General features: G+C 33.0%; 2 protein-coding genes and 1 pseudogene across 5 annotated transcripts; 2 read left to right on the top strand and 1 right to left on the bottom strand.

The window, feature by feature from the left end:
* Positions 1-28,008: 28,008 nt before the first annotated feature.
* Positions 28,009-32,806, top strand: LOC107625600 (aldo-keto reductase family 4 member C10-like; annotated as a pseudogene). The gene is made up of 7 exons (XR_015904803.1): positions 28,009-28,446; positions 29,178-29,228; positions 30,208-30,284; positions 31,129-31,216; positions 31,384-31,638; positions 31,961-32,201; positions 32,513-32,806. The product of XR_015904803.1 is annotated as an aldo-keto reductase family 4 member C10-like (transcript).
* A 19,019-nt stretch (positions 32,807-51,825) lies between these two features.
* Positions 51,826-53,129, bottom strand: LOC148575057 (uncharacterized). The gene is made up of 2 exons (XM_088506028.1): positions 52,093-53,129; positions 51,826-51,829 (listed from the first exon to the last, which is right to left on the bottom strand). The coding sequence occupies exons 1-2, from the start codon at positions 53,127-53,129 to the stop codon at positions 51,826-51,828; spliced, it is 1,041 nt and encodes a 346-aa protein (XP_088362154.1).
* A 4,051-nt stretch (positions 53,130-57,180) lies between these two features.
* LOC107625596 (uncharacterized) lies at positions 57,181-60,876 on the top strand. 3 transcript variants are annotated; one of them, XM_088503637.1, is made up of 4 exons: positions 57,181-58,807; positions 59,657-59,820; positions 59,967-60,072; positions 60,424-60,876. In XM_088503637.1, exons 1-2 carry the CDS (start codon positions 57,281-57,283, stop codon positions 59,720-59,722), a joined length of 1,593 nt encoding a protein of 530 aa, XP_088359763.1. In that variant the 5' UTR covers positions 57,181-57,280; the 3' UTR covers positions 59,723-59,820; positions 59,967-60,072; positions 60,424-60,876. The 3 variants fall into 3 exon arrangements, with proteins under 3 accessions (XP_088359763.1, XP_088359762.1, XP_088359761.1); XM_088503636.1 differs by having other exon boundaries at positions 57,181-58,915; XM_088503635.1 differs by having other exon boundaries at positions 57,181-58,915; positions 59,920-60,072.
* The last annotated feature ends 11,213 nt before the right edge of the window (positions 60,877-72,089 follow it).

The raw sequence follows: 72,089 nt of genomic DNA, 5'->3' as shown, positions 1-72,089 counted from the left end.
GTCCTGCCAGCGCTAAGATGGTTGGCTGTAAACAGGTCTATTGCATCAGACGCAAGCTTGATGGTTCAGTTGATCGATATAAGGCATGTCTTGTGGATAAATGATTCACTCAGATTGAATGTGTTGATTTTTTGAAAACCTTCTCCCCCGTTGTCAAGCCTGCTACCATCAGATTGGTTTTGGCATTGGCCTCTATGAAACATTGGCCTATACATCAGTTGGATGTCAATAATGCTTTCTTACATGTGGATATTTCTGAAGATGTTTATGTGACTCTGCCACCTGGGTTTATATCTCCTCGACCAAATAATGTTGCAAGATGCTGAAGTCATTGTATGGTTTACGACAATCTAGTCGTATGTGGTATGACAAATTTTCTCATCTTTTGCTATCTCATGGATATCAGCAGATCTTATTTGATTATAGTCTATTTATTAAATTCACCGGTGCTCAAATTTTTATCCTTCTAGTATGTGTTGACGACATTATTCTCACTGGTAATTCCATTTTTGAACTTACTACCATTAAGTCTATTTTGAATCAACACTTTCGAATTAAAGACTTGGACCCATTAAAATACTTTTTGGGTATTGAGGTTGCTCAATCTGCTTATCTCAGAGAAAATGTTGTCTTGATTTTTTGGAGAATTCTGATTTATTAAGTGCTAAATCTGCCTTTATTCCAATGGATAGTGCCACAAGATATCAAGACAATAGTCCCTTGTTATTTGGCCCTTTTGTTTATCGCCGTTTGGTTAGGCATCTTATCTATCTCACCATTACCCGGCCAGACATCATGTATGCCACTCAACAATTAAATCAATTTATAAAATCTCCTACTGACTCTCTCATCTTCAAGCTGCCAAGCATGTGTTACAATATTTAAAAACTAGCTCCGGTAAAGGACTTTTTTTTCCCAAGAGAATAAAAAATTTAGCTTCTCGCCTTTAGTGACTCTAATTGGGCCGGATATCCTGACACTCGGCAATCTTTAACATGCTATTATTTTTTCTTGTGCAGCTCTTTAATCTCTTGAAAGAGCAAGAAACAAACCACCGTTGTTACTCATCCACTGAAGCAGAATATCGTGCACTTGCCAACACAACTTGTGAACTTCAATGGATATTAAATGTGTTATAATTTTTACTCATCTCTCCTATCCGCTCACCAGTTTTATATTGTGATAATCAAAGTGCCATTCATATTACTGCTAATCCGATTTTACATGAACGGACCAAACATTTAGAGATTGATTGTCACTTGGTTCGACAGAAAGCTCAAGTTGGAGTGATGAAACTTCTCCCCATTTCCTCTTCTGGGCAGCTAGCTGACATCTTCACTAAGCCTTTGTCTCCTTAACCCTTCCATCTTAATCTCAGTAAGCTTGATGTTCTTGACATCTTTTATCCTCCAGCTTGCAGGGACGTATTAAATTACTCTTCCACCTTAGCCCATGATAACAACAAAGTAGTCTCACATCGGCCTATAAATTTAGTCCAACAAAATATATAAATTCAGTTACAATTTCAGCCTATATATTTAGCTTTACCTTTATAATTTTTCAATTAAGAAATACATAACACAACCTTCTTTATCTTTGCATACTCTTTAAGTTTTATTAGAGAGGATGGCACCGGCAGGGTTGGGAGCTGCTGTTGCTATAACACCCTAATTAGCCTAAGCTTTACCTCGCGTCGTAAATCAAAGGTTAATTAGAGATTACGATAGTTCTAAGCTCATACGTATAATATATAGAAAGAATTATTACAATCTAGAAGCCTGATGAAGGATATAGCTCAAAAACAGAATTTACACACAAAACGTACTAACTTAAAGCACAAGATATAGATATAGTATACCAAAATATCATAGTATAATATTATAAGGATCTAGCCACAGCTTACGGAGTTTAAGCCGGCTAGCCATATATACAGACTATATAGAAAATAGACAGTAAAAACAGCTTATACAAGTTTTGTTCTCTCAATACATGCCCCTAGGCTAAAACAAAATACAAAAGTGAGAGATGTATAGCAAAATAAATCAAAAAGACTCAAAAGGTATCCGGATCCTCCGCTTCTGTCACCATCCAAGCAACTCATCGAGGTGGGTTACAACCTGCATCTGAAAAACACAACAGAAATATGGTATGAGAACCGGAGGTTCTCAGTATGGTAACGGTACCCAGTGATGTAGGATATAAGACCCCGGGACGCCAAAGGCAATCCTAGACTTCATATCCATCACAAGATTTAACTTAAGCATACTAAAACAATAAAGCATAATAGTATAAATCTTAACATAAATAAACCGGATAATCTATCTTAGGGGATTTCTACTCTAACCAAACACCGCTGTCCCACAGCCTTTATCAACTTATCCTCCATGCGATCCCATCATCACCGCCTTCTGAACCTCCTCAATCTCAGTATAAAACACAATTAATTACAATGCAAGTAAAGTACAAGTAGAAGCATATAAGGCAAGTAATTCAAGTAAGCAAATAGGCATGTTATTCAATTATGCATACAATTGCAAGTCGGCAAAGCAAACAAACAGATAGAAAATACACATGATGAATGCCTGCCCTATTGGCTGTGATATCATGATGCGTGAGCATCTTTCCTATCTTTTCCTAGTGAATTTGCATCTAACTTGTTGAGTTTAATTAAGAATTAATTATATTTTAGCCACTATAGATGCTATTTTAAGTTTTGTGCAATTTTATTCATTTTAGGTAGCATTCAGATGGATTTGATGAAATTTCTGCAGAGAAAGAGAAGAAACCAAGGAGATGACCAGCGAATACCGACGCGGACGCATGGCTCACGCGACCGCGCGGAATGGAGGAAATCGCAATGACGCGATCGCGTGTCTGACGCGAACGCGCGGACTGAAATCTGCACAAATGACGCGAACGCGTGGACGACGCAGACGCGTCACATGAGCGATCTGCAGAATTGACAGAAAACGCTGGGGGGCGATTTCTGGGCTGTTTTGACCCAGTTCTTAGCCCAGAAATCACAAATTAGAAGCTGCAGAAGGGACAAATCAAGTGGTCCCCACCCATCAGCTGAAGACTTGTTAATTAATTCGAATTTAAATTCAAATCTTATTTTAGGAAAATATATTATTTTAATTTTAATTTTATAAATTTGATTTTTAAATTATTAGGATTAGTTATAAAAGGGATCCCAATAGGGTAGTTCTAGAACAACATTTTTAGATCACAACATTATTCCTATTTACAATTTACATTCCGTATTCCATAACATTCTACCATGAGCAACTAATCCTCAATTGTTAAGGTTAGGAGCTCTGTCTATTGTATGGATTGATAATATTATTTTTCTATTTTAATTCATGTTTTGATTTATATTTCAATAATTGTTTTCGTTCTTTATTTTATGAATTTGGGTGGAACGGAAGTATGACCCATGTTCTATTTGAGTTCTTGTAAAACTTGGAAAAGCTCTTTACTTGAACAATAGCTTGAAAACATATTATCCTGAATTTCTAATTGTTTGTATTTAACGGGATACGTGACATATAATCCCTTTATTTTTGGACAATTAGGATTCTTGTGGCATATAAACTGGAATTTGATCATCACCCTCTAATTGGAATCAATTGACCAAGGAATTGGCAGTTGATGAATTTTAGAGGAGACTAGGAAGGTCTAAGGAATTAGGGTCTAGTCACAAATAGTTTGCCATGAATTAAATCTTACATGATTAAAATTAGTTAATAAGAAAAGTCAATCAAAAAAATAGAGAACTCTGAAGCCTTAACTATTTCCTCATATATATTTCACAGCTCATTTACTGCTTGTTTTCTAAAATTCTTGAATTTAATGTTAATGCTTTTGAACTTCCAAACATTATTTTCTACTTGTCTAACTAATCCTATCAAACACTATTGTTGCTTAATCCATCAATCCTCGTGGGATCGACCCTTACTCACGTAAGGTATTACTTGGTACGACCCGGTGCACTTGCCGGTAAGTTAGTGGGTTATAAATTTCGCACCATATCACATTGTCGGTTCAACTGCCAACCCGACACATCTTCATGGAGATGTTGCCCTTTGGAATCATCATTGGGAACCCCCGAGATATAGTGCTCGGATTACTGTCCAGGGTTTTGCACCTGCACGCTCTATAGATCCGAAGGGATGCGAGCGGGATACTCTTGCCTCAGACCTCACATCTCAACGTAAGTGGGATTAACCACCATCCTTACGCCGCCGCTGCTACCTCGATAGGCGGGATTAACCACCGTCCATGCCGGGCGCATAGCGTCTCATAATCTCAGTACGAATCAGTACTTCAGTGGTTTTTCAGAAAATATTTTTAGTATACATGGATCCATCATCTCATTCAGAGTCTTCGACTCATCTCAACCACCGTAAATTAACATTTCAGTTCCGAACTCAATAGTTCCTCATTTCTCATCTCATATATCAATCATCCTTCACATACCATCAAACCATCCTCAGTACACCCGAGACCTGGTCCTCCGTTCTCTAATTTTTCATAAAAATCATCAACTAAAACCCTTAGATTATTTCCCATGTTCTCATACCAAAAATTAAGCCCAAAAGTCTCAAAATGGTGTCATAGAAGCTTACAATCTGGTTAGGAAGGTGAAATAGTTGAAAACAAAGTTAAATTTGAGAAACAAGGCATGTGCGTCCTCACAGGGGTGTGCGTGCGCACGCCCAGGAGGATTTTTAAAAGTGTGCGTACGCATAGAGGTATGCGTACGCATAGGTACCAAAATTCATAATGCCTGTTCACTCACACAACCTGTGCTAGCGCCCTCAACAGGCTGGCCTTCCCAACGTGTGCATGCGCATAGGGCTGTGCGTACGCACATGTTGTAATTTCTTATTGGTGTGTGCACGCACAAGCTGTGCTAGCGCTGCAACCAGGGAGCCTTCCCCTACGTGTGTGAATGCACAGGTCTGTGCGTGTGCACAGTCAGGGTTGTGCGTGCGCACAAGGCTGTGCGTGCGCACATACCAGAAATCATAAAATTCTGTAACTTAGCAGAATTTCAGATTTTTACACCAATCTTTGAATGATCATAACTCCCTCTAAAAAATTCCAAATTTTACAAACTTTATATTGATTTGAAGGGTTTTCAATAAGCTTTAATGTCCAACAAATTTCAACCAATTTTGAAAACTGGGGCAAAAGTTATGACCAGACAAAGTTCACCAAAAATCCACATTTACCAAATTTCACAATTTCCACAATTGCTTATAAAACACAACCAAAACTATACCAAACCATTTCAAACTCCATTTTCATCAAATCTACCTTTTGTATCATATTACACCAATCATACCACATTTTCCTTCACATTTCATTATTCTCAACCTCAATTATCACATATACAACATATCCACCAATCATCATTATCTCACTATCAATTCTCATCATCAACTCAACCATGATTCATATTCATAATCAACAATACTCATTCATCCAAATCCATCATATCTCAACTTCATCATTTAACCACAATAATAACATCAATTCATTATACATCATCAACACAAACAATCATCAACAACATATAATTTCCAAACTTATCATATGAGTCACTACCTTAAGTGTCCATGAATATTATATACTACATAGAGAAAACCGAAATTATACTTTGGCCAATTCTGAATATGTCCTTAATCCAAAATTGAGCACACAATAATAGCCAACAAGCTTTCCAACACAATCCAAGATTCCAATGTAACTCCAACAAGCACCAAACTCACAACAATCAAGCTATATATGCATAAACCATCACAAATCAACCTAGGGCTCATAAAAATTGAAATTTCACAAGGGTTCAAGAGTAACTCACCTTATCTAACAGTTTTGGAAGCCAAAACCACAAGCAATCAAGTGCTAGAGTGTACCTAAACACCCAAAACACAAGATTTCACTCAAAACCAAACCCTAAAACTCGAATTTGTCAAGAACACGAAAACTGGGCAGGGAAACTCGAAAAACTTACCACAATACTTAGATAGATGTGACGGGCTCAGCAAGAACTTCGCGTAGCCGCTAACGGCACGCGAATCGGAGCACCGTAGCTCGAGATATCGTGGATTGAAGTGAAGAGTGAATAGTGTTTCTCTCTTCTCCTTTTCCTCTTCTCTTCTGCTGAGTGTGTGTTAATGAGGTGAAGGGTTCATTAAATGAACCTTTATATATGTTGGGCTTGGGCTCGGTCTAACCCGTTAGCGTTTTTAGCCCGTTTGGCACAACTTTAGGCCAAACCTTTAAAATTAATGTCCGATTTCGACTTCTAATATTTTTCTATAGTTTTTGACAGTTTTCACTTTTTCTCGCGCAGTACCGGGCAGGCTTGAACCGGTTTAACTGCTGGTTCGCAGTTTTTTACGGTTTTTCGCAGAAAATACCTTTTTCTGACTCAGAAAGACCTACTGAGTCCAAAAATCACATTTAAATCCTCAAATTCTCATTCTAACTTTTTGGATTCTAATTTGGGCAATATTAATTACTTAATTAAGTGGTTGATTAGTTGCGATTCTTACAGTTGCCATCGTTGTTGCAAGGCAGAGAGAGAGATGATCAACAGAGAATGGGAGAGATAGAGAGGGAGACCACGAGGTAGAAGAGGGAGGAAGTGCTACCCTCATTGCCACCAAGCATCGCCACCACCAAAGGCTCTATCATCACCGTCGATTCTGCCTGGACCGCCCTGCCGGAATCACGAATCGAGGTAGAGGAGGAAGCCATCTTCCCTGTTGCTGTTGTAGTCATCTGTGCTACTGCTGCTGCTTCTTCGTTCCCTTATTCCTTCCTAATTATTGTAAGACGTTCTTGTTCTGAACCCTCACTGCTATCTTGTGCTGGTTTAACGTTTTTTTATTCTACCACCATTATATTAGCCTTGCTCTTGTTCTATTGTAATTTAGTATCTGCTCTACCCTTGGATTTCCAAAATTGTTTCTTCTATCTAATTTGAATTCATCATTTTTGCTTGCTGTCTTGGCCATCTCGTGTTGCTGCTGCTCTATCAAAGTCGTTGTGAATGCTGTTGACGTTGGTTGATAAAGGATGATGGAGCTGCTGCATTTAAGGTGTAGTCCAACCAGTCATCACGCTACAATTCCATCTCTGACTTCTTTTAGTTGTAACATCGAGGTAGGGGATACGTTTTAAAGTTTAATGGTTTTAATTTTAGATTGCCTACAAAGTTAATTGAATAAAGACAAATAAGTTTAGTTGTTGTGAGTAATTAATTGAAAAGATTGATGTTGATTTGTGGCTGAGAATGTGATTAGATTTGATGATTTTATGACATTGGTTGATTATGTGTGAATTGTGAATTATCTAATGACTACTTGCTGGAAATTTTGAGCTTTAATGGATTATATTAAATCGTTAGATGTTGAACTGGTTAATTGATGCATCATAACTGCTGTTGAATTGACTTGTGACTGATTGGAATTGACCTTGAAGGTTATTGATGGATTGGGATTTAAAATGCTAAACCGTTTCCTTGAAAGTCTGATTTTCTGAAATAAGTGTAGTAAATCAATAGTGAACAAAATTGTATGGGATTAAATGTTGAGTAAACTAGAATAAATGTAGTTGTTATGTTTAATTTTGTGAGGTTTGTATTACTTGAAGAATTAGTTATGAATTTTCGAAGTTAGACTGCGAAATCTGATTTTCAGTATTACTTTTAAATGTGGTCAACAACTTTGAAAGACTATAACTAATTCTATGATGATCGAAATTGTGTAGAACAATGTCTGAGTTAAACTTGGGAATATATTATATATGGAGTTGGACTGAAAAAGTTGAAGCCTTTTAGTTAAGTATACAATTTATGGTGAATTTTTGAAATTTGGTCATTAAATCTATCTTCTGCAGAACTTTTGAGCCATGCAGCAACTTGTGTAACATCCTTACTTTTAACACCTCATGATCGTACTAATAGTTCAGGTGTTATTTACCTTTAATCCGTTAATTTAATATTATGGTTATTTAATATTGAGCCTTCGCGAATATAAACTGAATCCTAGTTATGAAAACGAAAAGTCTTTATGTTAATCCACTTAATCACATAATTATATTCACACAATAATAAATACATAAACTTAATTAGAACTTCTTTAATATAGATTCTGCCCCTCTAAAACCTCAAAATGACAATTGACGAGGGGTGAAGTCTTAACTAACCAACAAACAGAAAATACAATGTATATACAAAGCTTGTAGGTTGGTCGTAGCTTTGGGTCAAAACTTCCTGAACCTGCCACTAAAAAATAAATTCTGTAGGGGGTGAGAACATCGTCCTCGAAAGGGTTCTTAGTAGAGGGTTTAAGAATTGTTATAAGAAGATACGTATAAAGAGAAGAATTGATTTCAAGGCAGTGATTATCGTTCCTCCTATGAACCTTTTAAAAATCAACAGCTAATCATCCAAAACTTTTCAAAGAAACAATATTGAATTTTTTAGAAAATCCAAAACCTTTCTTTTCTTGTAAGAGAATCTTAATCAGTTTCCTAGACTGTATGAATGACCAACCAACAAGCTTTATATATACATTGTATTTTCTGTTTGTTGGTTAGTTAAGACTTCACCCCTCGTCAATTGTCATTTTGAGATTTTAGAGGGGCATGATTTGTATTAAAGAATTTCTAATTAAGTTTATGTATTTATTATTGTGTGAATATAATTATGTGATTAAGTGGATTAACATAAAATCTTTTCTTTTTCGTAACTAGGATTCTGTTTATATTCGCGAAGGCTCAATATTAATTAACCATAATATTAAATTAACAGAGTAAAGGTAAGTAACGCCTGAGCTTTTAGTACGATCATGAGGTTCTAAAAATAAGGGTGTTACATTATGGTATCAGAGCAGTTTGTTCCTGTTAGAACCTTGGGAATGGACTGACTATGCTTCACTGCATACTCTGAGTGTCCGTCATGCAGTACGACTTGTCCTAGTGACGAGAGTTTATGTTTCATATGCATGCCTATCTATTGATTAACGCTGTTAGCTTACCATTGCATACCTCATGGTATTAAGTCTGGCTAACTTAATACTAATGACTTATGTATATGGGAACACTAACGGGTTATCATAGACGAAATGGAAGTAATAGGTAACACGAATTACAAGGTTTTGGAGAACGTTAAAAATTAAGTTCTAGAGGTTAGTTCCGTTTCGACGTATGATCTTTATTCGGGCTTAGCATTATCTCTTTCTTTATCTATTGCATTGGAATTTCTTATTCCTGATCTCTTTCTTGCCAACCTTATCTTATCATTCGTGCATGTCTTTGTTTGATTCTGTATCTGGTTGTTGTTTAAATCTTTTGAAATATTTATCCTTACCTCACAAACGCTATGCTCCTTGCTCTGAACTCAGATTTTTTTTTCAGTGCAATTACCATTTCTTGTAATTTCCTTCTTGAGTTCTTGTTTCATACTCTCTTTGAGAAAAATTTTGATTCAATTCTTTTCTTACTTGACTGCATCCATAACCCTTCTTTAAATTTTGATAGAATTATTTATAATTCAACATATACTTTTTTACGTAAACTTTGAAACTTAATTATATAGTTTAATCTTGATTATTAGTAATATCCTATTTATCTTGTATTGATTTATAGGAAAACTTCAGAATTTTTTCTTTAAATAAAATATGATTTTCTTTTACTCTTACTATAATTTTATGCCTACTTTTATCTAATTATATACTTGGGTATCCTCCAAGATTCTTAAAGGAAATATTTTTCCCTTAGTACCAAATAAGCCTTAATTTACAAACCTAACATGATTTATTTTAACTTGAAATTAATTTAGCATAACATATCATTTATACTTTGTTTAGTTCTTTTGAGAAATGTTGGATTTATATATTCTTCCTTTTGAGAGGATAAACCAATTCCCTCTAATTTAATTTGAAGTTGTTTTAAGTTGATGTACTAATTTTTCTATTATTGTTCATATCAAAATCCTTTATTTAAAATTCTTTCTTAAGATTTTAGTTCTACTCCCCTTCTGAGTATTCTTCCAATTTTTGCAAATACCGTCTGTGCCGTTTCTTCTTCTCTTCTCAAGTTTAGTATTCCTTATATATTAGTTCTTAGGGACGCAATTTGTGAGTGCAAAAAGTGAAACTGATAAGTGTACGAAGTTACAAGGAGTCGTAGGGTTTTGAGGCAATGAGAAGAGGTGATTATGTTTTGTGAAAAATTCTGACCAAACATTGAGCCTACTTGATTTTTGATTTTAACATTTAGTTTGTGTCAAGTTATTTTATCAACTTCTGCATCGCCTTGTATATTCTCTTCCATATCCACGAGATATGATTTCCTTGCTTTTTTTGACATGTTCAAAAGAGGATGTGAATATAAACTTTTTCTTCCATCTTATATCAATTTTCAAGGACAAAAATTTTTGTAAGGTGGATAGAATGTAGCATCCCGTATTTTTGAAAATCTAAATATAAATAAATTGTGATTTTATCTTATTAAGTTTAGACTTTATAATTTTAGAAATTATTATATTAAAAATAATTAAATAGATTCGAAGATAATTTTATTTTTAATCAATTAAAATTCTTAAGTAATTTTAATATAATTGAATATTTTGCATAATATTAATAATTGAAAAATAAGAATGAATTGTACAGTTTAATTTAAGTAACTTCTATTTTAAAAAAGCTATGATTTATTATTAATTTGAACTCTCTATTTGTATAAAATAATCTATTAAGAATAATTAAATTAGTTTTATGAATATTTGGAGTTAGATTAATTAATATTTTTGTGTAATTTCTATAATTATTTATTTTATATAATTTGGAATTAAAATTTAGTAATGGACGAACTATATATAACTTAATTTAAGTAATTTCTATTACGAATGGATTATGATTTATTTTATTAATTTGAGCTCTTTGATATTAATTTATTAGAAATGATTAAATTAATTTTCATAAATACTTTAAATTTAAGTCAATTAATATATATGTACAATTTTTATTAATGTTCTGGTGATGGAAAGATAATGAAAAGTTATATGATTTAATTTAGGTAATTGATATTTGGGTTTAAATTGTATCTTATAAAATATGATTAATACGTTCATTTTATTATTTAAATTAGAAACAGTTATTTGAACTCTTTGATAAATTAATAAATAAAATTATACGTGCCCTAAAAGTAATTTTTACAGTATTATATTTGAATCATAAATTGTTATTTCATCTCGAATATTTTGTAAATTTCATAAGTTACTCGTACATATTTTACTCTAACTCTAACCCTAAATTCCTTACTTTATGCGTATTGTTATCATCTAATACGTATACTCCCTAACCAATCACACACGTACATGCACACTGCCACCCATCTTTTTCCTAATGATCCACGTTCCTTTATTCCTTATCACTTGCTCACAAAACAAACGTATACCACATATCCTCTGAAATAACAGAGGGAGCAAAAGAGAATGGCCAGAGGAGGGAAGGGCGAAGGGGAAGAAGAGGAGAGGAGGAAGAAAGGAAGCACTGGCGGGGGTTTCTTCTCTGCCGGCGCCGCCGCCGTTATTGCCGCACAGGAGGGGGAAGAACGACGCGTGTGAGAGGAGAGAGCGATTGTGGCAGAAAAGCACCGCGTGAAAGAGGAGGGAGGTTCCATTGCCGCAGCCACCTTTGATGGAAGCCGCCACCGTCGCTGGGAGGATCCGAATATGAGAGAAGAGGTTTCGTTGATGTTGTCGCAGGGAAGGGGGACGAGACGTGTGAGAGAGAGTGGCGCACAGAGGAGGGACCATTCCTCTGCCGCCACCATCGCCGGAATCTCTAGTCGCCGCCATCATTAATGGTGAGTCAATTAAGCCTTAGTCATGAGAAACGCCATTTCTAAACCCTTTTTGCTCTGTAAATACCCTGTATCTGCCTCTGATGTTCTTGGCTATATTGTGTTTGTTGGAGTTTGTCTCAATCGGAGCCACTGGCGAAGGTATTGCCACTGCCGGAAGCCAATGCCGGGGCTATTGCTAGTTCTGATTCTATTATCTTGGTACTGACCTGATCTTTTCCTTGGGTTTGATCCATTTGCACGTTTTGTTTTGTCATTGCTATAGTTGTCATATTCTTGTTTTAATTTAATTTTAGTTTTTGCTTTGTCTTGAATTTTCAGGGCTATTTCTTCTCTTGATTACATTAGATTCAAAATTCTTGCCCTGCTGCAACCATCATCATCGCTGCGAAATTAACGTTGTTGCTATTTCAGTTGATGCGGTGTCCTTGATTGCATTAGGATTGTCGCCACTGCTGTAAATTAGAAACGAAATGGGGGCAGTTGTGTTCAAATTCTGCTACTCGGGCTAATCGAGATAGGGGGTTTAATTTAAATAGTTTTTTTAATTTAAGAATGCCCACAAGGTTTATTGAATAACTGCAAATAGGTTTAATTGTTGTGAGTAATTAATTGGTAATGTGAATGTTGGATTGTGGTTGAGATTGTGATTGGAATGGTGGAGATTGTATTTGAAGTTGTGATTGAATTGAGTGTAACTATGTGTGGTAGATGATTGAGATTATGATTGAATTGAGCGTTGTTATTGATAAACCTCATTTTTAGGGTTTATCTTGTACTTAATTTAGGTGGATTTCATCCACTCTACCCACATTTATTCAATGAAATAGCATAGTTTCATGATTGTCTCCTAACTTGTGCTTAAGTGTGAAAACATGCTTTTTAGGCCCTTAATTGCTAATTTTGATTCACCTTTGATTCCACTAGATGCATTGATGTGTGTGCTAGTGATTTCAGGTTGAAAAGGCTAGGAATGGATCAAAGAAATGAAGAGAAAAGCATGAAAAGTGAAGAAATCATGGAAAATCAAGGATTTGGGATGAGATCAACAACACGCACGCGCAGCAAATGCGTACGCGTGGATTGTGAGGTTGCATGGCGACGCGTACACACACATGACGCGTACGCGTGGATGGAAATTTGCCGAGCGACACGTACGCGTGACGTACGCGTATGCGTTAGTGTTCGCACGTGACTCACTTAAAGTGAATCTGCTGGGGCGATTTCTGGGCTTTCCAGGCCCAAATCCAACTCATCTCTGATGCTATTTAACCCAAGGACTGAAGGAGAATCAAAACTTTGGAACACATTAGATTAGTTTAGTTTACTTTTGGAGGGAAAGTTAGTTTTAGAGAGAGAAGCTCCCACTTCTCTCTAAAATTAGGATTATGTTAGATCTAGATTAGAATTCCTTAGATCTAGGTTAATTTCATGCTTTGATCTACTTTTCATTTTGTAATTCTTCTTCTTCTACATCTCCTCTCTCTAGTTTAGCATTTAATTCTTGTAATTCTCTACTTTTATGTTGATGCATTTTTGTTTCTTCTATTCCTCTTTTAATGCAATTTATGATTCATGTTCCTTTATTGTTGAATTGCTTTGTTGTTGTTTAATTCCTTTTATTTTCCTTTTATGCCTTTCAAGTGTTTGATAAAATGCTTGATTGGATTTTAGTATAGATTTTTCTCCTCTTGGCCTAGGTAGAGTAATTAGTGACTCTTGAGTTATCTAATTCCTTTGTTGATTGATAATTAGAAGTTGCTAATTGACTTGAATGCCACTAAAGCTAGTCTTTCATCTAGATTAGGTTAGGACTTGTGGACTCAAGTTAATCCATTCACTTGACTTTCTTCCATGGTTAGAGGTTAACTAAGTGGGAGCAAGGGACAATTCTCATCACAATTGAGGAGGATAACTAGGATAGGACTTCTAGTTCTCATACCTTGCCAAGAGCTTTTCTAGTTGTTAGTTTATTTCTTTTGCCATTTACATTCCTTGTCTCTTAATTCAAAAACCCCCAAAATATACCTCATGACCAATGATAAGAACACTTTATTGTAATTCCTAGGGAGAACGACCCGAGGTTTGAATACTTCGGTTATCTTTATAGGGGTTTGTTATTTGTGACAACCAAATTTTTGTATGAAGGGACTATTGTTGGTTTAGAAACTATACTTCGACGAGATTTCAATTGTGAATTCTAAACCGTCAAAAATTCATTCATCAGTTATGTGTGGTAAATGACTGAATTATTGACTGATGCGATGAATTAACTGAGGTTTTGATCTTTAATGGATTATGTTGGGACTGTTGGATACTAAATTAGTTATTTGGTATACAGCAACGACGGTAAAATTGACTTGAGGCTAGTTGAGAATCGTTGAAGAATTAGGACCTAAAAGACTAAACTATTATCAAGAATTTGATTTTTAAAATAAAATGGTAACTTTGAGGACGATCCAATAATTTGCTAGTGATCGAAATAGTTTGAGATTAAAATCCGAGTAAACTTTAGTAAGTGTAGTTGTTAGGATTCAATTTTGAAGGTTTCGTATTAAGCTATGAAATCTGATTTTCTGCATTATCTTTAAATAAAAATAGTAACTTTGAAAGGCTATAACTAATTCTGTGATAATCAGAATTGCGTAGAACCAAGTCTGGGTTAAATTTGGAAATATTTGGAACTGAACTGAAGAATTTGAGACTTTTTTGTCAAATATATGATTTATGGTGAATTTTTGAATTATGGTTGTGGAATCTTAATTTTCTGCAGAATTTTTAGAACAGCAGTAACTTGTTGACTCTGCCGGGAATGTTTCGAAATGAATTTTGAAATGGAACTAATTTTAAATAAAATATTTGTCCTATTATTTTAATATTATAAAATTTTAGAATGGTTGGAATTGTGGTTTTAAAGATATGAATTTTTGAAATACGATGCATTATGCAGTAAAAGCCAGATTTTGTTTTCTTAAATCAACAATTTTGAGAGTTTATAACTTTTGATTCTGAATGGATATTGAGATGCAAACAATTCGTGGTGAAAATCGAGTATGTTTAGCATATGTGATTTAAATTTTAGAACCGTCCATGGTCTAATGAGTGAGTTATGGGACTTGAAAAAGGGTATGTTCACTGGCTTTTAAGACGGAATTTTACAGAAAATTAAAATTCCACAACCATAATTAAAAAATTCACCATAAATCATATATTTGACAAAAAAATCTCAAATTCTTCAATTCAGTTCCAAATATTCTCAAGTTTAACCCAGACTTAGTTTCATACAATTCCGATCATCACAGAATTAATTATAGCCTTTCAAAGTTACTGTTTTCATTTAAAGATAATGCAGAAAATCAGATTTCACAGCTTAATTTTGAAAAATCATAACTAATTCTTTAATTAATACGAAACCTTCAAAATTGAATACTAACAACTACACTTACTAAAGTTTACTCGGCTTTTAATCTCAAACCATTTCAATCACCAGCAAATTACTGGGTCGTCCTCAAAATTACCATTTTATTTTGAAAATCAGATTTTTAATAATAGTTTAATCTTTTAGGTCCTAATTCTTCAACAGTTATCAACTAGCCTCAAGTCAATTTCACAGCCGTTGCTGTATACCAAATAACCAATTTAGCATCCAACAGTCCCAACATAATCCTTTAAAGATCAAAACCTCAGTTAATTCATCGCATCAGTCAATAATTCAGTCATTTACCACACATAACCACGCTCAATTCAATCATAATCTCAATCATCTACCACACATAGTTACACTCAATTCAATCACAACTCCAAACATAATCTCCACCATTCCAATCACAATCTCAACCACAATCCAACACTCACATTACCAATTAATTACTCACAACAATTAAACCTATTTGCAGTTATTCAATAAACCTTGTGGGAATTCTTAAATTAAAAACCATTTAAATTCAACCCCCTACCTCGATTAGCTCGAGTCACAGAATTTGAACACAACTGCCCCCATTTCGTTTCTAATTTACAGCAATGGCGACAATCCTAATACAATCAAGGACACTGCATCAACTGGAACAGCAACAGCGTTAATTTCGCGGCAATGATGATGGTTGCAGCAGGATAAGAATTTTGAATCTAATGTAATCAAGGGCAGAAACAGCCTTGGAATTCAAGATAAAGCAAAAACAAAAATTAAATTAAAACAAGAATATGACAACTATAGCAATGACGAAACAGAACGTGCAAATGGATCAGGCCCAAGGAAAAGATCAGGCCATTACCAAGATAATAGAATCAGAACCAGCAATAGCCCTAGCGTTGGCTTCCGACAGTGGCAACACCTTCGCCAGTGGCTCCAATTGAGACAAACTCCAACAAACACAATATAGCCAAGAACATCAAAGGCAGATGCAGGGTATTTACGGAGCAAAAAGGGTTCAGAGATAGTGGTTGTAAGACCCTAACTTTTAGCACCTCATGATTGTACTAAAAGTTTAGGCGTTACTTACCTCTAACTCTTTTTATTCTATACTATCTTTATTTAATATTGAGCCTTCGTGAATACGAATCAAAATTTTAATCAAGAAAACGAAAGGTCTTTACTTTAAAACTCTTAATCACAAAAATATATATACTCACATAGCAATATATACATAGAATTATTGTAAGACTCTCAAATACAAGTCCTACCTCTCTAAAAATCAAAGACAATAAATGGCGAGGAGAAAGTCTAATGCTAAACCAACTACAGAAAATACGGATACATATTTACATATAGCTCCGATGTTTAGTCGCGGCTCCACGCCAAGGATTCCTGAATCTGTTGCTGAAAGGAAAATCTGTAGGAGGGTGAGAACGTCGTCCTCACATGTTCTCAGTAGGAAAAGTGAATGTTGTGAGAATAAAGAAATAAGTTGCAAATAATTGCTCTTTAACGTTAAAATAATTTCCTTTTGAATTTCTTAAAACTTGCTTTAAAGACTTTAGTTAGTTCTCTTCAAATTATCTTTACTTTAAACAAATTTCAGTTATGTCACTCAGTTTTTTTAGTACAGTAATCAATTCTCGGCTATCTTAATCCTTGACACATATAGAAACCATCAAGCACAAGCACACACGCAACACAAACACACAAACAATTCACGCATAAATCAAATATAAGGAATTCACAAATAACATAGCACAGCACACAGGAACATTCAAGTAGTTCACGCAATGCATATGATGAATGTCTTTTCTATGCAGGCCATAAGCTCATGCTTCGGTTGTCTACCCGCAACCTAACGTTACACGGGACGAACCCCAAATATTGTCTCTTTACCGTGTCAATTAGGCACAATTATCATAATGGGCGAACCTATGTCAATTAGGATATCTTGGCATCACGGTAAGAGACAGGCTATCAATTAGGCGAACATTCCCGCATTAGCAATCTTAGGCTATCAGTTAGGCGAACACTTTCGCATTAGCAATTTGGCACAAGGCCCCTTTAACATACAATATACTATTAGTTAGGCGGACATTCCCGCATTAGCAGTTTGGCACAAAGGCCCATTCAAACACACAATATTCAATTATCCTATCATTCCTAGTTTCTCATTCCTTTTCTTTTTGTCATGCCTCCGCATCACCAAATAATCAATCATACCTCCGCATCACCACGTAATTAATCATATCTCCGCATCACCACATATTCAATCATACCTCCACATCACCACATAATCTCTCACACTTCTGTATCACCATAAAGATACACTTTCCGTCATTCTTCAATCTTAACCTCAAAACGTTTAGTTTATAAGTATCTAAAATTCTTTAAACATTTAATCAAAATAAAATTCATTTTCTTAATAAACCGAACTCAAATCATAACTTAAAACAAAAATTTTTTCTCAATGGATTAAACTTAAAACATAATACTTTTGTTGATAAATCGAAAATCAAATATTATGATTCTTAAATCAAATTTTCTTTAACGTAACGCTTTAAACAAAGCCTCAAAGTTTTATAAAAATTTCTGCAGCATTTCTTCTAAAATTCGGGCTTTGTCACCCTTCAAGGGTCCCAATCAAGTCATTTCTCAAGCATTCCAAATATCAAATTCTTTTCATTAATCAAATTGTTTCTAAATATAAAATAATTTTCAATAATCAAATCATTTCCTTTGAAAGTAAGCCTCTTTCTAATTCAATAAAATTAGCCCCATTTCAAATCTTTTGCTATTGAAACTAATGGAAATTCACTTCTTCATTTAAACTTTATAAAATCCTCCGACCATATTCGTTTAACATGTAATACTAACCAAAATCACATTTACGGCTTCCTCACTTCATAATTTCTCAATTCATATGTCATTTAATCAAAGCATAAACATAACATATTTTCAACCACAATTCAAACAATCAAGAAATCAAACACACTCTTCAAACTCAATCATTTTTCACAGTCATAAATCCAACATAAATTCGTCATTCAACCAGTCTAGAGAGTCATAAATTATTTGCAATTACTCATTAAGTTTTTGAGCATTTATGAAATAAAAACTTTTAATTTAAAAACGAAATTTTCTATCTCCGTATGAAATCAAAATAACGGAAACTTCGAAAAAACTTTCTGACCGAGCTGCTGAAGAAGAAAACGTCAGTAATCGCCTGTAGCTTCTAGAACTCCAATTAACCGAACTCAAGAAAAAGAAAAACTACGTCATCATCAATTTCTATCAAATAAAAGTAATGCTAATGTGTAGAAAAGGAAGATACGAACACTTTTATCGAACTAGATCTTTTATTAAAGTTACGGATTGTAAAAAATCGAGCGCCGAAGGCTCGGAGGTGCTATGGAATCATGGCTTCTCACTCACGACATTCTCTCTTTCTTTCTTTTGTTTTGGGTTCGGCGGAATGAAGAAAACCAAATGAAGCAATAAGATGATAATTAGTGGTGATTAATGAAAGAAAGAGAGTTACGTGTCATTGCTTATATATATATGTCATACATGATAGCTACGTTTGGCTTTTTTTGTCTTTCCTTTGGTTTCCTTAATGGCTTCGGCCTTGAGCGAAACCAAATAATAATAATAATAATTTTTTTATATTTTTTTTAAATATCTTATTGTAATAAAAATAATTTTAAATGTTTTAATAAATTTTAAATTTAACATATCATAAAATTTAATTTAATTACTTTTAGAAAAATAATTATTCTTAAATAAAATAATAAATCATGAATAACTCATTATTTAATTTTATAAAAAATTCGAGTTATTATAGTAGTTCTCATGGCTAGGGCTTAACTGACTCACCATAAATAATGGCAGCGACCAGAGATTTTGGCGGCGGCGGCGGCAGCGGCAGAGGAATGGTCCTTTCTCTGTGCGTCACTCTCTCTCACACGTCTTGTCCTCCTTCTCTGGGACAACATCAACGAAACCTCCTCTCCCCTATTCGGTTCCTCCTAGCGCCGGTGGCGGCTTCCATCAAAGGCGACAGTGGCGATGGAACCTCCCTCCTCCTTCACGCGGTGCTTCTCTGCCACAATCACTCTCTTCATTAAAAATAGTATTGACCTGAAACCAATTGGGAAAGAAACCTGGATAAGTTAAGTTGGACCATATTAATTTTGAAGGTCATTGGATTTAATTTGGATTTTATAAGAAATTTTAAATATTACATGCTACTGCTATTTTCTGGTTTTTAAGCACTGCAAAGCAGTCACGGTTTTTCCTCTATTGCTGTGGCTACAAAAATCAGAAAATTATGATTTTTGGTTTGTTAGAAAGCTTATTCCGAGATGAACGTCTAGACATAAAGCTTGCCCAATTCTGAGTTCATTTGTTATATTAAAAATAGAAAAAAATAGAGTATTGAGGATGTCTTAGTGATAGTCATGGGTCCCTAAAGTTAAAGATGAATCTTAGTGTTAAATGATTGATTTAATGTTAGAATTTATTTGATTTTAAAATGATTCGATACTGAAAAGGTTGAGAAGAGTTTGATAAATGGTTTGGTTTGGACCCGAAAAGGGTGGCAAAGTCCAAGTTTTAGGAAAAGTGTTGTCGAAATTTATATAAAACTCTAAGAGTTATGTTTTTGGTTTCTTTTAACAAAATTAAAGAAGGGATGGTTGAAATTAATTTGAGACTTTTGTTTTGTTGAAAATGAGTTTTGTGAAAGAGAAATTGATTTTTAATTATTTTATGAATGGTTTGAGTAACTTTGGAGTTGTAAAGAAATTGAAATGAATTCCAAAGTTAATGCTAGATATTCTGAAAATAGCAAAGTAAAGGCTATGGTGACAATTTAAATGATTCTCTTGAGAAGAGACAATTGGTTTATGAAATTGTTGGCAAGGATGATTGTTATGAGCCGGAGAGCACGGCTGTGTGTGATTTATGAGCCTTCGGGCGATGCTTGAGAATATTGTGCGGGGATGTCCGTATTGTATTGTTGCTTCCCAGACAGGTGCAGTAGAGAAGTACCAGCCCTGCAAGCTCAGCTTGGTAAAGGCCTGACTCGCATACTTGCGATATATTGAGATTTGAGCAAATACCATCCTACAAGTCGAGAGTACTTGGTAGACGGTAGGTACTTAATCTGAGATTAAGTTTTGGGAAGGCCTTAGCTGACCTGGAGGGTCAGATTGCGTCGGGTGCGAGTCGAAACTGACAAATGAGTTCATTACCTGCAGTAGCATCAAACATGCATCATCTTGTTTGTGCATCATTCTCTGTTATATTCTTGTGCTCTTGTTCTGTTCTTTGCTTTGTTTATTTATTTTCTGTTTGTCTGTTTATGTTTTGGTTGCCTGTTTTGGAATTGCACTTAAGGTTAGGTATTATATGAAAAGTCATACTGGTTCAGCATAGACTTAATGAACCTATGCTTGGGACAAGCTGACTATTCATACCGAGATTGATATAAGCTAATATCCAAATTTTTTTTCTAGCATAATTTCAAAGAGTTTTATGAAACTAATGAAAATAAATATTGTTGAACTAAATTAACTATTTGTGTATTATTCTTTACTTTCACGGCATTCTCAGCTTCTACTGGGAACTTGTGGTTTGGTTCTCACCCCAAAATTTTTTCACCCTTTTAGTGACAGATTTGAAGACTCAATATGAATCTGTGGATGAATATTGAAATTTGTTTACGAGTTAGATTGCCTTCATAGAGTCCCTTCGCTTTAGTCACTTGAGATTCTATTTATTACAGAGGAGTAGGTGTTGTATCTGAATTTTATTTGACTTCACTTGTATAAGATTTATTATTATTACTATGTATATGAGTTTTTTTTTTGAAAACTTGAGATGTATGATTTCAAAAAAAAGGGCATTTTCTCAAAACTAAAACGCAATATCGATATAAAGGCTCAATATTAAATAGATGATAAAGGAAAATAAGTCAGTAACACCTTACTTTTAGTACGATCATGACGTGCTGAAAATTGGATCATTACAACTTGTTTACTTTGGTGAAAATTTTTAAATTAAACTTTGAAATGAAACTAATTTTAAATGGAACTTTGGTATTTTTAGTTTATTTTCACAAAATTTCAGAATTGTTGGAGTTGTGATTTAGAAGATATGAATTTTTGAAATATGATATTTTATGCAGTAGAAGTCAAATTCTATTTTTCTAAATTAGTAGAAGTCAGATTTTTTTTCCTAATTATGGATGGATATTGAAGTGAAATCAATTGGAGATGAAACCTGGGTATGTCTATTATGTTTAGATTAAATTCTAGGGTTATTCCAATTTTAGTGAGTGAATTATGGAACTTGGAAGAAGATATGTTTGCTGATTTTTAAAACAGAATTATGTAAAAAATTACCCAACTTCCAAGCTACATAACTTCTTCATTAAAAATGGTATTAACCTGGAACTAATCAGAAAAGAAACCTAGATATATCTAGTTAAATCATATTAAGTTTGAAGGTTAATGAATTTAATTTGGATTTTATACAAAATTTTGAAAATTATACACTGCTATTGGCTTTTTTTTTGAAATTGCAGGGTAGTCACGATTTTTCTTTTATTCGTAAATCTAGAATTGTTGTAAAATTATAATCTTTTTCTTGTTAGAAATTTTAGTCCAAGACGAACGCGTGGACATAAAGTTTGTGAAATTTCGAATTCGTTTGATACTTTAAAAACAGAATGAAAGTTAGGCTGTCGAGGCTGATTTGGTAACAACTATGAGTTCGTGAGTTAAAATAGAATTTTAGTGATATATGTTTGATTTGGTTTTGATGTTTGTTGAAGGGTGAAAAAAGAAACTGGTTCATTTTAAAAGTAATGAATTTAAGCTTGGAACATGTTAGTTTTCATATGGTTTAAGTGACTTTTAAGTTATAAAGAGATTGCAATGGATTGTAATGTTAATGCTAGATATTTTGAGAATTATATGTTAGTTATCTGCTACGAGGAGGCAGTCAGAAATAATCTTTTTAAGAAAAGATAATCGATTTATATGGTTATTGACAAGGACGTGGGTTTATCCCACTTGCATGAATATGATTGTAAACGAAGATTTTGCCTTAATAAAAATCGAGTAAGAAAGATAAAATCTGAAGAATGATAAAAATATGTGTTGATGATCTGCTGTGCTGAGGCAAGCAGATAAATAGTGGTGCGACCACTTAGAAAGCTTTCCTAGGATACTTAGCTATAATGCTATCTTGTAAGACAAAGATCACTTACGGAGGTATCGAGACACACACAGCTAGAATATTGCTCCTATAAGATAAATGTTACTTACAGTGGAGGTGTCGGGCATATATAGGCATGCCGTTTGTAAGACAAAGGTTGCTTGTAGTGGGTATTGTCAATAGGAAAGTCTTACCTGGACAAAGGACGCTGGGTAACATCAGGAGCGTGTATGTAACAACAAATGAGTTTATGACTTACATTAGAGCTAGATATTCATCATATGGATTTGTATGACTTGTTTGGGTGTGCTTGTATTGTGTGTTGCTTTATTTATGTTTATTTTGTTATTTGATTTGTTGAGTTAAGCAAACAAATAATAACATTTTGGTGATGACAAACATAGTATTATTTGGGTTGATAACCCAAGTGTGGTTTTGATATGTTATTTAGTGATGCAAACCAAGTTAATAATCATTAGTGCAACCTAATATAAAGAGCAAGCAGCCCAACTAGAAAAAACCAAGTGCATCAAAGACTGCTGAATGGAAATAAGTCCATAACCAAGTCCACTAGCTTCATAAAAGGAAAAGCAACTTTCAAGTTGGTGGTGTTATGTTGCTTCGAGTAAGGCATAGAGAAGAAAGGGAGTTTCACTTTTTCAATAAACACTAAAAGGGAAGAAAGAAAAAGCAATTTCTGGAGGTTATGTCAAATCAAGATTGAAGCCGAAAGCAAATGTTCAAGACAAGAAAGAAAAAGGTAAAATGTTTCCATAAACATGCAAGTTAATTACTTGTTGATCTCACCTTCCTCTCTGCACAACCATCCCTCATGTTGGCAATCAAAACAAGTATTTGGGTTTATCGGCAGTGATTCAGAAATCAAAGAAAGAGACTTTTAACTACATTAAAGATAGGGTGTGTCAGAAGCTCAGTCATTGGAAGAGAGCTTTATTATCTTTTAGTGCATGCGAAGTGCTTGTTAAGGCGGTAGCAATGGCGATACCCATATACTCTAAGTTGCTTCAAGTTACCATAGACCCTAATTGAAAAAATTTAGCGAGCCATACTCTAGTTTTGGTGGGGAAAAAAGTTAGAAAATAGGATGCAGTAGATCGGATGGAGGATTTTTTGTACACAAAAAATGCAAGGGGTCTTAACTTTAAAGATTTGAAGGCTTTTAACCTTGTCATGCTCGCAAAGCAAGGTTAGAGGTTAGTTTCTATATTTAATTCTCTAATCAGCAAAGTGTTACAGAGTAAATACTACATATATTCAAGCTTCCTAAGAGCAGAAGTCAGTAATAACCCATCATAGGGCTGGAAGAGTATTATCGACAGCAGAAAGATTTTAGAAAAAGGTATACTATAAGAAGCAGGAAGAAAATTTAATATCAAAATAAGAAAAGTCTCATAGGTGAAGGATTATATTTCAATTACTCCTATTACTACCACTGTAATGTCTATTAATCTAGAATGAGTTTCACAATTACAACATCCAAACAAAATATGAAACCAGAACCTAATTCAGTTCAATTTCAATCCAGAAGTAGCTACAACAATAATCAACACTCCAATTCTTGAGACAAAAGATATAGTTCCCTGGATGTTAGAGAAAGGGGATGACTTTATTGTAGTTTCAGGATACAAAATAGCTTTCAGCTTCTACCATCCACCAACTGAATATCTGCTAGAACAATATAAAAGAAAAGAATTATGGAGGAGCATATGGAAAATTAATTGTCAGGCAAAAATAAAGAATTTGTTCTGGAAACTAATGCATAAAGGACTCCCTGTGAAAAAAAAAATTGAATGCCCAAATTCAATCCATCGAACCCTGTTGTCCAAAATGCAATCAGTCACAAGAAAGCATTTTTCATTGTTTTTGGGAGAGCCCATATGCGGTTGGGCTTGGAGATGCTCAAATCTACCATGGCCAATTCAAGCTCGAGAACTATGGGAGTGGTGGATTCAGCTTGATGAAAAGATATTGTACTACAATTACTTTTTTTTTGCGGTATCATTTTTATCGATGATTTTTTCATTTAACTACCATTAGTGAAGAAATTTTTCAAAAACAAACTTATTAATAGTTTGTGGAGATTTAAAACCCCCCACAAAATACAAATAAAATCCCTACAAAACTAATTTTTGTTATTATTTAATGAATTTTTTAACAAAAAGATCGTATTGTCCCAAAATAAAAAAGTTGAGGGTCGAAGTGTCCCTTTTTTTTGGATAGAGATCGCTTTATCCTTCGTAAAAATAGACAAGGACCGAATTGGATGTTTACTCTTACAATTTCATCTCTAGTGCAAATTGAACCATTTTTCATAATAAAATGACATAACTAACTTTGATATATATAAAAAATACTAACTATGTGATATTTAATTAAATTATTAGACTCATAGTGTATGGCCCGCGCTATGCACAGAGCACGTACTTAATCTACTTTTATTGGATTTATATATAGTGCTTGTTTGTGTTAGTTTTTAAGAAAAGATTTTTTTTTAGAGTTATCTTTTTTTGGGTATCTCATGTAAAAAGATTTTTTTATCTATCAATTATGTTTGGATATAACAATATAAAAGTATTTATTTATTTATTTATTATATGTAAAACATCTTTTTTTTTAAGGAAAAAAGATCTTTTAAAAAAAGAAGTAAATTACAGCTTCTCAAAAAAAATGTTTTTTTTAGTGCTTTTACTTTTACTATTAGAAATTTACCAAATACGCTAAAAAATAAAAAAAATATCTTTTTTCATTAAAAAAAGATCTTTTTATCAAAATAAAGGCGCTCAAACAAGCACATAGTTTGTTTACAAAAAGATATTTTTGTAAATCTTAGTTTATATTAATTTATATTTTTAATAATTTTTTTCAAATGGTAACCTCTAAAACACATTTTAACTAAATTAAAAGGAATAATAAATTAACTATTATGTAAAAGTAAAATTAATTATTCAAAATGTTTTCTTAGAATATTTTTTATTTTTTGCGCATGTTATTTTATAAATCTATTTTATTTTTTATTTTCTTAATTTTTGCATAAAGAAACTCATATATGAATAACAAAATCTAATGAATCAAAATACAAAATATTTAAAATGATACTTAAATTATATTAGAAATTTATTATTATTAAAGATTTATTATCTTTCGTAACAAAACATCTGCCATTTTATTAGAGATTGTAATGGGAGCTGGCAAAGGGGGTGTTTGGGAATGATTGAGAGTAATAGTATTCTTCAAGGAGAATTGTTTGCTATTTGGAGAGGATATCTCTTAGCTTGGGATGTGGGTCAACGAGATGTTATTTGTGAGACGGATTGTGTGGAAGCATTTAATCTTGTTACTCAAGATGGTTTTGGGTTTATTGATCCACTGGTGCTCAAAATAAGAGATATCATGCATTGGAATTGGCGTGTTGACTTTCGTTTGATTATGAGAGATGCAAACACGGTGGCAGATACTATGGCAAAGATGGCGATGAAGTTACAACTTTCGCATGTGGAGCTTCTTTCACCTTGGGAGGAGTTTAAGAGTAGTCTTAAACGGGACTGTCCCTCTATTTAAGCAGTTCCTTATTTTGTTTCTTTTGTTTTTCTTTGTTTAATTTATTTCAGTCACCAAAAAAAAACATCTGCCACTTTTACAAATCAATGGAATAAAAAATAATAAAAATAAACTTCCTTTATTATACGTCCACACACTACTCCCAGGGATTTCAAAAATAATAATTATTTATATTTTTAAATATTATTTTTCTAATATAAAATTAAAATATAAACTTTTTTTCAAAATTTAAATTATGTTTTTTTTTTTCCAAAATATATATTAAAACCCAATTTATAAGCTTCAATTTAGTATAAATGAATTAAACTCAACACTTACATGAACTAGCTTCTTGCCAAACTTCATCAGACGATCTCGCATCCACTACTTCATGAAACTACTTATTTTATTTTAATTCTTTGGTATAAATAATTGTGTTGCTTTTTTCTTCTCCAATTTTTATAATACTGCTGACATCTTTGAAGTCTTCAAATTGTTCTTCATGGGAATCATTTAGGGAGACAATATGTGATATCACATAGGCAACACAAACCAAATATATTATAAGATTCATGTAAAGTTTAAAAAGATACCAATAATATTAAAAAAAAAAATAATTATTTGTACTCATAAATTTTATGAATATTGATAAAAATATTAATTAAAAAAAATTAACAAATTCATAAAAAATAGATTTTGTGTGTCAAAGGTATCTAAATTTTAAATTTTTATTAATTTTTTTAAAAAATATTCTCAAATTATCTCTCCTTTTATCTTTAACCTTAATCTCACCACCAAAATAATGGTGGCGTATCCAAATACAATGGGCACCAAAAAAACTATATTTCATACTAAAATTTAAAAATAAAATCAATTTAAAATTTTAAAAATAGTAGAGTATTAAAGTGAATAACTCTTTGAGAATTTATGTTTTAGACAAATTAATTCATAAAAAAATATCAATAAAATTTTTTAGAATAATAAACGTGAACAAAGTAATTTAAATTAAGACATTCTATTTTAATTATAGGAACTAATTTAAAATTAATGTATCCACATTTACTATTTTAAAAGACTTTATTAACACTATTTTTAGGTATTTTTTAAGTATTTTTAGGTATTTATTTGTTCTAAGGATAGTCTTTTATTTTTAAATAAAAAATATATAATGTATACAAAATATTTTTTATTTTATAAAATTAATTATTATGTAATAAAATTTTTATAATATTAAAAAAATTATATTAATTAAAAAATATTATTATGCACTTATCTATCATTTAATATAATAATAATAATAATAATTTTTAAACACCAACCAAATTCTTATTATACACAAAATTTAACTAATTAAAATTATTTTATTTTAATAAAAGCATCATAAAATGATAGATAGATATTAAATTAGAGAAGTAGTATAAAATAGTATAAAAAGAGAAAACAAAAGAAAACATATAACTGTTTCATCGGCCATTTACGATAATAATCAATTTGCACATAAACCTCTACATTCGATAAAAATTTACAATAATAGTATTTTTTACTTTTTACATAAACTTCTATACTATATAACAATTTATATAAAGTAAATATAGGATATAATTATTTTATAATTTTAAAAATTATAATTGCGTAAAATGAATTCATCATTATATTTATTTATTTATGCAATTTGCCCGATTTCTCTTTATGTTTTCTAGGAGGGATATTTAAACCATCAAAACTATTGGGTTCAATTAAAAGTAAATAAATTAATTATTTTTACCAAAACTAATTTTGCTGGTTAAAATCCTCTCCAAAATATGAAAGTTTCATAAAATAAAATATTTTATTATTATACAAAAACCGTGGCATTATAGAATGTTAAAAGAAATGAAAATTAAGTAACAACTTCATATAGTGATAAAAATGAGAAATAACAAAAGATGTTCATAGAATTATTTTTTATAGTTCCATCAATGGAGCTGTTCATAGAATCTTCACGGAATAGTTCCTCTCGTTTGTTAATTATTCTTAGTCGGTTAGTACACGTGGCAGAATATCCATAGAATACATCGTTAATTTTCATTTGCTCAGTGATTCTGTAACGCTCTGTTTCCGCAAACCGGCATTTGATTAAGAAGATCTTCCCTAGCCGAATCCTTTGATTAATTGATTCCCTCATAAATCATCGTAATCATATAAGAATGTGTTTAACGAACTTCTCCATGCTCCGTTGACCTCTTTCTTCGATGAACACAAAAATGGGTGAAGAAGAAGATCTTCGGTTCTTCGAGTTGAATACAGGGGCTAAGATACCTTCAATTGGCTTGGGAACTTGGCGTGTTGGATCTGCTGACATTGCTCATACTTTAGCCACTGCTATCAAGGTTCCATATCCTTTAACCTCATATACTATGCTAAACTTGGAATTTTGATGAATCGTTTTATTTTGTTGTATTGACGTCCTTTTTCTTTTGAATATGTGTTTAACAGTTTTGATTATAGATAAATATCTATGTAAAACATCTTAAAGTATATATATAAATTATAAATTTAATTTGAATGTACTATCCGTCGAAATTCGACCGTAGAAAAGTTTCGCTGGTATGTCGAACATAAGAGCCACTTGGGCTATCTACGCCGGCTGCAGCGACTAGATAGGCCAAGAGTCTCAACATAGGAGTCAAATTTTTATATCTCACAATTGGCTCGTGCGTTTTGCCTGAAATTTTGGTGGAGTGTTAAGGATACCATTTAAAGGCAGCACGAAAAAATCGGTATACAACAGTTCAATCACATCTGTTCTTTTGGATGACTATTCATTAAACTCTAGCTTTCTTACTTCTATGGGAGACAGAAAAAGATGTGTGTTAGTTATGTGTTAATTTTAATGTAATCAATTAATCATGTTTACTAGATGGTTCAGGACTTAGATTAACAGTGATTTACTGGTATGTGTTTCTTACATAATTATTTTTTTTTTGGTTTACAAAATTTGAGCAATAGATAAACTAAACAGTCCCCAATATCTTTTTTTTTCCACTTTGCAGACATACTTAACCAATATGCCTTAGTTTTGGAAATGGATTAACTTCATAATGTCAAATTGTCAATGCAGGTTGGGTATCGACATATAGATTGTGCTCATATTTATGGAAATGAAAAGGAGGTGAGAGTTGTTTTACTTAAACATTTGACAAAGATGTAAGTTGGGGTTTATAATATAATGCCATATACATGTTTCCTTTTGTTATGCCATTCTCCCTTTTCTTGATGCAACATAAGATGAAAATGAGTGAAAACTTTAAAATAAAATAGAGTTGTAAATTTGTGATTGAGCAAGCTGCTATTCAAATGATTCCCCTTAACTTTCCTTCCATCTTGTATAAAATTTAAGGCTTGATGCTTAATCATGAACTTTTGCTAGATTGTTAGCTTAATCAATTATTTACCTTGTTTTCAGCTTTAATGAAACCATAGAAATTTGCTAATGAAACCATATATGTAACCTTTAGCATAAAAACTATATGTTGTTTATAGTAATTATATAAAACAGGACCTTACATAAAAGGGTAAAAGGAGTAGTTCAGCATTAGTTTTTGACAAAGCATTGTGAATTTGGAACACTCCTTGATGTTCCACCAAAGGACTAGCCAGAATGTATTCCTTAACAAATCCCTTTTGAAAGGAACAAGTCTCTCTAAGCTAAGGGTACTTAAGGCTCTTGATTGGTTTGCATTTACTTGAATTAATATCAATAACACGTAGGCGTATAGGCCGACATTTGCATAATGTGTTTCCGGGTTCAGTCGAAATCAATAAACATTTTCAAAGAATGAATCAATAATAATAAAAAAAATTATCTGAGGTTGCTTGACTGCTTGGAAATAGGATCTTTTTGGGTATGCCTAAATGCTTGTTATATGGAATTTGCCATGCACATTCTTTAAATAGGATCTTTTATGTGGATTAAAGCAAAGGCATAATAGAAACTTTAAGGCTCACAAGTGAAGTGCAACTCACCATTTAGTTTATTTTGGTCATAAAATTCATATTTCAAGTTAATGCCACAGTTTTTATCCTCTTCTTTCTATTGCACTGCCATAGTACTCTCTTTCTATCTGTTAACACATGTAAAATTTATGTAGATTGGAGATGCCTTGAAGGAGTTGTTCGCCAATGGGGTTGTTAAGCGTGATGAAATGTGGATCACTTCAAAGTTGTGGTTTGTCTATTTTCTTTCAACTTCTAAACATTTTATCTTATTTAAAACACTTTCTAATTGACAAGGTTCCAATATTTTCATGAAAAATCATCTCATCTTTCAGAGTTATTTTATGACATTCCCTAAGTTTGATACAAAAAGGGGAAGAATCCTAACATTAGCATCATTGATGATATTACAATTTGCTTGTAAGTCCAATCTAGAAGAACGGTAATACTGATCTTCATGAATCTATAAGAACCGTAAAACCTGTTTGATCTGAACCATGGGCTCCTTTTTTCTGCTACAATAATTTTAGTTACCTAACAACGCAAAAAGATGTTGATACTCTTCCTGCACTAAACCTGAAATAACACTTGTATGAAAAATGCTCTGTTTGAGGCCTACCAATCTGCAAGAAGTTATTTCTTTCCTAGCCCAAAATAAAGAAGGGAAAGGAAATATATAACTGACCATAGAATTTGAATAAGTTATAAGAAAGAATTGTGCCAGAAAATTCACAAGTTCAACCTCTTCAAAAGAGAAATGAGTAGAATCAAGTATAATCAATTTCCTGTGCAAGTCATAATTCTAAAAACCTAGAACCCTGCATTGAATAGAAATGTTTATTAGGTGAATCATGTACAAGAAAGGGAGATGATAGATTTCAATCTTAAAGAAAGTACACCATAAAATTTTTGGAAGACTCTACTAAAATATGATGGTTACTTGTTGAAAGTCTTTTGTCACTTGTATGGCCTTAGCAAATAATAACCTTGTTCCTTAAATTCGGTTTTATATGCAATGTAACACCAAATCTTGAGGTACATTCCCTTCTTCCTAACTTGTCTTACAAATGTTTTAGGTGCACTGATCACTCGCCAGAAGATGTCCCAAAGGCATTGGATAGAACTTTGCGGAATTTGCAACTAGACTATCTGGATCTCTACCTTGTATGTAAAACCACATTGAATTTTAAGATATTCATACATCATATGCTATTAATTGTGTTTTTAATATATTCATACATCATATGCTATTAATTGTGTTTATTACACTGTAACTCAAGCCAAGTTCTAATATTAAGACTTTCTTTACCGTATTTTACAAGTTATTGTAGATTCACTGGCCAGTCAGCATAAAAAACGGGGTGTGTACTAAACCGGACATACCAAGCACATGGAGAGCAATGGAGGAACTCTACAATTCCAGGAAGGCCCGAGCTATTGGGGTAAGCAATTTCACTGTAAAGAAGCTTCAGGATCTATTGGAGGTTGCGCAAGTTCCTCCGGCGGTTAACCAAGTGGAATTGCATCCTTCATTGCAGCAACCAAAGTTGCATGAATTCTGTAACTCCAAGGGAGTGCACTTATCTGTGAGTATTCAAATTTGAGGTCTTAGCATAATAATTACCTGGTTTTAACCAATGCAATCAAACTTGAGAGTTCATCTAAACTCTTGGAGCTTACACGTGTATGTATTCTCAATTCTAGTACCCTATTGTTTAAAAATTTAATGTCCATGTACCTTTATATAAGTACTCTTCATGTTTGCAAATAACTGTCGTTATGTTGATTTTCTCAATGATCACTTTGTCAAAATTGGCAATTGTTTTTGAAACAGGTGGAATATGAGATAGGAATCTTCCATGATTCTGAGCTGTCACTCTTTACTAACAACTATTTATCTTTATTCAGGGTTATTCGCCAGCTTGGTAAAGGACTAAGTAGGACTAATATTCTTATGGATCCAGTTCTTCACACTGTTGCAGAGAAGCTGGGGAAGACACCAGCACAAATAGCTCTTAGGTGGGGTTTACAGATGGGAAACAGTGTACTTCCCAAGAGCACAAGTGCTACCAGAATCAAAGAGAACTTTGATTTGTTTGATTGGTCTATACCTGAGGATTTGCTGGCCAAGTTCTCTAAAATTAAGCAGGCAAGTCACTTCATGCAATTGTTTCGGTAACTTGTTATATACTTTCTCTGAATCAAACTAAATACCTCTTTGGGCTTTGGACAAATTGTTTGGTACATCCAAAAATAAATGTATCTGGAATGAATTCTTAATATATTGATTTGTCTAAAATGACATATGTTTTTGACATTTAACTGTTACTATCTTCACAAAGAAATAATATTTGGCTAAATCAAAATCATTTAGTTGAAAAGAGAAGTACACCATTATTATTAATATATTAAAAATTAAAAACTAGTGTTTAGTTCCGATTGCATGATTTATTTATGCAGGAGAGAGTGGTTGCTGGTGAAGAATTTATTAGCGAAATACCTGATGGGTACAAAACAATTGAAGATCTCTGGGATGGTGAGTAATGGAACAGATTCCCACATTGAGCATTTGGACATTGAACTGTAACTGTTTACATAATTTGGGGTGGAAATATTAACTAGATCAAACCTTTTGAATGTTTCCAGTACCTGGCATTCATGGTGTATGTTCTTCTGTATGATGGTTGTAATAAATAATAATTTGCCATTAGACTACTGGATTTTGTGTCAAACTCGCAGAGTTTTTGGGCAATCCATTCTCATGTATGTTTATTTGGTAGTCTATAATAAGCCGTTATGTTAGATTAGATAAGCCTACACAAAAACATCAGCCACCAAATTAGACATATTATAAATTATAAAATATACATTAAAAATAAATCAATACTTCAGGAGATCGATGCTACAATACCATCATGCTTATTCTTATCGATCACCATATCAGGTGAGATTTAAAGGGTCCGAACAGAACTTAATGTTATAAGATAGAGGTCTCTATCGACAATCATATCTTACAAGTCTATTATACAATGCAAGCTGAAGATAAGGATAAGTCATATCTCTTCCTTAGCTAGATAAGTGATAGTGGTCACTTTATTTTAGTGCACTTAATAATTATACATAATGAGGACACTTACTTTAATAGACGGATAGCTTAAAATAGTCTTCTGGAAGGATTTTATCATCGTCTGAGTAGGATGATGTGTCATCACAAGTCAAGTTGACAACTTTAAAATCTATATTTGGGTCCTTTAAGTAGGTAAGTGGGTCTTCAATGTTCTCCTCATTAGGATCTTGGGCATCTTGTAGATATGGGTCAGCCTCATTGGGTATCCCTGCATTAATCTTGGTCGGGCTAGGTGGTAGGGCATATACTCTAGCACTTAGATCTTCAGAATTCAAATCTTCATCAAGATTTCTGCTTGAAGTTGGGAGATGTCTGGATGTACTAGGCTGATCAGAGAAATTCTGTCTTGACCTCGGAGTGTAAAAAGAGTACGATCCAAATTGATTAATTATTCCTGAAGTTATGAATCTGGACTGAAACTCTTGGAGTGTGGTTGGAACATCTGATCTGAATGACAGTCTTTCAATTACATTTCTTTCTCCATATATTCCAGGTTGCCAAAATTGATAAAGATATTTGACCAAGGCATTTAAGACTGACTTTTCATCTGTTGGCCATATGGTAGAATATCCAACAATATCGATTCTGTTCATGGTGTGCGGGCTACTATTTTTGTTAGTAAAGTAACTTCTTTGTAGGGTGACAAAACAACAGAATTTCTGTTTTGCCTGAGAAGGTTCGTCCCACAGTTGATGTTGGTTAAGCATGTTGTATAACATTCCTCTCCATGCATAAAGTGGAACATACATGGAGAATAGTCGGACCAAATGAGATTGTGCCTGAGTTCTATTACACAATATATGGTATATGGGAAAGATTGTGACTATAATGGCACATGTATATATAGAAGACAGAACCCAGATGTACCACATCATTTCTTCTGGTATAGGTGCTTGGATTATTGGTATAGTGCAAAAAGGTGTATTCATGCTGAAGTACATTGTGTTAGAATGAATTTGGGTTATGACAAGAAGATGGTGTAGACAGTAAAACAGGATTTGTCTGGCTAGGCTGGCTATTTGAAACTCTGTCTGGGGTCTTGCCTTGAGGGGAAAAAGGCCAATCTTTTTTCTATATGGGCTTCTGTGGAATGGGCAGTCAGAAAATAGAATAGTGTATAAAGGATTGTGTGTATTCACAGTGCAAATGTAAAGGACTGGTTTTAGGATTGGTTCTTTGGTAGGTCTAGAAAGAAAATCAGCAAGAGTGTTTTGATGTCCCTTTATGTGTTTTACCTCAAATTTATAATGGAAGAACCAGTCTTTCCACCGCAAGAGTTGAGAGTCTGGCAGAATCTTTTTCTTGATCTCTTGCATTGATGGAAAAGAGGTGTTATCCATTTTCACAGTGAAATGATAGGAACTGAGGTGGAAATTGAATTTTTCTATCCCTCACTTGACAGCAAGAATTTTTTTGTAAGTGGCATGGTAGTGTTTTTCTGATTCCTTGAACTGTTCGCTAGCATGCACACAGTAGTGTCTTGTCCCAGCAGTTTCTTTAAGTAACACAGCTCCTCAGAATTCGTCACTAGTATTTGTTTGTAATATCTTTTTTCCTGTGCTAGAAATCTTTAAAGGAGGGGGACTTGTGTTATTTTCTTCAAATTTTTTACGGTTGTGGTTTGTTCAAGTCCCCATGGTGGAGGTTTCTTTTTCAAGAGTTTTGACACCTGGTTGGTGTATCTGGTCACATCTGGGATAAAGTCTCTAATGTAGTTTACCATTCCTAGAAATTGTTGAACGTGTTTGACGGTTATGTTTTCATCAGAAAAATGAATCAATTCTTTAGCAATATGATTCCCTGGTTGAAAAAATTCGTCTTGAAAATCATCCCAAGGAACTCAATTTTTGTTTAGGCAATAAAAATCTTTTTTGATGATAGCATGATTCCCTAATCTTCAATGATTTGAATAAATTGGGCTAGGAGTGTCCTATGGGCCTCATTATTTTTTGAGAACAGTAGGATGTCATCAACGTAAATAAGTGTGGAGCGTAAAATGGGTTCAAAGATTTTGATCATTATTTTTTGAAAAAGAGATGGGGCCGCTTTGAGCCCAAATATCATTACTGTCTATTGATATTGGCCTTCAAGAATACAGAAGACTGTCTTGTATCTATTTTCAGGACGGAGTCTAATTTGTCAAAATTCAGCTTTTAGATCAAACTTGCTGAATATTTTTGCCTCACTTAGCCTTTGTGTGATAACTGAAATTCTTGGTAGAGGAATTTGTCGTCTTGAAAAAAGACATTGAGTGGCTTGTAATCAATAACAAGCATCTTTTTTCCTTTATTTTGTTCAGCTCTTTTTTTAACATAAAAAGCTTGACATGCCCAGTTAGAATTAATTGGTTCAAAGAGTCTTTGGACAAGAAGAGCTGCACATTTCAAAGAGTGGCTTGACATTCAGCTCTTGCTAATTTGAGATCTTCAAGATTCATTCCGGAGTGGGTGGCCTTAGTTGAGTTAATGTCCTCATTCCTTTTTAAAGGAAGGCGAACGTAGAAATCTAGATTTTTCCACAAAGGTGCAGGGTGGTTGAATTGATCATGACTGTCGCAACAAACATTGAGGAGTTGTTGCTGGATCTCCTTATACTCTTCTGGAACTTCCTTGATCTCAAGGATGCTTTGTATCCCCGTGTAAGGCAAGAACTATCTTTTATAACTCAATCCAATGGGCTTGATTTGTAGTCCATGGGTTCGATAAAAAGCATAAAACCCAAACAGGACATTCTTTTCTAGGAGATAACTTTCCAAAACCTTGAGCCAAGTAGTCTAGCTTGCAAATATTTCAAGCTTTTTGAAAATTAGATCAATGGTGAAGACTTCTTTATTAGCTGCTGAAAACTTCTTATGAAAAGGTGCCCACATTTCTGTGGGTAAGACATGTGATTTTAGAACAGTGGCACAGGATCCAGTATCCATCAGTGCAACAGCTTTCAGTGGTTTGTCATATTTAGAAGTCTTGATCTTTAAATAGAAATGGAGTCGAGGGGTACCATGAATCTGCTTCATTCCCAAGGACCCAAGATATCCAAGTTCTTCTTTCGGAATTTTTGGTCCTTTAGGAATCCTTGTAGTAATGGAAGATATTGTAAAGACTGATCTTTCTAGTGAAAAATCATCTTCTGAACTGCTTTCTTCCGAATCAGAGTCCTGAAAAATATATTGGGTATCACCATCTTTGTCCTCTTTCTCTTCAAGTACTGATTCAAGATCTTTTTCATCTTTTATGGAGGCTACAACCATTAAAGACTGAAGCATATTTATTTCTTTCTTTGTCTTGCTAGGACATGATTTAGCAAAATGACATTGTTTTCCGCAAATGAAACATTTGTTTGGCTTCTTGCTATGGATGTTTTTTCTTTTGAAATAGCGAAAAGGTCTTTGCTTTCTCTTACCTTTCCTGAATGTCTTCTGTTGAAACATGTTGGATTGCTGCTGTCAATGTGTTTTCTTTTTTGGTTTGCACTCACAAATGTCATGTTCTTTACATTTGATCTTCAAATAGGATTTTACTGCATGCCCCTTTGAGTTTGCCTAAATTTTGAGTGAGCCGTTTGAACATTTGTTGTTGTTAACATAACTTATCCAAGACAGCTAGAGCCAGTTGGTGTATTTCTCCGATGGTGGTGGTAGCTACTTCTTTACAAAGAGTCATCATCATCCGCTGTAATTTCGGTTGGAGTTCATCTGGCAAAGATGCCATGAAGACTTGTTTGAGGGGTGGATTACTATTTTCTCCAAGAGGATAATATTTAGCAGCCATTCTCTTGTAATGTTTTTCTAAGTCTTTCCTGTTGAGTGAGCAGAACTTCATTTCAAAATACTCTTTGGAGTTTTTTTTTTATGATTATGATATCTTCTAGGAACTCTTGGTGTAGTATTCCTAAAAACTGAGGGAAAGTACTATTGATGAGTTAGAGTCTTTCATACTCAGAAAGGTTGTTAATCCATTCACGGAGATTGCCAGTCATTCGATTTATGAAGTCTGCAAGGACTTGTCTGCTTGAAAGATTTGGATTAACCATGTTGATCTCAATCCAAGCACCAAATTCATTCAGCCTTTCTCCGTATCTTGAAGGTGGAATATCATCAAAGGTGAACCATTTATTATAAATTTTTGCTTCAGAAGATCCTATTTGTGGAGGATTAACTGAAGTTGTCAGTTCATCTTTTTCAGAGAATATTTCTTCCTCTTCTTCTTCTACTAGATTGACCATGGCTATTGCTGAAAGGTCTGCCACATAGTCTTCTTTGGACCATTCAGTAGACTCAGCAGAATCTTTGGTGGTTTCTTCTGTAGATTCATTAGTGATTTCTCCAACATCTGATTGATCATTTAGAGTAAGAGCATTAATTGTCCGGCCTGGGACAGGTGATCCTTCTTTAATGCTTTTGTCTTTTAAAGGAAGATCAGTAGATGTACTTTCTCTAAAAAAATTTTCTAGCCTCCAGGGAGGGTGAATCCTGGGTTGAAGAGGTGGTTGTGGCTGGGTTTGGGACGAATAATGTTGTCCTTGGAGAGAGACACATTTTTCGGTGTTGGCTTGTCTGGCTAAATGATAAGTGAATTTGAAGATGGATTCATAATTTGGAGTTTCAGGTAGTGAATATATTGAAGGAAATAAGACATGTGAATATAATGGATATGGATTAGGATACATGGATAATGAATCTATGGCCAATGCCTGAGGCACAACCATTCTGTCTCTGTCCATTTCAATCTGGCAAAGTTGCGCTTTAACATGAGCCAGTTCTCTGTCTTTCTTGTGAAATTCTGGGCCAAAATACCTATTCTCAATATAGGCTGAATTCTTGATCAAGCTGAAAAGCTTGTCTGGAAAGCTGGTCTCTGAGTTCAGCAATTTGTTCTACTGCAGAATCTATTTGCGTAGAAAATCCCTGTTTTTTCTACAAGAGTATCAAGAGTGTGGTCTATACGGAGTAATACTTTATTTTGGCTGACTACAATGTCCGTATGCCAATTGAGGACTTCTTCTTGAGGGGTGGTTGCTTGATGTCCATGTGGAGTAATTTCCTGAGGAACTACATAAGGTCTTCTAGTGATTTTCTTTTCATTAGTCTGTGTCACTAGAGGTGGTAATTCTTCCTCATAAGGCCTGAGGGTTACAATACATGGGATAGTTTCAATTGTCTGATAAGAATAATCTATAAGACCTTTTTGGGATAGTTTCTTCCTCCTGAACTTTGGGGCTATATCTGCATCATCAGGGAGTTTAAGTCATTTGGAAGAGCAAGAAGCTTATTGTGACTTTTTCTTCTTTTTTTTTTTTGTTTCTCCAATGTCTGTCATAATCATCATTATCTGTGTTACTCCATTGGTCAGTATAATCACAATCAGAGTCACACGTAGAGGGATCAACATCCCAGATAAAATGGCCATTAATATGAGAAACATAGATATGTCTTCCATTTTCATAGAAATGCACCGGCGGATCATCTTGATCGTGAGTAGTTTGTACTCGAACTGGAGAGATCATATTAATTCTTATGAAAGATGATCCTCGCAGGGGAGTTTGTTTGAGTACTCCTGATTTCTGGAAAACAGTAGTCACTGTTCCATCAGTATTGTGGGTAATAGTTGGTGGAGCTATAGTATGAACATCAACCTGTTCTTTAGGGAAGGCTTTCTCATAATCAGTAATCCATTCCAATAAAATATAGAAGAAAGTTCTTTAGTGGTGATCATCCTTGAAATGTTTAAATTGCTGGTCCTCTAGCATTATCAGTGAACATGAATAATGCTTCTCCTGTGGTGTTTGGGAGATTGAGATCAAGAGCATGATCTTGAACTATGTAGAGGACTTTGTGGTGCAAAGTAGCCTGTTCAACATTGGAGTCTTGGATTACTCCAATTAGATGTATCTGAATCTTCATTCTATAAGGTATCATCGGGTTTGATGACCTCATGGTGAAATTAGGATAAGGATAACACTTCCATTTAAAAGTGTAATGACTAACGCTCCAATTAAAGTATGTTGATAATCTTTGAAAGTAATATTTAAAAAAACAACCTTAGCTGTTACAGGAAGAGATCTTTTTCTATGAAGAGTTAGGAAAACCATAAAAATAAGATAAAATATTTGATTCATTCAAATTCTAAAAATAAAGATAGAAGAAAAGGATATATGGTATAGTTAAAACATCATGTTGAATTAACTGGTACATTCAATGGGATTTCTAGTATTATTTTTAAGCCTACAGGATCAAGCAAAAGCAATTAGGATCATAAAAGTTGAATCTTCCAAAACCTGTTTCTCCTCTGTTTTTAGTAGAAAAGCCAAATGAAATATCTAGTTTAGAAAGGATATTTTTTTTTAAGTAATTTATGAACTCATGTACTGATTCTTCTTCACACAAACAAACACATACTGCATCAGTGCATATGAAAGAACCTATCTCCTTAACACTTTATATTTTCCAGAAACCAAACAATAGAATTCAAGAAAAACATATTAGGCTAATAAAATAAAATAAGAAAAAACTAACACAACTCATGAGCTGCATTCCATAGTAATACATACTAAACCCAATACTGGGTATGAGTAGATCATATTTAATTCAGATTTCAACATGCTAGCATATGTAAAATGAATCTGATCAAAATCTTGAAGTTGTACAGCCTTAGTAACTTTATGGTTTTTCTCGTCCTACTTTTTCTTAATTTATGCCAATGAACATTCCATAAGGAGAAAAAGAAAATTAAATCCATTTACCAAAGGTAAGAAACCGAAAAGAATACTCAATATATATTAGTATATATCATCACATAATATAATGGAAGCATAGGAAATAGTAAGACAACGAAATGTGATACCTTTTAGCTGTTGCACAATATCTTTAAGTAAGCTTTCTTATTTTTTCAATTTTGAAAGTTCAGCCTCATACTTAGTCAGAGCTAATTTTGCTTTTTCAAATTCTTATTTCTAAAGCTTGACACTGTCTTGATATGTAGCAGTATTCTTTATCATCTTATCCCAAACAGATTTTTTAGTCTTTTAGCAGGTATTTGAGCATGTTACTTTGCCATCAATTTCATCACAGCAGACTATACATTACAACAATGGAGTAAAAACAAAAATTAACTTCCTTCAGAAACTGAGGTCACTAATGTATAGAAGATGATAATTAATAGTTTTAACTTTATTATGAAGCAAACAACCCTTATAAGCTAATGTTCGCAACAAAAGTTTTTTATGCCTACACACCTTAGGATTTTAAGATAACACAACTACACAACTTAGGATTTTAAGACAATACTACATAATACTAACTATTGAACCAAATTAGAGACAATAAAAAAAATCAGAGGCAAATAATAGAGATCCTGATATCAGGCTTCAACCCCACAAAAGGCGTTCATACCACACAAATTAATTCTTTTCCCTGTTGTTTCTTTTTGCTAAAGAGACAGAAAATTGCACAAAAATTCATTACACACTTATAATCTAAATTACAATTGGAGAAGTTGCAAACTTTTTGCAGCACAAACAAAAATTCCAGGAAACCAAAAAGGAAAAGATAGGAAAGGAACATGAAGGATTTTAAGTACCTCATTCCTGGTTGAATCGAAACCACTCTCGTCTACCTCAGGGTCCAAATCCCCTACGTACAACAACGTCCTAATAATCACATTCACAGCACCTGCTGCTGGGCTGCAAAAGAGCGGTTATGACGTTGTTTTGCAGTGGACGCGGGTTCGTCAGCACCCTCTTCTCCTTCTCACTCCGTCGTGTTTTTTTTTTCTGCTTCGTTCTGTCTTTCACCTCAACATCAACCACCATCTCCCCCACCCTTCCTCCTCCGCCGCCGCCTGCGTCCTCCCTATCGCCATACTCGAGGAACGCGTTGAAGCTCGCCACCGTCAGATCCAGTCCCTCCTTGTTGACAACTAGCGCCTCGCTGCTATCCATGTCGCCCTTAAGCAGGACCTTGCTGCATTCCAATTTTTTATCATCTCTTCTCATTTTTTAAATTTTTTATTTTTTTAATGAAAAGGTGAAGAAACAAACATATATACGAGGATGAGAGAAAGAATGATTTTGGAAGTGATAGATAGCTGAAAGTCTGAAATAAAATGATTTTAAATTTGAACTTCGTTAAACTCCTGGCCAATATTCTTCTATATTATGGAACCTTTAGTTTTTATTATTTTATTAATTTTTGTTGCTTTACCACTTGTCAAATATTTAGCCTATATATTTGTCATTGTACAAAACTCAACACTTGTCAAACAAAGACTACAACTACATTCTTATTATATATTAATAGATACAATGGATGTTTAAGAAATCCCACTTAGTCTTAGTAAGCAGCGGAAATATTACAAGCAACAAAATGATCAAAATGACACACAAACTTTTATAATATATTAAAAAAAGGTCTCTTTTTCTACATGAAGGAAGTTCACAATAATACCAGATAAGATATAATCCAAAACTATTGGCACAATATTTTTCAAAAAATATCTAACAATAAATATTCACCATTTCTCACGCACTTATAACTCTCTCTAGTGTATAGAAACTCTTGTTTCTCTGTGTGAAAAGACCATCTTATGTTTCCTTCTTATTGTTATTGTTGCTGTTTCACATTTAAAATAAAATCAGTCTTCTATAAAATTTTAGTAGACACTTTAAAAAATTAACAAATTTTAATTATCAAATTGATCCCTTAAAAAATTTTAATCTATATTTTAATAGTCAATAAATCTTATTATTTTAATTACTAAATCAGTCTTCAATATTTTATTTTATGAAATAAATTAATTTTTATATTAAATTTTAATAAAAAATTAGATAAATCAATTATTATCACTATTTAATAAAGATATAATAATTTTTAAAAACTTTTATAAATTATAAGTAATCTTATATAAAGGTTAATTTATCTAATAAAATAAATTTTAAATACTTATTTAATAATTAAAATTTATTAAAAACTAAGATATTTCACTAAAATTTTTTTAGACACTGATTTAAATTAAAATAAAAATTCAAATATAGTTAATTTAATATGAAGTGATTATTAAGAGAGGTTTGCTATACATACAAGTCTTTTTGGCTTACAAGTTTTATAAGTTGGCACAAGTCCAACAAAAAACATGCATTACACTCCCACATTCAAGAGTAAATAAACGCACGTTATTCAACCACTTTCTGTTTCCAAAGCACGCTACTCACCATGCATTATAAACGACTCTTCTTCTTCTTCCTCTATGAAAACGAGTTTCTTGCCAAATTTGAAGATAATGGAACTTCAGAAATATACCCAAACGATTACAGAAATACACTCAAACGATTACAGAAATACACCCAAAGGATTATAGAAATACACCCAAACGGTTACAGAAATTCACCCAAACGATTATAGAAATACACCCAAAGGATTATAGAAATACACCCAAAGGATTACAAAAACTACACCCAAAAATTTGTTGAAATACACCTTATGCATAATTCATAACTCTTTCTCTTTCTCCTCCTTATCTTCTGCTGCTTCTTCTTCTTCAAAAACGATTTCAGAGCTTGATGTCAAAAAACAATGAAAATCGAGAATAACGAAGAAAGAAAACAGAGAGAAAAGCACGTAAATAAAGAAGGAGAAAGAGAAGGCAAGAAATGAAAGAAAAGAAGAAGAAGAAGAAGAGGAGGAAGAAGAACGTGCAGCAAAAAGAAGAAGAAGGTGCAGTGAAAATGTGCAGTAACGGTTAAAGAAGGAGAAAGAGAAGGCAAGAAACGAAAGAAAAGAAGAAGAAGAAGAAGAAGAGGAAGAGGAAGAAGAACGTGGGCAAGAAGAAGAAGAAGGTGCACTTGTAAAGACTTGTATAAAAAAACGTTTGTATGTGGAGAATTTCTCTTATTAAGAAGTTAAATAATTGAATAAATCTCCACATACAAACGTTTTATCCATACAAGTCCATATATTCTATTTCATGTTAGACGCGCCTCTTTTAGCACCTCGGTTTCACGCGCCTTCTAATTTAACAGATTTTTCAATCAACGCGCGCACGTTCTTCTTTGTGCCGTTACTACACGTTCTTCTCTTTAATTTTTTCGTTAGTAGTTTATGATTCTATAGGTGAATAATGTTTCATCGTTGATGTGGTTTGAATTGAATGTAATGTAAAAGTTCTGCATTGAAGAAAATATTTTTCTGTATTTGTAGTACATTTGGGTGTAACACGAAGATATTTGGGTATATTCTTTAAGAATTTTCGGTGTATATGTGCTGATAAATTCTGCATAATTAAAACTTCTTCTTCTTTCTCCTCCTCATCTTCTGCTGCTTCTTTTTCATCTTTTCATCATAATCATTGTAAACTCCAAAGAATTAATAAAAAATTAGCTAATAAATTAATTATTATTGAAAGAAATTAAAAAATTAAATTTTATAATTTAAAGAGGTTAAAATACTTATGTTTCTAGTATTAAATATATTAGTAGCTCATATATTTACTCTAATAAATAAATATAGCATAAAATTAAAGGAATAGAGGTAAGTAGCACTCGCACTTTTAGTACGATCATGAGATGCTAAAAGTTAAGGTGATACATTATGGTATCAGAGCAGTTCGTTCCTGTTAGAGCCTTGGGAATGGACTGACTAAGATTCTCTGCATGCTCTAAGTGTCTGTCATGCAGTAGGACTTGTCCTAATGACAAGAAATTGAGTTTCAGATGCATGACTGTCTTTTGATTAATGCTGTTAGTCGACCGTTATATTCCTCATGGTATTAGGTTTGACCAACTTAATACTAATGACTTATGTATATGGGAACACTAATGGCTTAGCATGGACAAAATAGAAGCAATAGGTAATACGAATTACGAGATTTGGGAACGTTAGAGATTACGAAGTTAGCCTAGTTCTGAAGTATAATCTTTATTCATGCTACACGAACTCGTGCCATCTCTTCCTTCATTATCTTCATTGAAATTCTTTGCCTTGGATTTTCTTAGAATGTGATCTGATTATTTTTTTCCGACCAAACCTTATCGTTCCTGTGTACCTTTGTTGGCCTGTAAATCTAATTGCCTACCTGACCTTTTCCAAACATTATCTTTGATATTCTTGTACTTCTCTTCGTGGACTCTATTTTCTTTGGTTTGAGTTCGAACTTGTTCCAATATAACAATTTTCAAGGGCAAAATTTTTTGTAAGGGGGTAGGATGCATGGTGCGGAATTTAAAACCACAAACTAACCGGCAAGTGCACCGGGTCGTACCAAGTAATACCTCAGGTGAGTGAGGGTCGATCCTACGAGGATTGATGGATCAAGCAATGATGGTTGATTGATTTACCTAGTTAGACAAACAGAAAATAGTGTTTGAGAGTTCAAAAAGCATTAAACAGTAAATTCAGAAATTTAATAAAACAAGCAGTAAACAGGTTGTGAAATATGTATGGAGAAACAGTTAAGGCTTTAGAGTTATCTATTTTCCGGATTAACTTTTCTTACTAACTATTTTAATCATGAAAGATTTAATTCATGGCAAACTATATGTGACTAGACCCTAATTCCTTAGACCTTTCTAGTCTCCTCTAATTCTCATCAACTGCCAATTCCTTGGTCAATTAATTCCAATTAGAGGGTAAAGTTTAATTCTAGTTATTATACCACAAAAATCCTAACTATCCAAATATAAGAGGATTATATGTCACGTATCCCGTTAAGTCCAGATAATTAGAATTTAGGAGAAATTATTTTCAAGTTGTTGTTCAAGTAAAGAGTTTTTCCAAGTTATACAAGAACTCAATTAGAAAGAGGGTCATACTTCCGTTCCACCCAAATTCATAAGATAAAGAACGAAAATAATTCTTGAATTATAAATCAGTACATGAATTAAAATAGAAAAGCAATGGAATCAATCCATACAAATAGACATAGCTCCTAACATTAACAATGGAGGTTTAGTTGCTCATGGTTCAGAGTGAAAAACTAGGATTCTGGTAAACTATAAATTGGAATGGAATAATCCCCCTAAAAGAAGTTTCTTTTTTTCTTTTATATCTAATCCTAATTAATTTAAAATCTAATTTCTAAAACTAAAATAATATCTTTTTCTATTTTAAAATTAAAGTTCAAATCAGAATTAATTATAACAATCAGTAGGTCTTCAATTGATGGATGGGGACCACTTGCTTCGTAGGACCCACGCCTAACTTGGGAAATAACTAGAAGTGTTCGCATGATTCCTCCATTCTGCAGCCTCTAATCTGTGTTTCCTAGGTTGAAAACTGGGTAAAAAATAGCCCAGAAATCGCCCCCAGCATTTTCTGCATTTTCTGCATGTGGCGCATGTCACGCGTACGGGTCAGTCACGCGTACGTGTCGACGGTCTTCTTCGCGTGTCACGCGTATGTGTCAGGTATGCGCACGCGTCGTCGTGCAAATCTCCAAATCAAACGTACGCGTCAGGTGCGCGTACGCGTCGCTCCTCGCTGGTCATCTCCTTTAATTCTTGTGCTGCAGAAACTCCATCAGATCCAGCCGAATGCTACCTAAAATAAACAGAATTGCACAAGACTCAAAGTAGCATCCATAATGTCTAAACGATAATTAATTCTTGATTAGACTCAACAAATTAAATGCAAATTCACTAGGAAAAGATAGGAAAGATGCTCACACATCACAACACCAAACTTGAATTGTTGCTTGTCCTCAAGCAACCAAAACTAATATAGGCTTAGGATGTGAATTTGCATGAGAATGAGAGTTCGATTAATCTCATGTCTCTTCTTATAGTGGGGTTTACAGCTGCAATCCTGAATAGTTTTAGCATTTCACTCTCCTTTGAATCAGGAGGATGTTACTGTCATTTGGAATTAGAATTCGGATAATATTATGAGTTCTCTAATCTTTTGTACTTCAATTTAATCCTTGAACACAGAAAATTTTCTTTGATTCTCTTTTCTTTGGTGCTTTGCACCCTGAGTCTAGCCGTGACTTTAAATGTTTTTTCTCAAGCTTCACTTGACATAGAAACACCACAAGCACTTAACTGGGGAACTCTCTCTAAAGAGTCTTTTTTTTTTTCAGTTACTCCCAGACAGTGGTGCTCAAAGCCTTTGGCATACTCTGTTAAATGCACTTGATCTCGACTCTTAGTGTTCTGTCTCAAGGATTACTTGACACAATCACACCACAAGCATATGACTAGGAAAACAACTCTTTGAGCTTTTAATCATGTCTGACCTCCCTAGTCATTGATGCTCAGAGCCTTGGACCTTGCTGCTATTTTTTCTTTTGCTGTTTCTTCTGCTTCTAGGATTAAACTTTCACTTATTGCAGAGAATTCATAATAGTTCTCTAAATTCCTGTTCCTTGTACATCAACATTCTTTGATTCAAATTTAAATATGCACTGTTCATGTCATGCATTCAGAGTCACAGAAAATACCACCACATTTGAATAAATGAGACTACTCTTAAAAAAATAAACTCAATTTCTCATGCATTACATCCCCTTTTCTTCTTTCTTTTTGATTTCAAGCTCAGTGGGCAATACATGAGACACCTTTCAGAATTAAAGCAATTAGCAAAAATTTTGAAAATAACAGAACTAAACTAGAACCTAGATATCTAACTAATAAAGGATCATGCAATAAACAAGGCAAAATAGCAGAAAACCGGAACATAATATAGTAAGAGCGGGAAGGAATATAAAATGAAAGGAACTCAACCACCTCAGTTATTCTAGCGGTCATTTTATTCTTCAGGTTGTGCTCCTCCGTGAAGATGATTCGCCTCCCTTTGGTACCATAAAATTAGACAGAAAAGCCATAAGCAAAGCGTCAACACCAAACTTAAAGGTTTGCTTGTCCTCAAGCAAAGAAGAACTGAAAACAAAAACAAATAGTATGTTGAAAGAAGAATAAAAGGATAAAAGAACAAGAGAGAATTAGGATTTAGGAGGGAGAGAGAATGAAAATCAAAATTGGGCGGCAAACTAGTGGAGTTGTGCGGCGCATGCGACGCGTACGCGTGGGGCGCGCGATTTTCATAGTGACGCGTGAGCGTCAGGCACGCGTATGCGTGCCCTTGGTTTGTGCGAATCGCGCGAAGGCAGCCGCGTCCATGCGCAACTCTCTGTTTGTGTGGCTTGGGAAACAAAAATTCTCATATGACGCGTGCGCGTCATGCATGCGCACGCGTGGATGGCCAATTGTGACGCGTGCGCGTGATCAAGTTTGTGCCTCTAGCACAGTTTCAGCCCCAAGCCATCACAACTCTCTGCCCAAATACTCATTGATGCCAATTTTCAGGGTCACGCGTACACGTCAGTGACACGTATGTGTGGGTGGCTAAAAGCGCAATTGACGCGCACGCGTGAGGCACGTGTAACCTTGTTTATGCACAAAGCATAGTTCCAGCGCCACTCCTGCTCAACTCTCTGTTCACTTCTTTGGTGTTGCGCACTCAGGCATGACGCGTACGCGTCAGCGATGCTTGCGCGTCGAACACCTCTTCTCTTTTTTTTTTTTTTAAATTTTTCGGTTCCTGTTCTAAGATAGCTGCATGATCAGAACACACATAAAATGAAAGAAAAAGCAGTAAAAACTCAATAAAAATTAAATAAATAAGAAAATCACTACTACGAAAAATAACCAAGGATACGAAATTATCGGGTTGCCTCCCGACGAGCGCTTCTTTAACGTCACTAGCTTGACGGTCAGTTCTGCTAATTCAGCAGATGAGTGGACCTCTGGCGATCAATCTCGCCTCCAAGATAGTGCTTCAACCTCTGGCGATTCACTGTAAATTTTCTGTCAGAATTCTCTTCCTGTATTTCTACATGACCATATGGTGAAGCTCTGGTAACCACAAACGGTATGACCACCGGGATTTCAGCTTCCCGGAAAAGAGTTTGAGCCTTGAATTATACAGAAGCACTCTCTGTCCTGGCTCAAAGACTCTGATGACAATCTTCTTGTCATGCAACAACTTGGTTCTCTCCTTATAGAGCTTAGCATTCTCATAGGCTGAATATCTGAATTCATGAAGCTCATTCAACTGAAGCATTCGCTTAATTCCTGCAGCTTCTGAATCAAGATTCAGATACCTGATTGCCCAGTAAGCTTTATGCTCCAGCTCAACTGGCAAGTGACAGGCTTTGCCATAGACCAACTGATAAGGCGACAAGCCAATAGGAGTCTTGTAAGCTGTCCGGTATGCCTAGAGAGCATCATCAAGCTTCCTAGACCAGTCCTTTCTTGAAACACTGATGGTCTTCTCTAGAATCCTCTTGAGTTCTCTGTTGGAAACTTCAACCTGTCCGCTTGTCTGAGGGTGATAGGGGGTTGCCACTTTATGATGGACTCCATATCTCTGTAGAAGTGAGTCCAACTGTCTGTTACAGAAGTGGCTTCCTCCATCACTAATGAGTGTCCTCGGGACACCAAACCGGCTAAAGATATACCTCTGAAGAAAGCTCATTACCACCTTGGCATCATTGGTAGGTAGAGCCACAGCTTCCACCCACTTGGACACATAGTCAACTGCCACTAGAATATAGTTGTTTGAATGTGATGGTGGGAAAGGTCCCATGAAATCAATACCCCACACATCAAACAACTCAACCTCAAGAATCCCCTGCTGTGGCATTTCATGGTTGGCAGGGAGATTCGTGACCTTCTCACATCTGTCACAGTGCTTCACAAATTCTCTGGAGTTCCTGAAGAGAGTCGGCCAGTAAAACCCACTCTGAAGGACCTTTGTAGCTGCCCGTTCACCACCAAAGTGGCCTCCATAATCAGACCCATGACAGTGCCAAAGAATCTACTGTGTTTCTTCATCTGGGACACATCTCCGGATGATACCATCTTAACACCTTTTAAAAAGGTATGGTTCCTCTCAAATGTAGTACTTGGCATCAGTCAATAGCTTCTTTACTTGTTGCCTACTGTACTCCCTTGGAATAAAATTCATAGCCTTGTAATTTGCAATGTCTGCAAACCATGGAGCCTGCTGAATGAGGAACAATTGCTCATCCAGAAATGTCTCAGTCACAGTTGTGGGTGGTTGTACTCCTGCTTCAGGCTCAATTCTGGAGAGATGGTCAACTACTTGATTTTCTGACCATTTTCTGTCTTTTATCTCAATATCAAACTCCTGAAGGAGCAACACCCATCTGATTAATCTTGGTTTAGAATCCTGTTTGGTTAGAAGGTACTTCAAAGTAGCATGATCAGTATAAACAATAACCTTAGAACCAATTAAATAGGAACTAAACTTATCAACAGCATACACAATAGCTAATAATTCTTTTTCTGTAGTTGTGTAATTCTTTTGGGAATTATTTAACACATGGCTAGCATAGTAAATGACATGTATAAGCTTACCATGCTTCTGTCCTAAAACAGCTCCTATAGCAAAGTCACTAGCATCACACATCAATTCAAATGATAAATCCCAGTCAGGGATATAATGGGAGCAGAGGTAAGGTTTGCTTTCAGAGTTTCAAAAGCACGCAGACATTCAACATCAAACACAAAAGGAACATCAATAACCAACAGGTTACTCAATGGTTTAGCAATTTTAGAAAAGTCCTTTATAAATCTCCTATAAAATCCTGCATGACCCAAGAAACTCCTGACTGCCTTAACATTAGCTGGTGGTGATAATTTTTCAATTACCTCCACCTTTGCTCTGTCAACCTCAATCCCCTTACTTGAAATCCGGTGTCCAAGAATAATGCCTTCTGTAACCATAAAATGGCATTTTTTCCAATTTAAAACAAGGTTTGATTCTTGACACCGTTTCAAGATAAGAGATAAATGCTTAAGGTAGGATTCGAAAGAATTACCAAAAATAGAAAAAGCATCCATAAATACCTCAATGAATGAACTTTTCAACCATGTCAGAAAAAAATTGAAAGCATACACCTCTGAAAAATTGCTGGAGCATTACATAGTCCAAATGGCATTATTCTGTAGGCAAACACTCCAAAGGGGCATGTGAATGCTATCTTCTCTTGATCTTGAGGGTCCACTACAATTTGGTTATATCTAGAATATCCATCTAGAAAACAATAAAAATCATGACCAGCTAACCTCTCAAGCATTTGATCAATGAAGAGCAGGGGGAAGTGATCCTTCCTTGTAGCAGTGTTGAGCCTCCTGTAGTCTATACGCATTCTCCATCATGTGACTGTCCTTGTAGGAATAAGCTCATTCTTTTCATTCTTGATCACTGTGATCCCTCCTTTCTTGGGAACTACCTGCACAGGACTTACCCAAGGACTGTCAGAAATAGGGTAAATAATACCTACTTTCCATAATTTCATTACCTCTTTTTGGACCACCTCTTTCATGGTTGGATTGAGTCTCCTTTGTGGTTGCACAACTGGTTTAGCATCATCTTCAAGGGTGATCTTGTGCATACACTTGGTTGGACTAATCCCCTTCAAGTCACTGATGGTCCACCCAAGAGCTATTTTATGGCTTCTGAGCACTGAAACAAAGTGTCTCTTCCTCTTCAGGCTTTAGGGAAGAGCTAATAATTTCTGGATATGAATCATTTTCACCCAAGAACACATATTTCAGAGAAGGAGGTAAAGGTTTGAGCTCAAGCTTGGGGGCTTCCTCCTCTGCTTTAGGCATGTGAACCACAGCATTCTGGGGTGGTGAATCATCAAATTTCATTAATTCATACTCAGAAATAGGATCCAGAATGTCATCAAGTACCTTAGCTTTTAGTACCTCTTGAACAAGTGGTTCAATAACATCTATTTTCATACACCCTTCAGAATTATTAGGGTGCTTGAGAGCTTCAAAAATATTGAGGACCACCTGTTCTTCATTGACCCTCAGGGTCAATTCACCCTTTTTCATATCAATCAGAGCTCTACATGTAGCTAAAAAGGGTCTACTAAGTATAATAGAGGATTTTACCTCCTCTTCCATGTCTAATATAACAAAATCAACAGGAAAAATAAATGGTCCCACTTTCACAAGTAAATCCTCAACAACACCTACAGATAATTTAATAGAAAGATCAACAAGTTGAAGAGAAATACGAGTGAGTTTTACCTCCTCAATTTGAAGCTTTTTCATCACTAAAAGTGGCATTAGATTGATGCTAGCTCCAAGATCACATAAAGCTCTCTGAATGGTGACATCTCTAATGGTGCAAGGAATGACAAAGCTCCCTAGGTCTGGCATCTTCTCAGGAAGGTTGTGTTAAATAATGACACTACATTCCTTGGTTAACACCACTGTTTCTTGTTCCTTCCAATTCCTCTTATGAGTCAACAACTCTTTCATAAATTTAGCATAGAGAGGCATTTGCTCAAGAGCCTCTGCAAAAGGAATGTTAATCTGTAACTTCTTGAAGACATCTAAAAATTTAGAAAATTGCTTTTCTTTGGAAGCCTTCTGAAGCCTCTGAGGGTATGACATTTTTGGCTTGTATTCAGGAGCCTTTGGCAAGGTGGGATAAGTGTCAAGAGAATCAAGGAATGAGTTGTCTGCACGCTTAGGAGGGGCGTGCTCCACTTCTTCCTTCTTCTCCTCTGGGGCTTCTTTTTCAACTAACTCCCCATTGACCTTGGTCTCAGAGCCAGCTACTTTACCACTTCTCAATTGAATAACCTTGCAATCTTCCCTTGGATTCACCACTGTATCACCTGGAAATGTACTTGCAGACCTTTCAGGTAATTGCTTACTTATTTGGCCCATTTGCACCTCCAAGTTTCTAATGGAGGCTCTGGTTTCCTGCATAAAATTTTTCATCATCTCCCAATTAGAATCTTCTTGGGATTTAGAGTTTGCCTACTGAGGTGGTTGTTGTTGCTGAGACTGAAATTGGCGGTTATTGTAATTGTTTTGTTGGAAGCCGCCCTGAGAATTATTGTTGAAATTTTGAGGTCTCTGAGGTTGGTCCCTCCACCCAAAGTTTGGGTGATTTCTCCACCCCTGATTGTATGTCTTAGAATATGGATCATTATTGGGATTTCTAGTACCACTCCCCATGTAATTGACTTGTTCAGAAGAGGATTGAGCATAATCATAATTATCATTTTGCACAAAATTACCTGTCATGTCATAAGGGACCTCTTGAGGTGGATTTTGGGTGTTGATAGTTGAGACTTCCATTCCACCCATCTGTTGAGTAAGTAGATTTATTTGCTGAGACATGAGCTTGTTCTGAGCAAGAATGGCATTAAGAGCTTCTACTTCCATAACACCCTTTTTCTGAGGAGTCTCAGAGTTCACAGGATTCCTGTTAGATGAGTATAAATATTGGTTCCTAGCAACCAATTCAATAAGCTCAATAGTCTCCTCAGGTGTCTTCTTCTTGTACAGTGAACCACCTGCAGAATTATCTAAGCACATCTTGGACATTTCACCCAAACCTTCATAAAAGATATCTAGTTGAGTCCATTTGAAAAACATGTCCGGAGGGCATTGCCTATTCAGTAGCTTGTACCTCTCCCAAGCTTCATAAAGAGTCTCACGATCCTTCTGCCTGAAGGTCTGAACCTCCACCCTAAGCTTAGTCAGCTTTTTTGGTGGGAAAAATTTAGTCAAAAACTCAGTAACAACCTTGTCCCAAGTATCCAAACTCTCCTTGAGTTGGGAATCTAGCCATAGCTTTGCTCCATCCCTCAGAGCAAACGGGAAGAGCATGAGTTTGTACACCTCTGGGTTCACTCCATTTGTCTTCACAGTATCACAAATCTGCAGAAAATTAGAAATAAATTGATTTGGGTCTTTGTGGGGAAGACCGTGATACTGGCAGTTTTGTTGCATCAGGGTGACCAATAGTGGCTTCAACTCAAAGTTGTTTGCAGCTATAGGAGGCACCACAAAACTTTTTCCATAAAGATCCGCAGTAGGAGCAGAATAAAAGCCAAGTACTCTCCTTTGATTATCATTCCCATTCGGATTTACCACATTGGCATTAGCAGCATCATTAGGATCCATAGTGGATTCTGCAGCATTGTAAAGTCTTGCTTGTTACAAATGCCGCCTGAAAGTTCTTTCAGGTTCAGGATCAAAGTCTAAGAGATGTTCTTTGTCTCTGTTCTTGCGCATAAACAAACAGAAGACAAGAAAGGACGGAAATCTCTACGTCAGAGTGCAGAGAATTCCCTATGAGGTACTTGTGTAAAATAATAAAATAAAAATATTAAATAAAATAAATAAATAAATTTTGAAAATTATAGGTAGAAACAAGATAGAAAAATTTGAAATTAACAAGAAAAATAAACAGAAAAATTAAAATAAAAATAAAGAGGGGACACCAAACTTAATTTCAGAAATTAAGAAAAATTACTAGTAATAAATTCGAGAATAATAAGGTAGAAACTAAATAAAATTAAAACTAAAACGCTTAATCTAAGCAATCAAGCAACTAATAGTTGTTAATCACTAACAATCCCCGGCAACGGCGCCAAAAACTTGGTGTGGAATTTAAAACCACAAACTAACCGGCAAGTGCACCGGGTCGTACCAAGTAATACCTTAGGTGAGTGAGGGTCGATCCCATGAGGATTGATGGATCAAGCAACGATGGTTGATTGATTTACTTAGTTAGACAAGTAGAAAATAGTGTTTGAGAGTTCAAAAAGCATTAAACAGTAAATTCAGAAATTTAATAAAATAAGCAGTAAACAGGTTGTGAAATATGTCTGGAGAAACAGTTAAGGCTTCAGAGTTATCTATTTTCCGGATTGACTTTTCTTACTAACTATTTTAATCATGCAAGATTTAATTCATGGAAAACTATATGTGACTAGACCCTAATTCCTTAGACCTTTTTAGTCTCCTCTAATTCTCATCAACTGCCAATTCCTTGGTCAATTAATTCCAATTAGAGGGTGAAGTTTAACTCTAGTTATTATGCCACAAAAATCCTAACTATCCAAATATAAGAGGATTATATGTCACGTATCCCGTTAAGTCCAGATAATTAGAATTTAGGAAAAATTATTTTTAAGCTGTTGTTCAAGTAAAGAGCTTTTCCAAATTATACAAGAACTCAATTAGAAAGAGTATCATACTTCCGTTCCACCCAAATTCATAAGATAAAGAACGAAAACAATTCTTGAATTATAAATAAGTACATGAATTAAAATAGAAAAGCAATTGAATCAATCCATACAAATAGACAGAGCTCCTAACCTTAACAATGGAGGTTTAGTTGCTCATGGTTCAGAGTGAAAAACTAAGATTCTGGTAAACTGTAAATTGGAATGGAATAATCTCCCTAAAAGAAGTTTTTTTTTCTTTTATATCTAATCCTAATTAATTTAAAATCTAATTTCTAAAACTAAAATAATATCTTTTCCTATTTTAAAATTAAAGTTCAAATCAGAATTAATTATAATAATCACCAGGTCTTCAATTGATGGATGGGGACCACTTGTTTCGTAGGACCCACGCCTAACTTGGGAAATAACTAGAAGTGTTCGCATGATTCCTCCATTCTGAAGCCTCTAATATGTGTTTCCTGGGCCAAAAACTGGGTCAAAAACAGCCCAGAAATTGCCCCCAGCGTTTTCTGCACGTGGCGCATGTCACGCGTACGTGTCACATCGATGGTCTTCTTTGCGTGTCACGCGTACGCGTCAGGTACACGCACGCGTCGTCGTGCAAATCTCCAAATCACGCATACGCGTCAGGTGCGCGTATGCGTCGCTCCTCGCTGGTCATCTCCTTTAATTCTTGTGCTGCAGAAACTCCATCAGATCCAGGCGAATGCTACCTAAAATAAACAGAATTACACAAGACTCAAAGTAGCATCCATAGTGGCTAAAAGATAATTAATTATTGATTAGACTCAACAAATTAAATGCAAATTCACTAGAAAAAGTTAGGAAAGATGCTCACGCATCAATGCAAACCTCAAAGAATTAATAAATAATTAGCTAATAAATTAATTATTATTTAAAGAAATTAGAAAATTTTTTTTCTAATTTAAAGAGGTTGAAATAATTATGTTTCTAGTATTAAATATATTAGTAGCTCATATTTTTACTCTAATAAATAAATATAGTATGAAATTAAAGGAATAGAGGTAAGTAGAACTCGAACTTTTAGTACGAATATGAAGTGCTAAAAGTTAGGGTGTTACAATTATCATCATCATCTTTTTTTTTCTTATTCATCTTTTTTTTCTTGTTTTATCTTCTCAAATTTTTTCTTGTTTTACTCTTTTAATAAGAATAAAAATAAAAAATCAAACAAAAAAGAAGAAGAAACACATAATAGTATAAAATTACTTGGAAGAGGATGAACTTATATTCGTTCAACTAAAAGAAAGAAAGAAATAAGGAAAAAAAGAAGAAGAAAAAAAATGCAGCATTAGAAGAAACATTTTTCTGTATTTGCAATAAATTTGGGTGTAACACAAAGATATTTGGGTATAACACAAAAATATTTGGATGTATTGTTTAAGAATTTTTGGTGTATCTGTGCTGATAAGTTCTGCATAATTCAAAACTCTTCCTCTTCCTCTTCTTCCTTCTCATCTTCTGCTGCTTCTTCTTTTTTTTTTTTTTCTTATTCATCTTTTCTTTTTTATTTTATCTTCTCAAGTATCTTCTTGTTTTACTCTCTCACCAACACCACCTCCTCCTCCTCCTCTTTTTTCTCCTTTTTTTTTTATTGGAATTTCTTCTCCTTCCTTTTCCTCTTTCTTCCCCATCATCAGTTATCTCATTCTTGAAGATAATGAATAATTCAAGTTCAGATTGTCAATTAAACTAGGACGAAATTGATTATTTTGAATCCAATCAAGTGGCTGAGGTGTGGTTCGATTCTAGTTAATGTTTTCGTTAGTAGTTTATGATTCTGTAGGTGAATAATGTTGTTTTTGTTTGTAAAAATTATTGTTCATCATTGATGATTTGAATTGAATGTAATGTAAAAGTTCTGCATTAAAGAAAATATTTTTCTATATTTGAGTGTAACACGAAGATATTTGTATGTATTGTTTAAGAATTTTCGGTGTATGTGTGCTGATAAGTTCTGCATATACTTCAAAACTCTTCTTCTCCGTCCTCCTCATCTTCCGTTGTTTCTTCTTCTTCTTTTTCATCATCATCATCATCATTTTTTTTTATTCATCTTTTTTTTTCTTGTTTTATCTTCTCAAATTTCTTCTTGTTTTACTCTTTTAACAATAATAAAAATAAAAAAAATCAAACAAAGAAGAAGAAGGAACACATAATGGTACAAAATTACTTGGAAGATGATGAACTTACATTGTTCAACTAAAAGAAAGAAAGAAATAAGAAAAAAGAAGAACAAAAAAAAATATTAGAGAAAATATTTTTCTGTATTTGTAGCAAATCTGGGTGTAACACGAAGATATTTTGGTGTATTGTTTAAAAATTTTCGGTGTATGTATACTGATAAGTTCTGCATAATTTAAAACTCTTCCTCTTTCTCATTCTTCATCTTCTGCTGTTTCTTCTTTATTTTCTTATTTCATATTCTCATAATTCTTTTTGGGAGCAAAAAATCAAACCAAAAAGAAAAAAATAAATAATATTGCAAAATTAATAAAAAGAGAAGGAGGAAAAATGTAGCGACAATAACAGTAATAAAAAAATGACAATGAAGATAAAACACGTGAAGAAAAAGAAGGAAAAACACAAAGAAAAAAGAAAAAAGAAAAGAAGGGAGAGGAGGAGGAAGAGGAACGCAACTATAAAAATCGTTGAGTAGAACTACAAAAACACACCAAGCGAGCTATGAAAACTGTTGAGTAGCGCGCGTGTTGACACTCGTATGGGTGAACGTCCTTTTTGTTGGATTTGACCCAACTTATATGACTTGTAAACCAGCATATATAAAACCAGCATATATACAGTACTTCTCTAAATAATTTAAGAGATTTGATTAAATTATTATCTAACCACTCGTTACATAAAATAACTACATCTAAGTTTGGACCTTAAATTAATTACTCCAAAATTTTATAAAAAATTTATGATTTTTTTTTTCTATAAAAAAGCGTTACCTCTCAACTCTGCAGCTCTGGTCGCATTTCACGATGGTAGACCTTGGTCCTTGCTTAAGCGGTTGAAGGCAAGGCTTTGTCCCACTTTGACTACGGTAAAGGTACAATGAGAATCACAAGAAGGTGTGCGCGCGCAAACCTCTTCAGTTTGTTTCCCCCTGTTCTATCCCGCAGGCTCTACCATCTTCCTCCTTCACCCATTGTTAATGTCGATGATGCTGTTGCCTCTTTCACCGCCCTTCTCAACAACCCCAATCCACCTTCTCAACTCGAATTCAGTAAGATTCTTTCTTCTCTTGTTAAGATCAAACAATGCCCCACTGCTGTTTCCCTTTTTTGGCAAATGGAAAATCGGGGAATCATTCCTAGCCTTATTGCACTCAATATATTGTTGAATTGTTTCTGCCATTTGGGTCATATGGACTCCGCTTTTTCTGTTTTGGGTAAGATTATCAAGATTGGTTATGAATTTGATGTTATAACTCTAACAACACTCATCAAAGGGTTCTGTATAAACGGCAAGGTTAGGGAAGCATTAGCGTTTCATGATAGGGTAAGAGCGCTAGGGTTTCAGCTCAACGAGGTCAGTTATAACACTTTGACCAATGGGCTTTGTAAAATAGGGCACACAGGAGCTGCTGTTAAGTTGCTAGAAAAATTGGAGACACAGCCGGTAAAACCTAATGTAGTACTGTACAATACTGTCATCGATGCGCTGTGTAAAGATGGGCTTGTAATTGAGGCAAGCGAGTTGTTTTCTAAGATGATTTCAAGGGGGATTTCTCCTGATGTCATCACTTATAGTTCCCTAATTCTTGGTTTTTGCATCATAAGTCGATTAGATGAAGCTGCTCAATTGCTTAATGAAATGGGGAAAAAGGGCATCGAGCCCGATGTATATACCTTTAGTATATTGATAGATGCATTGTGTAAGGAAGGGCGAATCGACGAAGCACAAAGTGTGTTGGATAGGATGTCAGAAGGAGGCCATAAGCTGAATGTTGTCCCTTACAATGCTCTAATGAATGGATACGTCATAAGAAATGAAGTCAATAAGGCAGCTGAGTTATTTGATGATATGATGAAAAGTGGTTTGGTTCCTAATGTTAGGAGTTACAACACTATGATCAATGGATATTGTAAGAATAAGAGAGTGGATAAAGCCATAGAACTCTTTAAACAAATGCGTCACAAAAATTTGGTTCCTGATATTGTAACATACAATTCTCTTATTGATGGCATGTGTAAATCACGAAGAATTTCCTGTGCACTGGGTCTTCTTGCTGAGATGCATGATAATGGTCAGTCTCCTAGTTTAATAACTTTCAATATCGTGATAGATGGTTTGTGCAAAGTCCAACGTGTTGATGAGGCAATTGCGTTATTCCGACAGATTCTTGACAAAGGGATTAGTCCGGATGTGTACACGTACAATACTCTTCTTGATGGGTTGTGCAAATGTGGAAAATTAAACGATGCAAAAGAGTTTTTTCAACATCTTTTGATCAACAACTCTCGTCTAGAAGTTAGGACTTATAATATTATGATCAACGGACTTTGTAAAGAGGGGTTATTTGATGAAGCGATAACCTTACTCTCAAAAATGGAAAGCAATGGTTACCTGCCTGATTGTGTAAGTTATGAAACAATTGTTTATGCTCTTTTTGACAAAAATGATAATGAAAGAGCAGAGAAATTTCTTCGTGAAATGATAAGTAGAGGTTTGCTAAAGATAGAGAAGGTGAGACAAATTATGTCCTATATGCTTCATTTAATATTTACTTTGTTTTTCTCTTTTGAAAAGTTCATGTTTCTTTTTCCAGTTTTCCTTCTCCAGATGTTGAACTATATATTGCCTTCAATGTTGAATTTGGTGTTCAAATTCTAATTATTTACATTTGTACATTGGATTCAGTGACTTTATGGTATTTCCATTTAATTAAGATGATGATATTCTTAACTCTTTTTTAAGTAATTCTAATTACTTACGAAGTCCTTGGTAATTGATATTGTGAGGCTGTTTCAGGTCATCCAAAATAATATCTAATTTCTCAAGTGCTTTATCCTTTTTGTGTTTGAAATCTATCACAATATTAATCCCATGATTTGGCATGTGAATTCAATAACATGATACCATGTAACTTATTTCAAAAATCTTGACTTGCTTTTATGAATTATATACAATAGAAACAAGTGTGTGCCTCGTGAACTTTTTTCCCCAAACAATGTATGATTTTGCACCATCAAAGGTTGTTGCTGATTTTGGTTGAAATAATTTTTGGAAGGGTCTTTTTGTTTATTATTCTTTTTTAATTTATTTTTAACAAACAATGCATACTTATGTTAGTACTGGCTTGCAAATTGGTCTTAGTTATAACACTAACTGAATTCATGCATGGTTTCATCTTAATATGATTCTGCAATCTGCACATATATGTTCTTAAAGTTTTATGTGTTTTTTCTTTAAATGATTTCTATGTAGGATTGCAAGACTACGATTCCAGTGGAAGTGGATCGGATCCTTAGAACATCCAAAGGAATCCAATGACGTTGACAGTTCTCATATTTTCATCGTCTCAGATGGATATTCGAAACATATGTGAAAAATATCTTTGATCATAAGGTTATCAGCTTCAATATATGAAGGTCAGTATTTGGTTGAAGAAATTGGCTTGCATAGAAACATTATTTCTGGCCACTGCTCTTTTTTAGCTAACCAGGCCTTAACCTGCTGGTATCCTCTAGGCGGAAGTTAACGCCTAATTCCTGAACCCTCTGTGTTCACCTTTTAGGAGGTATGGGGGGCTGCTCATCAAACGCTGTTGCATAAATGCCACTCCTAAAGATCGAACCAGGACATGACAGTTAAGCAATTCAAGCAACTACTACTTTTGCTAGGTATTGTGATTCTTTTTGCTGGTCACTGCTAACCTGCCGTTGTTAGTATTTTGTGCTCTCTTTGTATCAGTTTTCTTCTAATCCTGTTTCTGAATTAGTTAAATTTTGGAGAGACAGATTCAAGGGAATTCTGCACCTTCACTGTAATAATGCTTGACGCAAAACTTTTGTTGTTCTTAATAGTAATAAGTAATTGATTTATTAAGCAATATGTAGGGTTTTTGGGTTTTGTAAGCCGTATCAAAAATGTTGGTTAAGCTGCTTTATGATCTTGAGTAGAATACTTGCGAACTGGAGGAATGCTGGATTCGCAGCTGATCTGACCGGAAACTTCGTCTTCCTTTTTTTCAGGTACGACATCAGAGATATCAAAGTACCGGCATTGTTGGATCGTTTCTTAGATTATGAAACTGCTTTCTGTTTTATGCTTGACGGCAAAGCATTAATGTAATCAAATATTTTGGAGATTGTGATGTTATCTTAAGCATCCTAGGCATGTGGTAGCTTTAGCAATGTAACCAACAAAATTCATGAGAAGGGAGGTTGATGGTTTTTCTCTCAAGTGAGATTTGTACAGTTTCAGAATGGCCTAAAGAAAAACCTCACGCTTGCTACTTTTCAGTTTCATCAGCTCCACATGTGGCCTTCACAACTTCTTCTTTGACTCATCCTAACTCCTCTATCTTTTTTCGAGATTGGTATTCATCCTGTCTCCATGCTAAGTATCTTAGGTTTGGTGCACAAATAATATTTGAATGGACCTCCACTTATATTCAATATTTTAATATCTTTTATTTCAGAAAATTTTAAGGATTAATAGTCAAATTAGTCAGATAAAATATTTTTTAAATGTTTTTTAAAGATTTTATTAATCAAATTGGGCTTTTAACAATTACAAATTAACTATATTAATAATTTCCGTCAATGATTAATCACATGGAATGTTAATTGATAGTATACACGACACTTAACATGTTTAATAACCAAATATATTTATGAAAATTTATCAATTTAGTTGTTAGGTTATATTAGAAATAGAATTTTATATAATTAGGAAAAATTATTAAATTAATAGATTTTCATAAACACATTTTATTAATATTTAAAACATTAATCGTTGACAAAAATTGTTAATAAGAAGACTGAAAAATAAATATAATTAATTTTTAATGGATCAATTTAATTTAAAAAAATTTTTAAAATAAATTTAAAGAATATCTTATCTATCCGAAATTTTAACTTCCCTTAAAATTAATATTTTTCTAGACATACCAATCCATTTGGCAGTATTTGAATATTTGTGTTGAGATTAGGCTAGGCTGCATTTTGTTTAGTATTTGCATTAATCCATTGTAGCTATACTAAAGATCCAAAATTTTGTTTCCGGGCCTTGCTAACGGCAGTTTTTATACAAATTAAGGAAGCAATAGAAAATATTTCGACCAATACACTCGTCAAATGAGAACTTTTTCTTTTTTATGTAGTATTATTAGGTATAAAATTTTTTATGATGAATCAAATTACGTGTTAAACACTGTTATGGTTATTTATAAAACGTTATTGAGGTTTTGTGTTTCTATAATTAAAATAATATTTATTAACAAAATGTCAATGACGTTTTATATTTTAATAATTAAAATTTTTTTTATTACAAAACGTCAATGACATTTTGTGCTACTATCATAATCATATAAAATACTAAAATGATTAAATATTTTTGTATTTTACATTAAAATTATTCATATATAAAAATTTTAACCCGTCAAATGATTAGTTAATTTATCTGTTTAAATAAGTGTCAATAATTTAAATTTGAAAAAATTCTATTTCTCTCTCATGAGAGATGTTAAAATGATACTCCTCTCTCTTCTATTTTTAAGATGTACATTCTCCTCCTTTGTAACTTTTAAAAAACTTCCTGTTTAATCCATTTTAAATTTTTTGTGTTAACTAATGTTAACTTTATCTATTTTTCAAAAAAAAAATTTATTTTTTATCATTAAATTTTACTTAACAAAATACTCTTTAATAAATTATTTTTATTGATTAAATTGTAATTTTACTAAAATATTTTTTTAAAAAATTAATAATTAAATTATTTTTTTCTAAGATATCTTTCAATAATTTTTTAATTTTGTAATTTTATCAAAATTTTTATTAACAATTATAGTTATATTTTTACTATTAATTTTTTAATATCAATATATATTAAATTAAAAAATCTTAGTAAGATTATTTTTCGATATCAAAATTTAATAATTAAAAATTATTGAACGCTATGTTAGAAAAAATAATTTAATTATTAAATTTTAAAAAATTATTTTAGTAAAAATACAATTTAATCAATCAAAAAATAATTTATTAAAGGATATTTTGGTAAGCAAAATTTAATGATAAAAAAATAATTTTTTTAAAGAGTATTTTTGTAAAAAAAAAAAAGATTTTTTCTTGAAAAATAGATAAAGTTAATAGTAGTTAACACAAAAATTTTAAAATGGATAAAAAATGAGGTTTTTTAAAAGTTACAAGAGAGAGAAATATATATTTTACAAATAGAAGGGAGGGAAGTGTTATTTTAGCATCTCTCAAAGGAGGGGAGTGAAATTTTTTTTTTAAATTTTGCTTTGTGTATGCAACAATTTATTGTTTAATAACAAATTTTTAAATAAAATATAAATTTATAATGAATCAATTATTAATTTATTAAACTTAAAAATACCATAGAAAACAAAAAAAAAAATTAGTTTAAAATCGAAGGTGTTTTTATCTTTCATTGTATTGAATGCATCAAGAATTTGAGAAATTTCTATTATTATTTTATTAACAAATTTTTTAGCATACTTAGTTTTTATTCCTTTCCTGTTTTACTTGGTGAATACTTTTATAGAGTTTTTATTGTATAGATTGTATAGATTTTTTAAAATTTTCCAAAAAGTGAAATGTGTCGTTTGAAACTTAAATTTCCTTTTGTAATTGATAGATAATTATTAGATATAGTAAATTAATAACAATTATAAAACATAACTTTATGAAGTAATAAAAAAAAGTTACATGACCACAACCTACAATGGGTTTATTTGGGTAAATTTATAAAAAAAAAAATTTGAGTTATCTTTTTTTGGAAGATTTTATAGAAAAATAAAAATAATTTTATATTCGGATATCTCATACGAAAAGATCTTTTTATTTATAAATTATGTTTGGATATAACAATATAAAAGTATTTTTATTTATTTATTATGTAAAAAATATTTTTTTAAGAAAAAAAGTATTTTAAAATAATATGTAAACTGTAACCTCTCAAAATATTTTTTCAATTTTTTTAGTATTTTCATTTTTACTATTAGGAATTTAACAAACACGCTAAAAAATAAAAAATATTTTTATTAACTTAATGACACCCAAATAAACACAATACAAACTTTTTTTTATATAAGTGAAAAATTCATATTTTTCAATATATATAGTTTTTGAATTTTTTTTACAATTTTAAACATTATCACTATTTCATAAAAAAAATGCCCATATCTTCCCAATAAATTTCAGTTTTCATATATTCTTTCTTCTTTTCTCCAAAGATAAATTCATTAAATGGCTAGTGAACATATAATTGTTATTTATCCAAATGAAACAATACCACATCAAAATAATGGTGCACATTTTGAAGGCAATGATATTGTTATGCATACTTAGCAGTTGCATTCGTTGACAGAGTTTAGAAATATGATTTTGGTCAATATTGATATACTTGGAATTAAGTACGTTAAAAGAATTGGTTATTTGTATTTCATTGGATGTCCTATGTTAAAGGATGACAATCACTTGTGAACTATGTTCAATTGCCATAGAAAGATTGTGATTGAACAAGTAATAGAACTTTGCATTGAGTTTGTGGACATTGGTAATAGTTCATCTTCCTCATGTTCAGTCCCAATAGATTATGCGCCAAGACCTAGTTAGGCGAGAATAACTGAATCCCCTACAAGAATTTGCTCTTCTCCCCCAATGGCCGAATCAATGCTGATTTGGTTTTTGAAGAGTCCGAGTCAAACGAAGAGCAGATCCAATTTAATACAACATATGACAGAACCCTATGAGTAGTATATGCATCTCCCGAAATCAGTAATCAATGAGATTTATCTAACATGTATGCTTACACTGGATTTATCTTTCACCAGAAGTCTACCGATCAATCTCAATATGTAATAAGGCTCATGCTGCTGAAGCACATTTGATACAGCGTCAGCAGACATCTGTCTCAAGCGAGTCTTTAATCACGTCATTTTAATGGCAAAAGACTCGGCTTGCTGCACACCCTCCTGTGGTTCCCGACTCAGAGGCAACGTTCCAAGCGCCTCATGAACCATCTCCCATGTTTCGCGACCATAATGAGTCTGAAAATCACAGTTGTAACCACCAACTGGCTCCCCATGCATCTGCCAGCCAAGGTGAAGCAATATCTTAAAGGGTGATGGTACACTCACTTCATGTCATGTGAAACAAATGGGTCTCTAGACATTATTTCTCAACAATGGCCGATAGGAATAAGTTATCAAAGTGAAAATCTCTAGCTCGTGTCACATGGGCAAAACCAGCCTCCTTTAAATAAGGCAGTAGTGCATTAGGCGATCCCTCCACTCCCAAGACTCTATTCCTCTTCGGATATAGGACCCACCGACTCTGTATAATTTCGACATTAATAAGCACAACTTTAAACCACTACTATAATAAGACTTATTATGTAAAATATTTCTAAAAATCTATCAACCATAAATCACTATTTATTTCATCCATAATGATCTACAACAATTAGCCTAAATCCCAATATTTTCATATTAGATTTAGTTTAAATAAAAAAAACCATACTTCAAAAACGTAAAATATAAATATGTCTCTCTAATTTAAATATTTATAACGGTCGATACCCTAATATATTCAAATTATCCTAAACTGTTAACTACTAACTAAGCAATTAACAACTATAATGATGTTACTATATGCATATTAAGATATAATATAACAATAAAAAAAACTTAAGTTTTAACCTGATCATCAATGTGGCCCTTAATGTGTCTCCCTACATTTAAATGATTGATGTCACTACCACGAGTCATTACAACATAATCTTTATTTTTCCCCACCACTTCTTTTTTTTTTCTCATTCTTTTTCTTTTTTCTTTCTCTCAAGTCAACTTTGGTGCAAACTTAAACAAATATTTGAAAGTGTAAGCACAAACGATACCTGCAATGTTATATAGTGGTCTTTCCTATTTCGCAAAAAATAATTGCACAATAGTTAAAACAATTCTCTTCCTCTTTGGTCTGAAAAGGATTGCACAATTGCACTCTTTTATTATTGTGCAGACTTGACTACAAAATAGACTTTGCCAGTGAAATTGTGAGATAATTTTTAAAAGAGTAAAAAATTTAAAACTGAAATAAATTAGTAAATATAAAATTTTTTATTTATATAAAAAAGCTTGTACTTTAGGCATTACTAATGTTATGTACTTGTTATTTTTTGTTTGCTTTTTCTAATTATTTTTTAATTGTTTTAAATTTTAATAATGGATTCTTTTTGTTTGTGATATTATATTAGGCCTTTTTTAAGGAAAAAAATATTTTAATATTTTAGAATTTTTAAATTATTTTTTTTTATTTATTAAACTATTTTTAGACATGACTAATGTTAGAGGGTCAATAAAAATTATTTTTTTAGCCAATAATGTTTAAAAGCGTAGGTTAAAAGTATGTTGTCAGATTGTTAGACTAAAAAAATTGGATTAATGACTAAAATATGGGTAAAAAATAATAAATTCTGCTGATTCTCGAATTTTTTTCTTTAGACATTTTAATAATAATATATTTTAATGAGTTATATTAGATTTTTGTTGTTATACAACATTATTTTAAGATTTTAGAATTTTTAAATTAAAAAATTATAATGAATATTATCAACATACCAGTATTTTGTAATTATGGCTAATGGTTAAACTAATCTGTGAAAAGTGAAGCGTTCTCTAAATTCTTTTTCGAAAAATTTTATCAATCAAATTAATTCTCAAAAGATTACAAATTAATTACCTATGTCCTTCCATTACTCCATTAATCGTTTTGTTAACGATTGATGATGTAAAATATTAATTAACTGGTAACATACAAAATATCTAACAAGTCCAATTGAACGTTAAGAAAAAGAGTTTATATAATTGTGATTTGAGATTAAATTAATAAATTTTCATGGATATATTTAGTCAACTTCCAATCAAACATGTTTTTTATTCTATATGTTGTAAGTTAACGTTCTACAATTTGACTAATGACTTATTTTTTAAGGACTAGTATAACTATCAATATTTTGTAATTATTTCATATATTTTTGTTTAAGACATGGATTCTCACCTGACCTGCAACCCATACAGAATCCAATCTAATTATTCTACTCCTAAATTTAGACACCAATCCGCTAATTATTCTACTCCTAAATTCACTAGAATCTGGAGAGGTGTCTCGAGTCACGAGTCCATTCAAGAGAGATTCCTAGCAATAACCCCGATATCCACCACTTGTCACTCCTCTCGGTTGAGAACCTAAAGGTAATGGGCATTTGATTAAAATCAATATTTTTTAAAGTAAAGAAGTTGGTATAGTAATAAAGTAAGTAATTAATTACTTTTAAATTAAGATAGTGGACACATATTTCATGAAAGTTACATAATTAACAGTAATTAATTTTTTAATTTATCATTTTACTAACTTTTTCAGTTTAAAACATTTAAATCCATATGATTGAAGACTACTGATGAGTGCTAAGAACCGGTTTAAAAATTTACAAGTTAAAAAATACAAAATTTATTGTAGATAGCTCTAAACCGGAATTTAACACTCTCAAAATTTAATTAAAATGTCACAAATTTCAAAATAATTATAGAGAGTTTAATCCTAAGTCGTTCTCTCTTAAAATCACAATCGAGTACATTATTATTGGATATAGAAAAATCGAGTGTTTGATTGTAATTAACAGAAATGTAAAAGCAGAGAATATAAAAGCATAATTAAAAATTAAATAGCCAAGAGATTAGACTGAAAAGTAATCAAGGCAATTAACTAGAAGAGAAGAAAGAAAATTCAAGTTCAAAAAGACTTTGGCAAGAATTAAGTGTTAAGGATCACTATTCTCGTCATTAACCACAATATGACAATTACAAAGAGTAAACTCAATTCATCAATTTCTATAAATTGAAGAAAGTCAATTAAGCCTAACTGACCTTAATCTATAAGTCCTAACCAACTTACTAATTGAATTAATAGAAAACTAGCATTAGATTAATTACTATCTCTAAATTATTAATCAACTTGGACATTAATGACTCAAGTTCATCCAAGTTCTCAACTCAAGCCAAGAATGCAAAATCTACTCTATAACTAGTTCAATCATTTTATCAAATACCTAGAATGCATATACATAAAAATTCATAAATTGTAATAATTAGTAAAATCTACAACTACCCAATTCAAAAAAGTAATAACATCAACTCAAATAAGAAATAATAAAGCATAAAATATCAAATTCATTCATGAAAAATATAAATTCAACAAGTCAACAAGTGTTCATAAACTAAAAATAGAAAAATAGAGGAAGTAACAAGAAATTCTAAAAAATTAGAGTAGCAAAACAAAAAATTATAAACTAAAAATTATAATTAAACAAGACTAAAACCTATAACTAAAGAAAAATTCATATGAAATCCTTTAATTCTAAAGAGAAGTTGAAACTTCTGTTTCTGAAATTCAAGGTCATAAACCCTAAAAAAAGAGGAAAAAAGTAGTATATGATGTGTTGTGTGTTGTCCCTTCAAGACTTGACTTTAAAATATCATCTTATATAATTGTTGGAGATATTTAAAGAGCCTAAAATGTGAATGCACGTGTTTTATTAATTAAGTGATAAAATAATGTTCACGTGAGAATCTCACTTAAGCAACAAAAAAAAAATCGTGCTTAAGCAAAAAATTATGCTTAAAGAGAACTTCTAAACAACTGCACTTTCAAAATGTTTCTTGAATTTGTTTATTCGTTTTATTCTTTTTGAATCTTTAAGACTGTTGATACACTTTAACCTTGAAAACACTTAAAAAAATTTTATTACGGCATCAAATGGCATAGAAAGAGATTAAAAAAGCTAATAATTAGAAGCACGAAAAATATATTTTTTATACACAAATTCATCATAAGTAAAATTCGAAAAACTCAATTAATTAAACTAAAATCGTGTAAGTAATTAATTGATAGACTCCATACTTTTTAACACAATTTAGAATAAATAAATGGAATTTATCAATCTCCCTACATTTAAATACAAATATGACTTCATGATATAATGCCAATGACAATATGACAAAGAGGATGAGGGATGTCAACCATGATAAATGTAAACCACTTACATTCATTAAATGCTAACTACTTAATTTTTTCTACTATTGACATGCGGTGGGTTAGAACCAATTAAATTTTTAAAATATAGTAAAGCAAAGAGGACAAAGGTATAATATCAAACAATTCCATTCTATTAATCAATTAAGTTATAAAAGAAGTACAAACTTGCAAGAAAATATTTTATGATAGGTGGAACATAGAATTGAGCACTTGAGTTTTTATTGGATGTATTTACTCAATTATGACTTTAGTGTATAGGACTAAATCACTCAATTCTCTTTTAACATTGTATTTCTAAAATTTGTTCTTCTTTAAACAATTAACAAAAATCTAATGCATGCATACAATTATCAAAAAAAATTTAGAAAATTGTAATGAGACTAAAGTCAAAATGATATATTTGATTAAATAGACTAAAAATTTAAATCTTTGATTAGTTTAGACTTTTACTTAACCGACAATAATCTTCTTAATTCTAATGCAAAATCCTATTACCCATTGTATTTTTTTCCATGTTTCACTTTTCATACATACACACGTATGTATTCTCAATTAATTCACATCACATATACACTTACTTCTAAAACTTTCATTCGGACAAATATTTATCCCCTTTTAAGTTTTTTTCATTATGAATATATACGTTATATATTTTTTAAAGATAAATGTATATGATTGAAGTACTTAATGCATGTGTGTATCTAATTTTTAAAATTTTTAATAAACTCAAAATATATATTTTTTTTATCGAAGTTTTTAAATTCTCCTTTCCCACGCTCACATGATGCTATCACTACTAGCCTAAGTTAAGTAAAAGTCAAATTAGGAACATTTATGGTATTTCACTTATGAGTAGCGTTATGCTAAAAATTATAAACAAAAAAATTTATTAGGCTCAAAATTGGTTAATAATGATAGATGAATAATGTAAGGTTATTTGACTAAGTGAGCTTATATGAAATAATGTCATCAATCATATAAATACGTACATATACGAAATATTACACATCAAGAATTAAATAAGTAAAAAATTATAATTATAGAAAAAACAACACACATACATAAAAATGAAATAATTGTTAAAAGTATGCAACCACACATTAATGGCTCAAATCTCATTAGGTTATGTTCTAGTTCTAATCTATGTTTAACAATCTTTCTTCAGTCAAATTTAATGAAATGCTTTAACTCAAATTAATGGGATACTCTAAATTTTTTAAAAAGACTTATTATTCTAATCAAGTAATATAAAAAATTTAAAATAAAAATAATTAGAAATAAATCTAAAAGACATAATAATAATAATAAGAATAATATACAAGTGTTTAGTAGAAAATTTGTTTACAACAGATGATGCCGATCTATACTCCTCATACTTGAATTTTGTACGGTCTACTATGCGCTCATTACGATTAAAGGGTCAACAGTGGCTCTACAAATCTCCATCTTCAACTAGTGGATCCTTAAACAGCTTGGACTGGAGCGCATATATGTCTATCGCCTGACTCTCATCCTCCATTTTTTGCTTTCTTTTTCTTTTTTATCACTCATCTTAATTGAAAGGGAAAAGAAAAACATGTGAAACTAAAATATACAGCAAAATAAAAACCCTTCTAAGTGACATAATAATATGGGCATACTTAATCATACAAGAAAATAATCCTATTATTAATTCTAAACAATTAAAAATTTTAAATCACTTAGTATATTTATCATATTATGCCTAATCATAAATAACTATTCCAAATTACATGGTAACTACAACATGTAATTGAGAATTAACAATATTTTTAGAGGCAAAGCTTATACTAAGGCACATTTATCGAGCACCGAGTGCGCATAAAAATAAACAAGAATAAATGTGCACAAACAAGTGATTCAAGCCTAACAATGTACGATAACAATATTAATATAGAAGCAAGTATTGTTTCTAAAGATTGAAACAATTTTTTTTTATCAAGGATTCTTTGAGATATTCTTAAAACACAATTTTTTTTAACAAAGTATAAAAGAGACATCCTAACATATATTTTCACCCTAAAGCAAATTGCAATACAAAATTAAACAAATTTAACATAGCATTAAACAAATATAATGTAAAAGAACTTAAAACATGAAAAAAACTAAAAAACACAAAAGGAATGGAAGATTTTACCATGACAGGTGTCTTCTACTTAATATTTTTATTTATTATTCTTAAGTTGGACATAGATAAAATTCTTGCCATGATGGCTTGTGCTTGAATTTATCTTTAAATTTTCATTAATATTTGATATGTTTTATAAGATCCCAAGTTATGTGTGCCAAACTTTGAAGAATTCTAACATAAGTAAAGAAGAGTCTCCAAAATTGTTTATTAATGAATTTCATTTCGGGATTCCAAAATTTATAAGGCAATTCACCTTTTTGTTTCTCATGTTGCTTCCCTTAAAATTTTCAAGGATCTAATTATTTGTTTGAACTCCATATCATAGTCTTGGTTTTCTTGAATTAAGCTTTGCACTATTTTTGGATGTCAAATTTTAACTTTTCACCCTTATTGAATCTTGATTTATGTTGCCACTTAACGTCCAATTTCTTCTTGCTTAGCATCTCAAAAAGAATTCTAAGTTGATCATCTGTTTTCAATACGACATATTGATGTGGGCCAAAAAAATTATGGAGAAAAAAGTTACATGCTCAAATTGTATTTTGAATGATGGAAACTTAGAAAGAGAGAATTTCAATAGGTATGCCCTCGTAGTTTCTACCTTTTTTTACTTTTGTTCATCGATTTCTAACTCTTTGCAAGCTTCTTCAAGTTTCATCTCTTGTTTGTCAACTTTCTTCGAACTTTTCTTCATATCAAGAGATATATCCATTAGAGGGTGTGCACATTTCTTTCTAATAGAATCTTTACTTTGCAATGGTGAAGGGATAACAAAGTATTCATTGTTAAACTTGCTTATTATCTCAACTTGTTTCAAGTGTTCAATCACCTCCTCACGGTTAATGCACTCAACAGTCTCATCTTTGAGCAATGAATCCTTCAATTCCTTCTTTTCTAATTGAGAATGCAAGATTTTTTTTCACACTAGTGTGTTCGATTGACTCTATTTCCTTACATATGTCTAATGGTAGTACAATAGAAGAGATGATAAGTATGCTTATAGTAATTCGGTCCATTAATTTTTTAAGGTAGCTCAATTGCTCATCTCGTCCTTTGATGATAGATTTGAGCTTTTTTTTTTCTTGGATTAATGGTTGAAGAGTTTCTTCCATCGAGGATTGTAGAAAAAAAGAGGGTTGATAATATTAAAAAAAGTCATAGTGTATGAGAAGTAGTTCATAAAAGTAAGAATATTGAGGTGATGTATATAGAGGTTGTGATTCTAAAGGTAGTTGTTTATGAGGCTCAAAAGGGTGGTGGTAAGGTCGATATGGATTTGGATCCCATGTAGGTATTTGGTGGTGATGGAATGTGGATTGAAGGTATTGTTGAGGATGAAAGTCATAGAAATATGGTGGTTAAGGTTCACAAAAACTACCACAGCCATTGGCCTGGTATACACCATGGATTAAACAAAACTAAAATCTATAAT

The sequence above is a fragment of the Arachis ipaensis genome, chromosome B2 (assembly GCF_059453495.1).
Source record: "Arachis ipaensis isolate K30076 ecotype BB chromosome B2, ASM5945349v1, whole genome shotgun sequence".
NCBI lineage: Eukaryota > Viridiplantae > Streptophyta > Magnoliopsida > Fabales > Fabaceae > Arachis > Arachis ipaensis.
This window is presented reverse-complemented; position numbering and strand designations above follow the sequence as displayed.

Excerpts from the sequence above, each read along its gene's own strand:
- LOC148575057 (XM_088506028.1), bottom strand. The coding sequence starts at position 53,129 with ATGGATCCTAATGATGCTGCTAATGCCAATGTGGTAAATCCGAATGGG.
- LOC107625596 (XM_088503636.1), top strand. The coding sequence starts at position 57,281 with ATGAGAATCACAAGAAGGTGTGCGCGCGCAAACCTCTTCAGTTTGTTT. Across the intron at positions 58,916-59,656 it reads GTTTGCTAAAGATAGAGAAG|GATTGCAAGACTACGATTCC; the intron begins GTGAGACAAATT and ends ATTTCTATGTAG.